Source organism: Metopolophium dirhodum, chromosome 1 (genome assembly GCF_019925205.1).
Source record: "Metopolophium dirhodum isolate CAU chromosome 1, ASM1992520v1, whole genome shotgun sequence".
Classification (NCBI taxonomy): Eukaryota; Metazoa; Arthropoda; class Insecta; order Hemiptera; family Aphididae; genus Metopolophium; species Metopolophium dirhodum.
In genome coordinates, this window is record NC_083560.1 from 15,277,555 (window position 1) to 15,337,635 (window position 60,081).

The window sequence follows — 60,081 nt, forward strand, 5'->3', positions numbered from 1 at the left end:
GCCCTGTGAAACGGCAATAATTACCAATTTGGTTAATAAAGGACAATCGTGATTATTGTATTAGAAATGTATCTTAACTAAGGTAGGTACCTAGTTATTAGTACTGTGTATTTTCTTATCAACGTGGTTATTATGGGATTTAGTTTATACGAGGGTGGCTGTGTACGAGTTGATTCACGGGTACCTGTTTACCTGTAATGATACCGTTGAGTTGATTCCCGGGTCATTAAGAGGTACGTACGAAGCAGAGGAGGGTTGATAACGCATTTTGTGGTTCACTAACCTTACCTAACCAAAAAGTTTGGGGTAGGTGCAGGGCCGTATTTATGGGGGGCAACGGGCGACTTATTTTTGACACATTTAGGAGGGATGTGTATATAATATAAATAACATTTTTTTTTTTTTGGTTAGAATTTGTTTGAGTACCTTTACTTGTTTTTTTTTTTGGCATTGCATGACTGTGATACAGCTATTTGGCGTCATTTACTCATTTTTCAATCAATGATAACTATTCATTTTTGTAATTTTTTTTATAGATTACATTTGTATGTTGTTATTCATTTTGACAATAGTTAAAATAATATATCATTGTGATATGTGTTGTTCACAAAATTTTCATAAATAAAAAACTACAACTAAACAATTATAAAAATAGGTAAGTGGATGTTGCTCTGCTGTACATTAGGTGACAAATGGGTCGCTGTAATGGATGATGTTACATTTGAATTCAATGAATAATTCCAGTTTTTACTTAATTTTTATGCTGTTTTTCCGGGCGCTTTTGATAACTATTAAGAATTTTAAATTTTGACCTCCCCAATGCATTAACGATATTCACTTTCCCATCAAACAATATACTCAAGTTTAAAATCAAAGTATTATTTCGACTACTTATTGTGTACACAAACACAAAAATAAAAAATATAAAAAACACAATCATTGTAAATCAATAGATTCATTGTTCCACTCAGTATTTAAAAGGGATTGATTTTTATTTCTGATGGGGGGGGGGGGGCGTACAACTATTGTTGACCCAGGGCGAAAAAAGTTTAAATTTGGCCCTGGGTGTGTGTAATTTTAGTAGGTAGGTATACTTGGTCTTGGTTATCAGTGTCCGGTATAGCCGTATACTTATGGTTAATTTGATGGGCAATTCATTATTAGCAACAAATCGATACAATCACATACCTACCTACATTAACAATCAACATATGAAGTTTAAAACTGATTTATGACGAAAATATAATCACATATAGTCTGAGACAATGTGACATTATTTTGTTATTCAAAAATCGCAATCAATTGTATACTAAAATTGTATCATAATAATATCGTTATTACTGAACTACTCTCTAATATGAAATTTGCCGTCATGTAATCACTACTCACCTATACTGAATTTAGAAACTGATGAGTCATAGCTCGATCAATTTGCTTTTGTGTATAAGCTTATTGTAGACGAATTTGAGGTTTTTTTTAATTTGTGAAAATCGTGTTTTTTCAATAACAAATTTTTATTTATTATAGAATTAGGAAATTTTTTTCAAATTAAAGAAAACCTTATATTCGTTCACATTAAAAAAAAAAAATTATTTTATTTATTTATTATGAACTAGGCTTCTTGGTGATAGGAAAATAAAGATTATTGCCAAAAATTGCCTGTTTAAAATTAAAGAAATTGTTGATATTGATGATATAAAACAAGTATTATAGTTATGTACTGAAGATGTGTACCCAAATTTATATATATTGCTATGAGTAGCTTTTACTAACACCTGTTAGTTGCGCGACCGGCGAACGTTCATTATCTTAATTGCAGCGTTTTAAAGCTTGTCATAGAACAACAATGAGACAAGAACGATTTTAAAATTTAATAATGTTGAATATCGTAAATTATTGATACATTTTAGCAACTAATAGAAAATTAGTATTGACTTTACATTATTGTATAGGTATATACATTTTGTATTTGAGTAAAAGTTGAATTAATAATGTGTCAATGTATATAATTATTTTTAATTATAATTAAACATTTTTAATTCACTACCTAATCTTACATGAATTTATTTGTGTATTGTTAGTAGCCATCTGGTATATAAGTTAGGCCCTTACTATTAGGGGGCTGTGTTGCTGATAAAATTCTAGCAAAAAATTGACCCTAGTTACGCCGATATACAGCGCGCTAGAAAAAACTAAGTTTGTTTTATATCTATCTTTGTAATGTCAACTCGTTCACTTGGTTATTTTATAATTGGATACTTAATTTATTATATCATCACAATTATTAAGCATATTTTAAAATAAATAATAATTGTCAAAAAGTTATAATGATTAGGTAAGTTCTTGAACCTAATATGACTCTTTGGTAGGTGGATGGGTGGTATTAAATATTGTTGAACCACCAACTGAAAAATTTCAAACCGCCTCTGGTACGAACTGATTCCTGGATCATCAATAGTTATGTACGCGTTTATTCCCTGGTTATTATATATTATTTTCAATATTTAGTCAAATATTTAGCCTATTATTCTAACCCATGAAACACCACGAGGAGGTAGGCTGACAAGTTTCTCATTTATGTTCTTCTTTTTTTTTTCATACTTTAAAAATCATTCAATTTTTTGTTAAAAAATTATTAATTTGGTAAAAAAATATTTGTTTGGTAAAAATGTATAGCACATTGTTTTAAAATTTAGTATCTGGAAATGAGATTACCAGTATACCATGACATATAATGACCCGGGAATCAACTCGTACATAAATTTCTTAAAATATGTTGTCAATGACATTTAAGGGGTGGAGAGGGGGTACAGACCCCATGAACCCCTGACTACGTCCCTGATTTCCAACTTCATTTACTTAATTAATTTATGTTATTCTTACTATTAAATATCAAATGTATTTTAAAAAAATATTCTTCTTTTTTAAATTATTGTAGTCATTAAAAACTGCCGGTTAATAAATATAACTATGAAAAATCATATAGATAATCGAGTGATGGCCAAGGTGAAGATCGGGTAACACCAGTTAGTTATAAATAAAAAAATACATCTAATATAATATATAATGTCATTAAAAAACAACTAATAAAGATTAATAAACTAATCAAAGGTATTTTTTTCCGGTGCATTTTTGGCCGTATTTTTATTTTGGGGCTTTTACTACATAGTAGCATTTCTAAGACTATGATTGTAGAGGCTCAATTGTGGCAGGGTAGTAATATAGTGTAATGTAATTATGAATATGAAAATAATAATTACATAGTATATATAGCTAGGCGGTGGGTGTTAGGGTCGTAGCCCCCCACGCTTACCTATCAAGCACATTTAAACGTATACTCAATAAAAACATTATCACTGAATATAACTATTATATTAAACTAACTATATATATAATGAATTTTAACTATTATAACTACTATATATATATAATATTATATAAACTAAGCTAGTATACATACCATTACTATACTAGCCGACCCATCACATCTTCGCCCGTGATTGCTTGTTTATTTCATTGTCGGACGATGATAATATGTATAATCTTTTATTTAAACTTTATCGTTTAATCTGATCGGAAAGTAAATAAAAATAACGGTTAATGAAAACGTATTGAAATGTTTCTAGCTGTATTAATGGTAAATTAATTTTTATAGCATTTCATTACCCGTATACACACAAATCTCAAAAAAATTAGTATTGTTCAACTACTTTTGGGTGTAACATGCTGCAGCCTGCATAAAGTGCACCTCAGCCACCCTGGTAGGCAATCCGACTATGTTGGATCGCGAACAAAGGACAACTCATTCACCAATCACCTTAGTAGGCAATTTTCAATAATTTGATTTGATGCAAGCTTGTACTTGATCTGCCCAAAAAACCAATGGCAACCGATAATAAATAAACACAAATAATTTCTACTACTAACTGTAACCAATGGAAACTATTAATAAATAAAAATAAAATGTCCAATGTAAACCAATGTCCCTGTTTGAGCACCTTTTTAAAATGCGAATTTTGGCAAATCCTTTCTTATTGCACGGTAAAAATATGAGAAGAACCACTATTCGAAATTTCAGCGTAGTTATCGATAAGTGAATAAGTGGTATTTTGATTTTATATGTAGGTATAGATAACCAATAGTGACCTTACAATAAACAAAAATATATTATTATTTAGTTTATTTTCTTTTTGTGACAGATGGCGCCAAAGATGTATTTTTCGACATCCAAATTTTATAATTTTCCGTATATTTTCCTAAAATTGTATTGCATAAGAACCTTCTTCTGAACATTAAGAACACAACAAAAAAGTAATTAGTGAATTCGGTCCAACCGTTCACGCATGATGCGATGACCAAGGGTAATAAGGATCCATTATACAATGCGGATGCTAAAATACAATTTTTTCGTACTAAATATTTTATATTAAACTTGGAGTTACCGTGCCCCCCACCCTACATCAAAAAAAAATTCTTATAGGCTAATAATTGGTACCAATGTGCTAAAGAATAGTGACACAACGGGCCAGTCCGCAACTGAATTAAAAAAAAACTGTACGAATCGATGGTAATGATGTGTACTATATAGGTACTGACTCTTTAGAAAACATCTGCAGTAGCGGTCTTTCGGACTAGGTTAACATTTGGTAGTTTGTAATTACACCACTCAATGGTTTTAGAAACATTGGTACACAATTGAACAAAAACTTAGTACGTTAACGACTCTGTAGCATTATATTATATTATATTGTCTAGGTATTGAATATGTTATTTACCTGAGTTTACCTGAGTTTCGAATTTGGGCACTCTTGAATAGTCGAGCATTACTGTTTATGCTATTTAAATGATTTATAACAAATCTGTCTACTGTCATTGGTTTACGTTCAAAACGAAGAATATTGCATTTCAGTTCTTTAAAGTCCCCTTCGACAGATGCAGAAGTAGCAATATCATATGGGGAATCAAACAATGATTGCATGACAGATGTCCAAAGAGGAAAGTGCTTACATAGACGTATAATATCAGTGGTTAGTTCTGGAAGTAAATGAGCAGACAAACGGTTACCTTTTTGTTCAGAATTATCTTTACTTGTTTTTAATACATCTTCTAGAAATGCTGTAATCTGGGTTGGACGTTCATCGAAACCAGAAGCCAAATTTTTTTCAGAGTCTTCGTTAAATTCTTTATCGTCTAACATATCAAAATTTACTCCGTCTTTAATTGGTATAAAACCCTTTATACGATTTACTAAATAGACTCTACTTTTTTCTGAAGCATTAGGTTTTGTACAACATTTATCTAACCATCCATCAGTTTCACTTAATACAACAGTTTGTAAATTTGTTAAAATTTCACGAAAATCATCAATGTGTTTTGATACTAAAAGGAGTCTGAGACAACTGACATAGAACACTTTAAGATGTTCATTTTTCCTATTCAAACATTTAAGTCTACAAAATATTTTTACCATGTGGGCAACGTCTATTCTTATGTAGCATGATGGTAAATTACTATGTGATTTATTTAATCATAAAAAACATGTGTCAACATATTCACTTAAGAATGCATTACAAAAAGCACGAGACTTAGCACCCAGTATTGGTAATGAATAATCACACACTGCTTCTTGAGGATATCGAATTTTCCCTTTTTTCCAACGCCATAACCAATTGAATATATTGTCTGTATCGTGACTTTCAGACACCATTTGTACTACTGGAATTTGCCCAAAACCCGTATTTATTACTCCTTCATAAAGAAAGATATTATTTGATGATATGTTCATACTTGTTCTTTTAATTTTTTGTACTAAACCACCTGTAGCATATATGGCTAATCTGCAATAACTTTTTACTTCATCTTTGTAAATAATAATTTGATGATTGGACCAATAGTAAACAAAAAAATGGATCCATACCAATATTATATATTGATCCAGCATAAGTTGAATTATGTTTGAACTCAACGAGAGATTTAATAGGACACTTTTCAACAGTTCCTAATGATATATCTTTAAATTGCTGCTTAGTTTTGCTCAAAGTATTAAGAGTATAAAGATTTGGCGGAGAAGTACATCCAAATTCCAAATCTTTGGCATTTTTTCTCCTCCAATTAGATCCAAAATCTGACGACAATTGTTCCCCAACAATTTTTTGTTTGAAACCTTTTGATGGACGCTTAGTGTCATGTTTTGTTTCGGTTCCCCTAGTGTCGTTAGTACGGAGACTAAGGATAAGTGTTTCACCACCTTTAGGTTCTGTGTCTGACATCCCTTCCATTTCAGAACCACAATCTTTACATTTAGCACAGAACCAAATATACTGTTGACTATTCCGAGGATCACGACTAACTTTTCCTCTTTTATATACGAAATTGCATGGAAGTTTATGCTCTTTTAAAAATATATCGTTGATTGTATCTGTCCAAATTCCTGGTGGGAGTATGTCATACGATATGTACGCAGATTTTTTATCCTTATAAGACACAATTTTAGGTTTAATTTGAGTAAACACATTAAAAGGAATAGTTATTTGAAATAACTTTTTGAGGAATTCACCTTCATTAGATTGCAATAAACATTGTGTATCTGATGATGAACTTTGGTCTACTTCTATAGGATTTTTTATACGATCTTCCAATCCAAGCAATTTAATTAATCTAGATTTCCATCCATGTCTATCCTCATAAAACATAATATATAATGAATTTGAAGGAAGTTTGTAATTTAAATCTTCAGATAAAACTTTCCACACATTACTTGAATCTGGGCTAATTAAACCTTGTTCATTTATAATTTCATGCTTTCTTTTTTTTAATGTCTCAAAAACTAGGTTCTCGTCAACACGAGGTTTTCGTCCCCTTTTAACTGTAGCCTAAAATATACAATTTTTTTTATAGTTTTCACCGAATTAAAACTTGATAATATTTATAATGGATTAATGAATTAATAGTATTATCAGTGTCTAGTATTGATTTACACTTTGTACAGTTTTTACGTATTATACTATTTGTTACGTTAATTAATAGTTATATTTTACGTAATGAATGGCATCATTTTACGATCATTGGTGGTTTACTGGTTTGATCCTTTTAAAGAACAATTTGCTAGGGATTGGCTTTTATAAAATATGAATTTTTTATCAGACAGATTTTTTATTAAGATTTTTATTAAATTTATTTTTATAAAATATGAATTTTTATTAAACAGATTTTTTTATTAACATATTTTATCAATTATAGATCTAATTAGTTCTTAAAACAATTTAAATTTTATAAAAATCTGTTTGATAAAATTTCATATTTTATTTTTTAAAAAAGATGACGAGAACGTAATTTCCATTACATTTTCGTTACTTGGAAATAATCCTAATGAAATTACGTAACACGTTACAATCAAAGTAACGCCGTTACAGTAACGCGTTACTTTCGTTACGTTACTACCCAACACTATTTAATCATCACTTTTAACTGTGAGTATGATTTAGGTAGGTAGTTAATATTGAACCAAATGCTGCTTTAGGTAAATTTCTTAAAAAAGAAAAAGAACTAGTAAACTTTAATATTCTATACTTCATAATAGTAATAAGTAAGGAGAGAAATTTAAAATATTAAAACATTGATCACATGATGACTTTATTTTTGTTTTATTTATTCAAAATATTATATTTACAATCTATACAGATAAGGTATAAGTGTGGTGACATAAAATAAATTAACATTAATTATAAAATAGGAAGACACCTAGCAGTGCCAACTGACCAGAAGTTAGGTTTTGTTTTTAGTTTTTCATTAATTAATCAATTTTTTGTTATCAAGAATCAAGCAGGTCTCGAATCTTTGCCGTTGCCTTTCTAAGATTCTAGGAATGAGTGATAGACTTTTTAATTATTGGATTTGAATGAGCGCTAAGCTTTGAGTGGAATTTTATGTAAAAGGATTTGGCTAAGGACAGCAGGGATCCTAGCAAAATACAAAAACACCATAGCAATGTCTGGCAAATTCGGATGAACAAATAGGTATGATTTTTTTTTTTATTCGGACAATGTGCCGGTGCACCCACAAAGATGGCACCGGCACGTTTGTTTTTTGATTTACAAAGTTCAGGGGCCCTAGCAAAATCTGGCTAATCCCTAGCAAATTGTTGGTATTAGTTGCATAGGCATAGTATAATGTGCCGGTGTCTACTTGACTGACATAGATTGTAGGTATACTTATTTTACATTTTTTCAGTTAGGTTTTGTATTCAAAATGTTAACGTTCTCTTCAACAGTATTTTATAATTACTTACTTATGTGTATCAATGATTAAGTTCATCATCTTTTTTAAAAAATAAAATATGAAATTTTATCAAACAGATTTTTATTAAGATTTTTATAAAATTTAAATTTTTTTAAGAATTAATTAGATCTATATTTGATAAAATATGTTTAAAAAAAATCTGTTTAATGAAAGATTTGTATTTTATAAAAATAAATTTAATAAAAATCTTAATAAAAAATCTGTTTGATAAAAAATACAAATTTTATAAAAATAAATTTAATAAAAATCTTAATAAAAATTCTTTTTGATAAAAAATTCAATGATAATTCTATATGTAATGAAGAAATGGATTCATAATAAAAATGTAAAAAAAAAATAATTAATAATCTGAATTTGCTAAAAAACCTTTATTTGTTAAAAAAATCAATATTTGATAAAAAATCTAAATTTGAAAAAAATTTTATAAAACAAAATCCCTGATAAAAAATTCATATTTTTTAAAAAAACTTAAATGAAATCAAAAATAATAATGTGAGGTATTTTTCATTTGATAAAAATCTATAATTTAAAAACATATATTTGATAAGATATAGTTAAAAAAATCTATTTGAAAATAATTAATATTTTATAAATAATTTAAATTGATACAAAATCTTTATTTGATACACAATCAATATTTGGTAAAAAAAACATAAAAATATAGTTTTTTTAAGCAAATTTGGATTATTTATTAACATTTTTTTTATTCAATCGATTTTTTACAAATTATCGATTTTTGAATTTAAAATATAGATATTTTGAATAATGAATTTTTTATCAAACATATTTTTTATCAATTTGCTTTAACAGATTTTTTATTGATTCTTTATCAATTTACATTTTTTTAATATAAACTAAAGTAAAACACAAAAAACAGATACAATATTATATATTATTATATTATATTATGTCGCGTGAGTTAGAAACCCGTCGACGTTACATATGCCTCATAAATGATAGTATCTATAAGTAATTTTGAAATATATGTTATGCGGTGGGCCCACTTTGAAGTGTTAACCATAGATATTATATTATATATACATCCCTATACCTAATATTACATCCATTATAAAGTAACTTACTACATCGATGGATATTGTAAGAACCAAAAACTTATCTTAACTAATCATTCAGATAAAAATATAATCAAATCAAATGTCTTGATAGAAATTAAGTATTATAACTTTATGGCATACAAAAATTGATCTCAATAAACTAAATTCAAGTATGCAAGGTTGTGATGAAAATATACTAACATCGTCGGACAAAATTATGGCTTTCATCGAAAAATTGAATTTATGGAAAACTAAAATTAATCAAGGTAATTTAATCATGTTTCCACGTACTTTTTTGCTAGTTGCGAATGACAACATTTTGTCATTAATAGTCAAGTCTATCACATTGTTAGAAGTAAAAATGAATAAATATTTTCCAAGTATTAATATTAAAAATTATGACTGGGTACGAGACCCTTTTAATGTGTCTATTAGTGACTTGGTTGATTTAAATCTTGTTGAAGAAGAAAATCTCTGTTCAATTAAAAATTATCGAACATTGCAGTTGAAATTCAAAAAGATCACTCTCAATAAATTCTGGATATATGTTTCTATAGAATATCCAGAGATATCTATAAAACCACTGACTATTCTTTTGCCGTTCTCGACCTCATATCTTTGTGAACAAGGGTTTTCAGCGCTTACGAATATAAAAAATAAAAAACGAGAAAAACGAGAAAAACTAAATTCAGTGGAAGAAGAAATGAGAGTATGTATATCAACTATTTGTCCAAGAATTAAAAATATTAGTAACGCCCATCAGGCACACATTTCTCATTAAATATACCTATTTATAAACTACACTTTTTTTTGTAAATAAATTTAATAACTAATTATACTGTAATTGTAATATTAATAAATAAATAAATAATTAATAAATATTTGTTATCCCATCAATCACACATTTCTAATTAAATGTATATAAAAGTATAATTAATTCAAAACAATTTTGTTTGTCTAAAAAAAGGTCAGTGTGCCGTGAAAATGTTTTGAAGTGTACGGTGTGCCGTGTATAAAAAAAGTTTGAAAACCACTGGTGTAGACTATGAAAAGTACCTATGGCTGTATCATTTAATAAATTTATTTTAATAATAGGTACTATTGTAATTAAAAATATTTTTAAACTTACCATTATAAACAAGATGTATTAAGTTTCAAGTAAAATATAACAATACACAAATTATTATAAAATATATAAACCCGGGTAAAATGCAAGAGCATGCGACTGGACATCTGGACTGCACATGAGAACACAATCACTATAATTTTAATTTAATAATATTGTTATCAATTTGTAAACTCTAGCCTATATTATTATTGTTGTCTACAGAAATCGTCAATGGCATATCTAGACGATGCCTTTACAAAAAAATAGGAAATCCCGAAAAAATACAACACACAAGTAACGACACGTCCACCATGCAATAATAATAACAATAGGTACAGTCGAAACAATATAATTTGATTTAATGCTGGGGCCACACGATGCGTTATTACTGAAAGCATTGGGTTTTTATACAAACGGTTTAGTTTTAAAAATAACATGCTACATAACGCAATCTCATAATGATCTCCCAAAAAAATTAAAGTTTTGTTTCAACAGGAGATATAATGGTAAATTAGCATATATTAAGTATTAAATAAAACAGAAATTGAATTCAAATTTAACACCATTTATTACAGTGACCCACTTGTAACCTACAGTACAGCAGAGTGACATCCACTTACCCACCTTTTGTTTTTTGATTTCTAAGTTTTCTGCTGATTTACAAATTTGCAAATGTAATTTACAATTATTTACAATTAATTTACAATTGTTTGCAATTTGTCCGGAGGCGATCGGCTAAAGTCGGGGGGCTACGTGAACTTGGCCCCCCGACTTTTGTTTTTTGATTTATAAGTTATCTGCTGATTTACAAATTCGCAAATGTAATTTACAATTATTTACAATTAATTTACAATTGTTTACAATAGTTTTGAAAATGTTTGGACAAAGTCAGGGGGCCATCTTCATGTACGTGGTCTCACCAGACGCGTCCCTTTGCCCGTTGAATCAGGTCATCAATAATTGTTGATTATCCACATAATTGCATAATAAATAACCAAAACTCACTATATTTACACTTAAATTACATTATCTTCAAAGCTTTATCCAACCTCAATTTATTTACTACAAATAGAGCCAATATTTTAATAAATTTCTTATTAAATAAATTAGTAAGAGGCGCTATAATACCCAATTCTGCATCAGACCTATTACTAGAAATCATTGAAATATTTGAATCTTTACTTCGAGTATAAATCACAATAAACACATTAACAGAACAAATTTTTCAAAATGAATGCTATTAAAAATAGTCTTAACGTTCTAAATCGCAATCAAAAATTACAACTAATTTCACTACTCAGACATTGCATCAGGGTAATAATTATAACAACTGATACTAAAACTCAAATTTGGATTTCAACTCAGTATAAATCCGTTGCTAAACAATTTATAAAAATCGCTGCTTCATAAACCAATATAAACATATTATCAGAGCCAAAATCCAGACTATTTAAATATATAAAAGTAGAGTGGAACCAAGCTGATTTTATAGAAAACCATTTACATACAAAGCAAAACAATATGACGTACCCATAGAATACCATTTAACAAACCAACCAAATTTTCGGGCACTATTCACGAAAATGTAGATTCATTTATTCAAAAATATAATAAAGCCAGTAGCATCAATAGTTGGACTCCAGAATAAAAAAATCATTTCTAGCCATATATCAAGACACAGCATCAACTTTCTTAGATAATTACGAAAATTACAGTTCTAAAATAATACATTAATAAAACATAAATCCTGTAAAATAATCCTAAATATTATTAAAAATTAAAATATAAAAAATAATAATGAATTAATGAAACAATATCACAGCGTAGAAATATTTCTAAATAAAAAAAAATTCATATAAAAAAAAGAACAACATGTCAGAAAGATTACCTTTTTTTAAACCTACCAAATTTCCGGGAGCTATCAATGAAAGTGTAAGACATATCAATGACTGGTCCTCCGATCAAAAAGTATAATTTCTCGGTATTTATCTACATGGCACAGCATGTGCTTCTTTGTTTTAGTCATATTTAAATTGTGTCTCTATTTTACATTTAAATTAATAATAATATACTTGGGCAGTTGCACGAATAACATTTTATCAAACGATCTGTCACTTTATTATAGTATTATGGGATATTATGTAGATCGTTCTGAAGCAGATGGAAATTCTTCCATCATTTTTTGTGGAAAATCACAATTATCAGATCATACAAAATCTCATATCTGTACTTATGAGTTATATGGACCCGTTCGAACAATACATGTATGATGATAAGTATTTTCATTTTTGTTTACTTTATTTTGACACGAAAACACGTATTTTCCATCGCTCATTGACTTTTGATCAATTTTGGTTTATTTAGATTATATTTACTTCCGGTCCCAAAAAATGATCACACAAATTGAATAGTCACGTATAATCAATCGCGGAAATAATAGTTGTTCGATTGACTTAATATTATCAGAATACCTGTTTTATTTGGTACACATATAGGCCCCTATTATGAATGTATAATATTTTAATATTATATCGATTTTAACACAACGCATATTAATATTAATAGAATATATTAATAGCGTACTAAAAAATTAGATATTAATAATAATACAAAATATAATACAATACAATATATATAATATATATATTGTTACATTTTGAACGTTTGTTTACTAGGGTATCGTGACTCACATTTTTTCGATGACTATTTTCAAATTCGTAAACAATTCCAAGTACTATTTATAATAGTAGAAAGGTACCGACTATGAAATGTAATATTGTATGCTTACAAACCAGAAACGAAATTGTGATTTCTTTCAGCTCACTTTCACGTCACGAAAACAAATAGTCTCAGTAGTGTGTACTGAGTATAGTGTATTATATTATGATAACTGATAAGGTCGAACCACTCGAATCTACATAATATTATAAATTATAATATATAATATAATACAACTTAGTAAGTTTATAACATTCATCATAATAATTACGTTCGATTAGTGACGATTACAGACCATAGTCGTTTTCACATATTTATCATGTAGTTATAATTCACATAATTATAATACACAGGAAAACCTTAAAAAATGAGCTTTGTACCCCAAACAATTTTAATATATAATTTAAAATTCCAGTGCACTAAATTATGCATTAAACATTTTTAAAAGAAAATAAGAATGAAGTTAGGTCATAGTTCATTTGATTAGACGAAATGTGCTAATAAACAAAAACAAAAACAGTTATACAGCCTGTGTAAAATGATAAATAATTTATAAAATATGTGTAAAAAGAATGTTTAATTGTTAATCGACGGATGTTATTGGGAATACAGAAGCAAAATTCGAAAACAGAAAAAAATTATAAAAAACATAAAAAACCAAAAATATAAAAATATGCATTTTGTTTTGGGACGAATATTTTAATTTTGTACCTCTTTTGCGTACACTTTTATTTTTCCGATTGCCGAAACGTGCATACCTATTCAAATAAACACCACGTGGAACAATTATATTTTAATGTTTTGTATTTTTGTATATTATAATATTATATTCTTGTGTTAAGCGGGAGCCGTTCTACGCTTTCTTTTTTATAATGACATCGAAGAGGTATACAATATTATTATAAACAATTATTAGAAATTACACTTAAATACTGTTCTGTTATTTTTCTTTCGTAAATCGAAAATTACAATGATTGTCGCCACCGCAGTGACAATCATAATATTACCATAACACCGACCACCACACACACGCACACGGTCATGATATCTAATAATTATTTTTAAGTCATTATATAATATTATGTAGATTAGGTTGTGACGTGGCATCGGCCAGCATTGGCCGCCAGGTAGTGTCAGTCCGTTCCGTAGCGCCTACGCGGAATGAGTGTTTCCTTACGTGCGTGAATCGCCGTAAAATTGTATTATAATAATATTGTTAGGCGGGTATCGCCGCCATTATTTTATGTTATTATTTATTACATTTAAATATTGTTCCGACGCATTGTGTGTGACGTGTGTTATTATTATTCGTAAAAATATAGGATAGGTAGCAGCTTGCCAGCCGAGCACCTTCATATTTGTGAGTTTTTTATATATATATTATTATTATTATTAGCATTACTATATAGCTGTTGAGCTAGAATGGCTGCATATTATTATTATTTATATTACAGCTCATATAGCTGTAGCTCCTAAAGTCCTAAGTTGTATTATATTCGTTCGGCTAAAAGGCCCGTGTATTATTATTTATAATTGTATTAATATTATAATATACTACAATTATTTGTTTGTGTAAATTATACACCGATATTTTGAACTCTAAAGCTACTTTTATAATTGTATTTCTATAGTTTTTAAGCACACGCCCACACAAGTACACGCCTACACACCCCATATGCAAACTAGTACTCACATGTCTTTCTCGACGAACATGTCCAATTCCTGTTGAGTACTAAGACACAGGACGGTTGGTAAGTAGTGGTGTCACGGCGCAAGAAATATTTTGGTGACCGGGCGACACGGCCTATTATTGTTCGTACCCGGGCCGTACAATAATATAATGTTGGCTATCATCATATTTCGTTTGGTTCGCGAATACATAATACAAGTAATGTAACATGGTAGATACAGCTCTCAAATGGTTTATCATATGAAATATTTGAATAAAAATGATAATTATTAAATTTATTGTTCTTCGTTTTCATTTAACCCGGCGTACAATAGCTGTAACTCGTCTTGCCATAAGCGCATTGTAGCTACCTATAATCGTGCACCGGCTATACCGAGTTCAAACGAATTTATCGGATTATTCCACTCGACCGGCCACTGAGGATATAATAATAATATATTAGGTATATAGGTATTAATTATCTACTTATAAAAATATGGCCGTATAGATTTTCGGGTGAGATACTGCTCTGTACTAGATATTATGTACGAAATCGGAGATAATATTGTCAAACTGTCCCTATATATTCTGTAGTAAGTTAGTATACTTGTATAGAGTAAAACAAAATTTCAAATTGTTGGTATTCAGCGTTAGACTGTAAACGGAGTAAATAAGTGTTATCTATATAGATAACATTTGCCATTGGTTTTAAAAGTCCGATTTGAGATGTTGATTTGGAACAAAGTTCCTTATCGATTTATTTTGTGGTCTTATCAACGTGTATACTGTATATAACAAACTCATTTAGAATTGAATTTAGAATACACTCGATATATTATTTCGTCAAACCAACTCAGACGGCTCCATACACCTAACTGCAGGTACCTAACTATATAGTGATACTGTGGGAGATTTACGTCATGTTGTCTCTAAATTTTAAGTTTTCCTGCAATAATTAGGTATGTTCTAATAATATAATAATACTTGTATAGTCGATACATTAGTTTAATAAATTGAAAAAATAACTTAGCAATGTTACACGTTTATAATATTCCTATGCGTAAGACATTATTTTATTCAAATAATTTATTTCAAAAAGCCACAATTAATTCATCTGGAGTAGTTGACGTGTTCTATTTGAAGTAAAATACACAATTAACAAATAACAAGGCCAAATAACAACAAATATTTCGTTTGACATACAACTAGATACAACCGATAATTTATAAAAATTTGATACGGTATATACTATATACATTATACTTAATACATACGAGTTTAGTTTAGATTTGTGTCATATCTCAAACAGTTAGTTGATATACAATCAATATTATAATATTTGCGGAATGTACCTAAGTACGTCTTGTTGTGTTGAAAGTAAAGTGTTTATTTTTGATACAATATCATGGCACATTGCAACATAAACATGTATAGGTACATTGATAAAACAGAATGATTTTGACCGTCGTAAAAACCATACAAATCAATCAAACGTGCCACGTAGTTGCCCGAAGCAGTAAAAGTGTTATTAATTAGAGGGGACGTGTAGCCTACTGGTTGTTATAAAGATAATATTATTGACTGGCCGTTGACCACAACTGGATAGATGAAATTTCGAACTGTTCTCTTACTTACTCAGTGATGAGATAAGATATTGTCTGTATAATAAAAAGATTTTGTATATGTGTAGTATAAATAATGAAACGATTTGTTTTGTTTTAAATTATCATAAAATATGAATTTCGAACCTATAAGATCAAACGTGGTGTATTAATTTAAGGCAATATTTGAATTCGACTTTGAATAAATTATAACGAACGATAGAATGAATTGTTGTGTGTGTCATTGATATTGAATGGCGTAGGTCTTGTGTACTGTTTCTTGCAGAGAAGCATCATGCCCGTAGAGGTACACACTGCTCTCCTTGTGGACATAGACTGGACTCGAGATAGACTGAGGGCCGTTCTTACAATGTCTGGTAAAGTGTCGGTTAACGCTAACCGACTGATGATACATTTTTTTAACGGCAGAATTCAGCCGGTTAAGTGTCAGTTGACTTTAACCGGACATTGTAAGAACGGCCCTAAGTGATTTTCCGATGTTACTTTGCCGTTATATAACTGGTTTTGTCCCCTCTTAGATCATCGCAGGGCAGCATCACGCGTGCTGGCTGATTGGCCTTGAAGTTTAGATACTAACGTGCGTCTTACACGCTTATATTGAAATTTGCACTTTGACGAATATCTATTGTTGTTTATTATTATTGAGGTAACCACATATTACTTGTGCTTGTATTTTCATAAGAAATGTATGTATTTGTGATTTTATTTTCTTGTAACTTGGAGTACTCATGCGTGGTTGGTCTGTGACTCGTTGGTTGACAATGATTCGTTTGAATGGTACTTGTAGTAAGTCATGTGTTTTACATGGCGAGGAATGTGATAAAGTAGTTATAAGTTATTAAGTTTGTAAGTTAATATTTTTGACTTTTGATATTTGATCTGAATTCTTATTTGTTTTATTATTATTTGTGTGTCAATATTAGATTAAATTTTGTGGGTATGTAGAATTGGATGCTGGCTAGATGATAAAGTCTGGAATGTGTAGTTGTTTTAATTGCCTTGTTATTGTAGACGATTGCGTCATGTGGTACATATCCGTATCGTTTTTTCAATATCTGCTGTGAGACGGTGGTTTCCATATATCTACATCATTAATGCGTTGATGGCTGTGAATTATAATATTTTGATACTAATGAAGAATTCTATTTTTTAATTGCGTTCTGATAATCTGCATCCGTTTGTGATTATTGTTTTGTGTATTTTCCTTTGACGTGGCTGTAAGATGCCGCGGTATGATGCAATTGCATTCCTTCTGGGTGGTCCGAATTTATATTGATTTAATTTACGTAAATAATTTATTTTATAATTTTAAATTGTGTTTTTAAATTTTCTACTCCGGTATATGATCATTATTGGTTCCATATAATTTTATGTGTTTATTAACGTAGAAGGTAGACATATAATTTATTACATAACCAAATGTTTTAATCGAATAACGCGTCTAACGTTAAAATATATTCGTATATAATATAGGTAGGTATTAAAATATCTCCTCTGCCCGGTGAACTATGATCTGCAGTCGATTAGTCGAGTCTTAAGTTTTTATGGTATGTGGGAAATAATTACTTATTTATTTGGAATAGTAGGTATATACCTATCTATCTACTGTGAAAATAAATAAAAAAACTAGATAAAAAAATAAATCACCGTGCTTTACATAATATTATTAATGTTACTAATTAGTCATACACTATTATTAAGTATTATTATTATTATTATTTTTAATTTTGTACACTTTGAATATAATTATATAAATTAAATGAATGCTAACGTACCTACTATTGAAGGATACTTATCGGATATTATATCCTCAGGTATTTTTCTCTTTCTGGTAAATTTTTCTACGATTTTTTTACTTTGGATATTTTTCTTGTTTATCGTATGTAAAGCAAGAAGTAAGTGTATTACATACCTGTAAGCGTATGATACCCTGCTTGTGGATGTATGTTTAAAATAATTTAAGTAATGTAATTTTGGTTTTTGAAACTAAAAACTAACTTTGGTTGTAACTAAAAAAATAAAAACTTATTTTATATTTTTAGAGGCATATACTTACTGAATTATAAAGCAGTAGGTTTTAAAATATAGCTAGTTACTGCTTTATTTTTAAATATAAAATGTGTAATTGGTATATTTCACGAATAAAATAATATATTTTATTATTTTAGAATATATCGAGCGATTAACGTATTGATTTTACAATGATGTGTTTTTTTTTGTGTGTGTGTCTGTCACCACCGTTTGGGGCAGTAAAAATTAAAAATTCATAATAGTTATCAAATGCGCCGGGAAAAAAACATAAAAATTAAGGAAAAACAGGATAGTTTACGCAAAATTGATTTTGGTTTTTAGCGTAACTCTAAAACAAACTACCATAGATACTTAAAATTTTCACTGAACATTTATATTAGTATCCGCTATACATCATTATATGCACTTTAAAAGTAAAAATGTCATAGAAGTTTTCAAAATCGCAGTGAAAAACAAAAGAAAAATGAAGGAAAAACGGGAATTTCTATGTTAAATCTGTTTTTGAGAAAATCGATATTGGTTTTTGGTGCAACTTTTAAACAAAGTTCAATCGCATAGTTTCAACGGCGGAGCAATAGTGTGAAAATATTGTGACACGGGATGTGACAGCCGCGTCGCACCAAATTTAAAATATCGAATTTGTACCCAAGAGGTATAACAACATTTGAAAAATATTAAAAATCCATAATCACAATTTATTTTTATAAGCAATTAAAGTTCAAATATTGACAAAATACCTAAAAATGACGAAAATTTGCAAATTATTTTGAGTTAGAAATTCATAAAACTTTTTATTTTGAAATCTAAGATTTTAAAATGCTATACAAGGTTCCTCAAAAGTTTTTCTACCCTTATCAAAAAAAAAAATTCTAGAAGAAAGTCAAAATTAATTTTTATGAGCGTTTGAAATTTATATTTTTATAACATTTGATATTCACTCGATTTCTCGTGTAACGATTTTTTTATTTTGTTGTAATTAAAAAACGAAAGACTGTGGATACTTGAAAATTTCACTGAATATTTATATTAGCATTTTCTATACACTATAACAATTTCCAAATAATATGACTGTTTTTGAGCTGTTTACAGACATTATCCGTTTTCAATTTTTTTAGTTTTTTTTTTCTATAAATATCAATAATATTTTATTTGTTGGGTACAAAGCCAGAAAAATTAATTCAAGGCTCCTGATATATTGTTACAATAGCAGTAAAAAAATATAAAAATACGCAAGCAAAATTTTTTTTTAAACATTTTAAGTTCAAATGTTGACAACATTTATCAAATTTAAAATTTAATATTTTTATATTATAGCATATTTCTGATGGTTATTTTAAGTAATAATTTCAAATTATTTTGTATTCATGAAAAACAATGTATTTAAATATTTAAGATTGATAGAATTGGATGGAATGAAAAAAAATTATAAACTCATCACTGGTGACTTATCTCAAACCACAAGACATAACAAAAACTTAACAAGGTGAATTTTATTTTACTACCTACCTATAAAGAAATGTAATAAAAATAATAAATTTGACCTAAATATTTATTTTAACTAATTTAATTTTTGTCAACTAAAAAAAATAAGTTATTAGTTTCTATTTTACCTTATTTTTATACAAAGTATCTTTTTTGGGATATGTTATTTAAACTTTTAAGCTATACAATATAATATATTGGTGTTGTGTAGTATCATCTCAATCAATTTATATTGTTATGTTTAATAAGATAAAACCACTTTTATTATGAAATTCAAATTATTTATACCATTTTCAGACAGCTATATATACTAAATACACTACAATAATGTGTTAAAACTATTTTAATACAGCTTGGGCAGTTGGTTAAGGTGGTCTATTGAAATTTTTTACTAATCACGTTTTAAATTTGGGTTTTATCGATTCTGCCAGACTTTTGTTTATGTTCATTCCGCCTACTGTTTGTTGAACAGTAACCGATGTACCATACTATATAGATTTTTTAATTAACTGTTTAGGTACCTACATGCAGCTTACCATATAACTCATAATAGTAACTGTATCTTTTTTATTTAAATAACTGTCAAACATTGTTGTCCACAACGGAAAAACTTACAAAATGTATAGATTTAACCTAAAAAATTATGCATATTGTTATGGCAGATAAAAACAATAAAATACAATGTAGAATTCGTTAAAATAAAATATTCTAGGTACAGACATTACAACCTTGTTTATCGACAGTTCGACGTATCATATTTAAAGAAACAACTATAATTATTATAATAACATGAACCTACCTACACGGTAGCCTGTTCTGTTCGAGAAAATCGGTCAATATTATTTCAATATAATATAGTGTAATACGCTTCAAGTAGCTACTATAATAATAATAATAATAATAATAATAATAATAATAATAATAAGTAATTATAAATATTCGACCACTGGTGGCATTTTGACGCGTGAGACAGAGATGCTGGTTATCGATTGACAATCTTATTAGTAGTAAATTAATAATAAAATAATATTACTACGTTACGATGTGTGCGAGTCGAAAATACAGTGGCGCCGATCGTTTTCGGATGATCACACACGCCACTGATCCGCAACCTCTGTTGTCAGGTACCTAACGAAACGAGTAACGATATAATAATATAATACTCGTCACAGTCATCGTTCGATCGATCGAGGTTTCGCGTTTATTGTCAGACATAATTGCACACAATCATACACACACACAGTGCCGTAATTACAATTTTGAGGCCCCGGTTCAAAAATATTTTAGAGGCCCTTTTAGTTTTTACTGTAACATCGGTGGAAATAAGGGGGGAGCTTAGCCACCAAATATACCAAAAGCCCCCCCTCCAAAAAAAAAATTAATATAAAGTATTTTTGGCTGTGTGTGACGTGTGGTAACCGAGCCCTTTGCTCACATTGATGTATAAAATGTTAGCCCCCCCTAAAATTTTAATGGATTTCTTCTTATATGTACTTAAGACATAAACAGTGGCAGCCAGGATACAGGCATTTTGAGATCATGTATCCAACAAAAGTGTCCTACCCACTTGTCATTTTTCTTTAGTAATTGCAACTTATGTAATAAAAAAATGTCTAACTCCACTTGACAATAATACTCAAATAAGTGGGGGACGGAGTGGCCGACCCGAGTTCGATACCTTGGCCGCGGGCGGCTTTTTTTTTCGGGCAAGTCACGGTGTCCGGAGAATAGGTGCCGCCATCCCCCCACCCGGGGCACGGCAGAAACCTACGGGTGCCCCATTAGAAATTCTGCCAAAAAACAACACACACGTGTACCAACCTACCCAATTTAAAAACCTACAGTGCCCTCCCCCACACCCAATGGCCTATGTTGCCGCGGGTTACCCAATAAAAAAAAAAAAAAAATACTCAAATAATATATCATTATAATATTATATCTTAAACATCTGATTAAAAGTAAATTTATTTATATAGTAAATACTAATAACAAAATAAATTTATTTATTTTAGGTACATATATTACATTTATAAATGGCATGCATAGTTTTATCTTAGGAATTAAATATTTAAATTAATCAGTAAATTCCATGACAGATAAAGTTGATAAGATTGAAAATAGATACAAATTAATGAATCTTTAAAGTACATTCAAATAGAAAAAACCACTGTGCAATTAGAAAAAGCTGGACAAGTGGGTGTTACTTTGCTGTACATTAGGTTACAAGCGGGTGACTATATGGATGTTGTTAAATTTGAATTTAATATTATAATATCATTGTATAAGAAAAACAATTCTAAATGAAGACGCGCTCAGTCAGCATATAATATTACTAAGTATATTTGATGAAATTATTGTGTATTAAATAATTTATATATTTAACTATTTACGTAAAACCTTGTTTTAAATTTTCCATCCTTAAGATATAAAAATTGAACATTTTATACATTTTTAAGTACAAAATAATTATTAAATTTTAAATTTGATAAATTTTGTCAAAATTCGAACTTTAAATACTTATAAAAAAAATTGTGCCAATATATTTTTAATATTTTTCAACTGCTATTGTAACAATTTATCAGGAGCCTTGTATTATATTTTCACGCATTTTTACCAAACAAATAAAATTTTATTGACAATTATAGAAAACCAAACTAAAAAAATTTAAAAAAAGTATAAAAAATCAAAATATAAACATTCAGTGAAATTGTTATGTATATACAGAAATTCGTTTTATTACAACAAAATTACAAAATCACTACATGAGAAATCGAGTGAATATCCAATCTTGTAAAAATATGAACTTCAAACACAAATTTAATTGATTTGCATGCAGACATTTTTTTTTTTTATAGAGTTAAAAAAACTTATGAGGAATATTGTATTACATTTTCAAATTTTAGATTTAAATAGAAAAAATTGATTTTTAATATTTATCATCGGTCTTTGAAACAATATTTGTGGAGCCTTCTATAACATTTTCAAGCTTTTTTACCCAACAAATTTTATTAATATTAGCCATTAGGTATAGAATAAAAAACTAAAAAAAATTGGAAACTGAAAATGTCCGTAAGCCGCTCAAAATATTTTGAAAATGTTACAGTGTATAGAAAATGATAATATACACATTCAGTAAAAATTGTATGTATCTACGGTCATTTTTTTTAGAGTTACATCAAAAACCAAAATCGATTTGTTTAAAATCGATTTTGCGTAAAAATTCCCATTTTTCCTTTTTTTTTTGAGCCAATGAAATAGGACCTATATGTATACTTAATATTTATATACACGAGAATACAAAATTCAGAAAGATTGAATTCTTACATTTGATTTTACAATTGTTTTATAATATTATGCATGGTAGATAATGATAAAATCTGAGCCCCCCCCCCTTCATTGTGAGGCTAGCACCGCCCGCACTAGCGGTAGTTGCGACACTGCACACACGCAGTACACACACACATGTGTTACTTATGTTACGGACTAAAATATATCTTAGTCCATGCCTATTGTCGTATATTGTAGACGGTCGTCAAAATAATATTATTTAATATAATATATGTAATATAGTTGGGAATATTTTAAATTGTAAATTGTTGACATTGGTCAGGCCAGCGAAGCAAGATGTGCTGAGGCGACAATAATATTTTCTATATAACACCGCCGTACGCGCAGGCACAAGGGTCCCGTTGTCGCTGAGTGATTCGGCAAGGACGTAGGTACGACGTGCGTGTGAAACGCTGATCGTAGTACACTAGTACGAGCTAGGCAATCTGAATTTGCTAAGTGTTTTATTTATGTTTGTTTTAATGCAATAAAAGTGTTTCCGACCTGAAAACCCGAGTTAAACACTATTTTAGTCATTCTTACGTTCTTACCTTTTATAGGAGCAGCGCCGGGATATACTATGTGTCAATGAAGTTTTATTAAACTGAATAGTGCCAAGTTATATGTAATCTTTGAATCATTTCAACTAGATATGAACGAACTAAGAATTGACAAGCGCATACCATCGTACCTCAACGAGTTAACAGTGCCATTCTAATTTTAGAGAGTGTCATTAACTAGAGAATACGAGGGTAAGGCGTATAGTTGGTTTACCGCGTATTGTCCAATACGGGTGATACCACTGTAACGTGGTCGGGGGGACGACCAGTTAAATATAAGATATCCAAGGAGAATTGTAGGATCTTATAGATATAACGTATACCTAATAATTAACAAACATGGTAATTTAAATTTTTTTAAATTTAACAAAATAATTTTAGGTTGTGTTGAGAAATATTTTATTATTCATTTTTTAACGGTAATTACTCGATATTTGAAGACGTATTAATATAATATTATTTAATTAAAATATTCTGCATGGTAGACATCCAGCCTTTGGACAGCTTATGTATAATTTATAAGTGCTATAACAATTTAAGACCTATCAGAAATTTCAACAAATTAAAGTAAAAATTTGAATGTACTGATGCCAGTTATTATATAAGTTGTATTATTATTATTTAGTTGATTCAATTGAAAGACATTGGTCTCGTATTATTAAAAAATATTAACAAGTATACGTTGTTGGATGTTTTTTTGAATTTTGGTTTGTATAAATCCTGTGTAATGTTAACCAAGATATTAACAGATTGTATTTATTCATTTTAGATTCTGAGCGAAGCGATGAATGTATTCATTTTATAATGATGTGTGTTTTTTTTTTTATTTTTATTTATTTTTTTTAAATTTTTGTGTCTGTCATCACCTTTTAGGACAGTAAAAATGCTTTGATTTTCTTAAACAGTTACTTTTCTGATAGGAATGTGAATCTTATTGGTATTTTGGGGGGGTCAGAAGTAAACATTTCCCAGTAGTTTTTAAAGCGAAGTGAAAAACAAAAGAAAAATTAAAGAAAAACGGGAATTTTTACGCAAAATCTGTTTTTGAGAAAATCGATTTGGTTTTTTGGTGCATCTCTAAAACAAATGACCATAGATACATGCAATTTTGACTGAATGTTTATATTAGCATTTTATATACATCATAACATTTTCCAAATATTTTGACTCATTTTGAGCTGTTTACGGACATTTTCAGTTTCCATTTTTTTAAGTTATTTTTTCTATAAATATCAATAACATTTTATTCATTGGATAAAAAAACTTGAACATTTAATAGAAGATTTCTGGGTTATTGTTTCAAAATCAGATGAAAAAAATTAAAAATCCATGGACACTATTTTTTTTTTTTAATCATTCAAAGTTCAAATATTGAAAAAGTACGTAAAAATGATGAAAATTTTGCAAATTAATTTAAGTTAGAAATTCATAAAAAATTTTCTTTTTAAATTTCAGATTTCTAAAATTCCTCATAAGTTTGTCTACCTTTATCTGAAAAAAAATGTCCACAAGAAAGTCAAATTAAATTTTTTATGAGCGTTTGAAATTCGTATAATTACAACATTTGATATTCATTTGATATCTCATGTAACGATTTTCTTATTTTTTTGTAATTAAAAACGAATGACTGTAGATACATGAATTTAAAACAAGGTTCGTAAATAGGAAAATATATAAATTACTTTATTTACAATAATATTATCAAATAAACATAGTAATATACTAATATCACAGGATGACTGATTGTTTTCGCTCGGAATCGTTTTACTTATATAATGATATTATTATATCATTGAATTCAAATTTAACACCATCCATTAGAGTGACCCACTTGTCACCTAATGAACAGCAGAGCGACATCCACTAACCCACCTTTTTATGTTTTATTTTAATGGCAAATAGCATTTATAAAACCACATATTAAATTTAATTGTATAAATTTGTTCCACTATTCATCAATTTTAATTTAGTACCTTTCTAATATCCGTATGCATTATCAATTTGTGTGTCACATAAGACATAGTAAGACACAAAATATGGACTATGCATATGGACATAAGTCTTTTTTATAATATAGTTCAGTAGAACTTCGATTAACCGTCACTCGATTAACCGTCACCCTCTGTTATCCGTCATCAGTCACCGCCGAAAAAAAAAAATAATTAAAAATAAAACAAACTAAAATGACAGATTTTTTTTTATAATATGTGTGGTATGTTTATAATTTGTTACAATGTAAGTATTTTTTTTTTTTAAAGTACACACGTAAAATATGTTAAATATATAATATAAATATAAAATATAATAAATGTGTATATGTATTTACACGTTTTTTTTTCAAAATTTCCGTTAACCGTCTATTCGATTAACCGTCATAGCCCCGGTCCCAACAGTGACGGTTAATCGAAGTTCTACTGTACTTCATATTTTTGAAAATGTTATAGTAGAATACTGCACATGCAGTATAGATTAAAATCTGATCTAGGTATTTATTAATATTTTGTATTATTATTTTTAGTGTTGTTGGTTTAAATTTTGACTTCATTGCATTGAACTTGATTGGATTTATGTTATATTCGATGTTCAATGTTGGTCTATGGATACCTGAAATTGAAGTAATGTAATTAGTCATCAATGTCTTTTATCACCTTTTAATTACCTGTCTGTTTTATATGATTGAATAGAAAGACTACTTTGCCCGATATCCTCGTGGACTAAATCCAGTTCAATTAAACGACATATTCTTTTCTATTCATGCTGTATTTGCTACTTTAATAACTGTGACCCAATGTTATTTTTATGAGGTAAACTTTAGTTACATTTGTTTATTAAAATTGCTTATGTAATAATAGTATCATTATTATTATATTATTGCATCAAAATATAAAACATTTAAATATGTATATTATGTAAGTAATTCGGTAAACTAGTGTCCTGTTTTAATTAAATATGTATATATTTTGCAGAAAGGTGATCAACAACTTTCTCGGACAGTAAAATCAATCATGTCCTTTTACGGATTACTAATAGCCATACTATTAGTTCTAGTATATTTACAAAAGATAGTATGGCTGGACTTTCTTTATTATTGTTCATATATCAAGTTGACTATAACACTCATCAAATACATTCCACAAGTATGTGTTACACTCATCATCTAAAAATGTTCAAACCCGTTATTTTCAATAAATTATAACTTTTACTAAAACAAACATCTCCAACTTATTATTAGTGGATCATTGTAATTAGAAGTCTAAAATTAATATATACTTAAATTTGTTCTTGGTTTTATTCATGTACTATTATATTGAATAGGTACTATGGTTATTTTATATTTTTTGTGTATGACAATAAAAATAATTTATTTCTAGGCGGTAATGAATTACAAGCGTAAGAGTACAATTGGTTGGAGTATCGGCAACATATTCTTAGATTTCATAGGAGGATTACTTAGTATATTACAGATGATTATCAACGCATATAACTACAGTAACTATAATTTTCTACTGTTAATATTTTGTTTGTGAGTTCATCATCCTTTTTTTATATTGTAGATGATTGGGCCTCAGTGTTTGGTGATCCGACCAAATTTGGTTTGGGTTTGCTGTCAGTGATTTTTGATATATTGTTTTTCCTACAACATTATGTATTCTACAGGTATGTTCCACGTTCGATATTTTGCATTGTGCATGTTGTAGCTTACTGCATGTTTAATGTACTGTCTAGTATCAAATAAGATTTGGAAAATGTAACTCCAGTCTTGTGCAAATGATTCTGGTGATATTACGATTATCAAGATAAATGTTCACTTTATGAATCTTCTTATTCTTTAATATTCTGAGTCCAGAGAGTTCGAAAATATATGATCTCACAGGTTACACCTCATTTAGTATTAAAATTATAATTTATTTTGGTTATTATTTTAATTATTGTTAGTACTTAGTAGGTATGTTTTTGTAGTATAATATGTAAAGGTTATTTTATGAATTTAACTTAATTAACTGAGTTCATGTGAATAATTATTATTTTATTAAATTTATTCATAAACAACTATTGTTATTGTATCGTGTTCAAACATTATATTTTTGTTTAATATCTTTGACTTTTTATTGAAAACAATTATAAAACTACATGCGCTCATTTGTAAGCTTTTTAGTTTATTTATCACTATTTGTTTTGTTCCTTAGATTAATTCTGCGTGGTTTTAATATAGACATGTACAACATTGAGATTAATAATATTTCTAAAGCTCAAACACAGCATTAGTATCTCATAAACTTAAAAAAAAAAAAAAGTTCAAGTCACTTAAAAAAGCATACAATTATTTTTTTTTTTTCTAGTGGAGTATTTTGATTAGTTAGTTGTTCAATAGCACTATCAATTTCAATTGGTGTTCTAAAATTCTAACTTCAGACGTTCATAACAAATTATTGTGAATTTATGATCAGTTAATTTTTTTTAATTACACTATTAACCACACGAGAGAGCTTGAATTAAAATTAAATTTTTTTTGATTGAGTGAACAATTTTTATTGACAATAACTATATAAATACCACAGAAATACAAAAATACAGAAATTACTAATATCAAATATATTTGGTAAAAATTTCAAGTATCTATAATTATTCGTTTTTGAGTAATTCCAGAGAAATAAAATTGATTATGTCAAAAACTTGATTATTAAAACAAAAATTAAAAGAAGGTGGGAAAGTGTGTCGCTCTGCTGTACAGTAGGTCACTGTAATGGATTATGTATAAATGAATTCAATGATATAATATCATTGTATAAGAAAATCGATTCTGAGGGAAGATGGTCAGTCAGCCTATGATATTACCAATTGTATATTTGAAGATATTATTGTGTATAAACTATAAAGTAATTTTTATATAAGTCTAAAGCATCGTTTACCAACCGCGTGAGGCGTCCATAGATGTGCCGTGAAATGTCATGATTAAACGCTTAGGTAAAACTTCGATAGTTAGTTAAAATATATTGAAAGGGAACCAGTCTCAAACTTCTCACTAGGACTAGATTTTTATAATATAATCGTAACATAACCGTAATGTAATGTCTCGGTTTTTCCATATCAATAAATTTAATAGTTGTAATAAATTAAAATATGGTTCTACAAGAATTTTCTTAGCCTAAATAAACACACAATTTTAAATTATTTGCTTGTAATTTACTCTATTTTGTTATTAATATGATGAAGGCAAAATGTCCTAATATTAAAAAGCGGGTAAGTGGATGTCGCTCTGCTGTACAGAAGGTTACAAGTGAGCCAATCTATAATGGATTGTATTAAACTTGAATTCAATAATAAAATATCATTGTATAAGAAAATCGATTCTGATCGGAAATGGTTTATCTGTCTGGATTTTTTAAATTTTTATTATTTATTATATCATTTAAGTTAAATTAATATTATCATGTTATAATTTTTTATTCTACGGTGATAAACAAAGCGTTAGAAATTAAAATCCCATTTTAAGCGGTTTTTCGTAATTTGTCAGAAGTTTTTTGTCCATATTTTGAAGGTTTTTAGAAAATCATGTACTTCCGTGAATATTTATCAGGAATCAAGAAAAAAAATTATTATATTTAACTGTTTCTATATCATTTCTGATAAAGAGGATGGAGACTCTCATCTAATCTTAATTGTGAATTGGTGGATTCGATTACAATTATTAAATGATACCAAATTATTTATTACGTTTATTTTTGTATTTTTGTATAACAAATTGTGCGTAGCAAAATTATTATTTACTTCTAGAACTTTTCATGCGTGTGTATTTATTATATTGTTTATATAAGTGTAATTATTATATTTATATAAATCACGAACTCACATGATATTATCAATATTGTTTAAAATTCTCAATGTCATATTAATATAAATGTAAATATGAAATAAGAGATATTCTAGTGTAAGATTTATTTATATGTTTTCCAATAATCTGAATAAAATATTTACTATTTACAGATTCAAAAAAACGTAAGGAAACCTACAGTAACATGGTTCAATAAAAAAATTCAAGTGTTTTTTTAACAAATATTTAACTTCACAAAAAATAATGTGAATAAAATATTCATGATTCTAGAACTAAATTAAGTCGTTCAACTATCAACCTAAATTAAGTTGCTTGATTAATTAACAACCAACTTAACTAGGTTCGAAAAAAAAAAAATAATATATTATATAAATAGATGATAGATTGTGAATCTATAGTAAAAAAGAGTTAGTGAATGTGAATTATGAATACGTGATGGTATTGATTACTTTTATAAAACAATTTAATTATGTAAAACGTATTAGTTATTATATTTATATAAATCAAAAATTCATATTATATTGTTATAAAGTTTTAATAGTTATTATAAGATATTATTAAGTAAAAAAATATTCTAATATAACGTTAATATTTTTAAGTCTTTCAGATTGTATATTATGTTTTATAATCTATAAAAAATTTTATAATTCTGTACCTATCTTTATAGAATTTATACGATTATATTATGGCATAACTTATAATTATAATAATATCGATGGTGGAAAGGCCAAGTAATGTAACCCACAATTTTATCAAAATTGAGGTTTTAACTGAAAATGATAAAACACATGTAAATACACGTTTTTTTCCAAGTAATGTAAGCCTAAAATCATTTTTTCCAATGCAAAATTCAGGTTTTACTCATTTAAGATTAGTGTAACCCACAATAGTAACAAATGGTTAAGTGATGTAAGCAACAACGTATCCCACAATATTTGTAAGCAACTCCAGTCAATTGATGTAAGCAACAACGTATCCCACAATAATTGCAAGCAAACCCAGTCAAATAATGTAACCCTCGCCGCGCCATCATTGTTTTAGTTACCTATTTTACAATACGTTGCAACCAATAATACCCATTTGATGATAATAGTGATAAATGATAATACTATTATTATTACGTACTACGAAATATTAAATTTCTTATTAAATCGAGAAATCATAGTTACAAAAACAATACATTTTTCGACTGACAGGATGTTAAGAGGATGTTAAAAAAGGAATTTTTATATTTTAAATGTTATACTTGTATTTACAATTTGTTTATTTCATTAAGTTTTTTTAAATAAATAAAAAGAACTTTTATATTATTTTAAATGTTATACTTATATTGTATTTGCTGTTTGTTTCATAATTGTATTAATCTGTTGCAAAATAATTATAATATTACTATGTGTATTTAATTGCCTATGATCTCCCATAAATATAAGGCGTTACTGCCTTAGATTTTATTAATAAAATAATATTATATTAAAAATATTATTAACATTAATATATTTTATATTTCTATTAAACAATAATTATTATATTGAGGGTTACATTCATTGAACATTTTTAGTTAAATTTAATCGGTGTGATGTATAAGAAATGTATCCCCTAAAGAACGTAACTTAACCCACCGTTTAAAATATCAATCCATGTAAAATACTGTAACCCTCAACTTCCTTCAATTTGAAGCACAGTAAGTAGTTTTAAAATAATTTAAAACTTTTAATTGTATAATTATTTATTAAAATACGTAATCAACAATAAAAAAATTAAATTTTAACTTCATTGGATAATTTTTAACAAAACTATTAAGATTTTAGTCTCTCCTGTAAAATTTCATTTTTGTGGCTTACATTACTTGGCCTTACCACCATCGATATACATGGTTCTAGAAAAATATACAAATGTTAACTGTTGTCGTTGAAAGTTGTCTTGAAGAATTAAAGCGTGTGATAAATCATGACTAAATTTGTTATTACAATTTAGAGTATGGATTTAGTACAAATTTTTAAAAAATTAAAAAATAATTATATTTAATTATATCATATAGAAGTACTCATTGCTAATGTTTTGACTGTTGACGCAATTGACACATAAAATACAACTGATAAATGCATTTTTTTTTTGTTTGGGAGGGGGGTTTAGTAACTGAGGTCATTAGCTTGTGGTACTGTAGTTTTTTAACACGTGTGTGTTTGTGTGGCAAAGATTTGTCACTAAAAATCTCGGTCACCTATCTGGGAGCTAGTGACACCGGCCAGTGCGTACACTCAAAACGGTTTCGTAACTGAACGCACACACCGCGCCACACTGAGCCAAAAAATTATTTTTATAAAATAAAATAATGTTTATCGATTGGAATTTTAAAATTTCAATCATCGTGGCTAACGTTAAAATAATATTATCTTTATCGATTTCGATATTGGTTTCGATTAGCTCGAGAAACGATAAAATATTATTTTATATTTTATAGTTTTACCTATATACCCAACGCTATATATACATATATTACGCTATTTTCCTAGAAGAGATCATAATCTCGTCAAACACGTGCAATATCTGGTCTCTCCACTTACGGGAGACCTTTCCAACTGTGATCATCTCTTCATCAATGGCTCGACATGTCGTGATGTGTTCATCTATGTCAGGAAAGTTTTTATTGAGGTTTTTGCTAACCAGGTCGGGACTGTCCTCTGAATGAGTTTTACTCTTTTTACAGTTTATGTTTTGAGACATGGCCTCGAATTCCACGCTGTCTGCACCACCTTTTAACCTTAGTATAGGCCTTCAAGGTTGTAGCTGGCTGAGTCCATGACTACACCTTCCCTTTGGATATTATTAGTTAAGTTTATGCCCAAGGGCAAGTCAAGTTTTTTGTCTATAATTTTGCCAATCTGTGTTTCGCCGTAGGCATGTCAGCCAGGCTGCTCGGCTCTGGTCGGTGATGCTTTGCGAGCGGGACCCCCCAAAATCCGTGGGCCCATGCCTTCTTAGAGGGTGAATTTACCGATTTAGGCAGCGTATCACTTGGGGCACATGTATTCTTATGCCAATAAATAATATAAAGAAGTCAAAATATTTTTTAAATGTTATCTTATACAGAAATTACTAAAATAAATATTTGGTGATAATTTCAAACTATTCGTACTAATCTGTCTCCCTAACGTCATCTGGCCTGCAAAAAAGACTACCGCTCCGATATCTCAAGAATTCGTCGATTGTTCCTCCACTACCAGCAGATGAAGAAGATTTCCCGCCCCAAGCTTTCACGCCAAACGCAACTACCTCACCCACCGGCCGACGAAGAAGATAACTCGTGCACAAATATTAATCTGCCACCGCATCGTGCGTCCGGAGACAGTCCACTTCACTCGGTAGAACTGCTCAAGTGGACGGCAAAGTGGTTTACACTTGAGTGGTGAATGTCGACACAAAACAACAGTGATTCGGAACAAAAAGGCCCGAACGTGGTTGGTCGTACGATAGAGACTACCCCAAAGGAGTTACATGGACGGACGACGAAGATCCATCCGGTATTGTCCGGCTGCCTGAGTACACCAAACTAGAACAACTTGGTGTAGTTTCCTAAATATCCATTATACATGATTACATGAATAATACGTGATGCTTGTACAGCGCTCGTGGTACATGTTATACCGTACTGAAAATTGTATTTATTTTGATTTCGCTTTGACTACTGAATAAACGATAACATATTTTAGGCAATAAAAATATAATGGTAATGTTAGATAATACGGAATTTTAATATTTTTTTCTCTAATGTTTGAAATGGAGACACCGTGGCCGGATTAAACCTGACCATCTTTTTAGGCACATCATTTTAAATAGCCTTTTGTATAAAAATAAGGTTTTCCTGAAAAAAAATTGAGTTTTTATCCAATATTTAATATATTTATTTGCATAAACAAATAATACATAAATATAAATTTGTATGGATACCTAGTGATTACGTATACGTAAAAACAATCTTAAGTGGACACTATACCCTCATGCGTTGTCTCCGTCTTCCAAATGTACAACATAGCAAAAATCTGTTTAGCGCGGGAAAGAACTGAGTAGGCTACAGTCATAAGTTATGACTCATAACTAAGAAACGAGATTTTTACCACACAAAAAGGGGAGTTTTGGCTGTCCAACATTGTTTTTATTTTTTTAATATCATTTATATGAAAAAAGTTTTTCAAGTTTGAAAGCACAACAAAAATGGTTTTTGAAACCATAAGACCTTTTTTATATAAGTAATATAAAAAAAAGGTTAGACAGCCAAAGTTCTCCTTTTTATGTGGTGCGAATTGTATTTCTTACATTGTTTTCTTACGTCGTAAATTTTTTAGACGGAGACAACACATGCGGGTGTAGCATCGTCTTAAGTAGTTAACAATTATAATATTACTATCTATACTATGAAAGCAAGTCCAGATTTTTTCTGACGGGTTGGTTTCGAAACGGCTTGACCGATTTGGCTGATTCTTTTTTTTATGTTCGTAATTGTGTCAGGACAAGGTTCTTATGAAAGAACTTCCTATATATTTTTAATATTTTTTATCTGCTGTTGTCACAATATAGTGAGCTTTGTATTAAATGTTCACGCTTCTTTAGCCAAAAAATAAAATTCAAATGATATTTATAGAAAAGAAAAACTAAAAAATTGAATATATTTAATTATGTTATATTATAGTACTTATATCTAATTGTGTGTGTAGAATTATATTTGTGTTCGAAGGGCTTAGCCAGTTAAGTCATAATAAATAATAAATAACTATGTTAAATACATTTTATTAGGCACTTAAAATACCCATAACTTGCTTTAAAAATAAAATATAAATAAATATTCCTGAAAGGTTTTCTAGAAAATACTTTTACTAAATGTTTATAATTGGATCTGTACTACACAAATTTGTTATGTTGCTCATAGGTCAGAGAGAAAACAAATAGCGCACTGACAGATTTTTAACAAACTTTTAATTTGTAGGTTATATATTGCGGAACATGTACCCAATTATAATAGCATGGAGCATCTGAACATATTTAAATTTCACAGAACACATAACAAGTTTGGAAATTCAGTGTTCTGACAGTTGGATGTGTTCGTTTTGGGAATCCACGACACAAAATACTAAATAAAATTTTATTGATGTGTGCAACTATGTTGTTGTATGTTCCATAATAATAAGAATGCGCCAAATACACTAATATCAGTTTATTGTGACAAACATTTTACGACTGCATGCGCTCGGCACGTATGTCAAATGTCATATCTTATCAGTGTGCTGGACAATCCCCACCACACCATACTATAGTTATAAACTTATAACTTATATCTGATAACAAATATGATTACAGTAACCACCATGGGCAGTTGCGTGCTCGTGAGTGGGGGGTTATATCCCCCCCCCCATATTCTTTTTTTACCAACCTACAGAAAACAACTTATTAGTTATAACAGCTGTTTTCAAGTCATTAATTTTTCTAAATTATTAATTTCATTCGTTGAGTCCTAATTATTCTAACAATGGCAGTTGAAAAATGTTAAAAGAAGTGTTATTAAATTACTATTGAATAAATTGAAAAATTACCTCTTTAAAGTACCATCTTGATCCAATTTGCTAAAATATAAATTACTATATGTTAAAATCAAAGCACTCATTTTGGTAGAAATTTTGTATCCAGGATAAAAAAAATAAATAAATGAATACCATTGTAAAACCACTAGCTTTTAAAATGATTTTGTAGTTAAAAAAGTATATATATTAATAATAACAATATAAGTATAATATAAAATATCCTAGGCTGCCAAACCGTCTCTGCTCAGAACCGTTTTTTGCACAAATAATTGAATTCAGATATACAGTCACCCACTTGTAGCCTACTGTACAGCAGAGTGACTTCCACTTACCCTCTTTTTTTTTGTTCGCTTAAAAAAAAAAATTTTATTCCTGTGGGTCTTAGTATAATATAACATATTATGTGAAAATTGTAAACATAATATTTAATATTAGTATAAAAGTGTACACTTTAATACTAATTTTTTTATTTACAATATAACCATAGTCGTCCTAAGTGGGAGTGGGAACAAAGGGGACAAGTGCTCAAGGGCGTCCATCAATTTAGGGAGCATCATAAAAACAAATGATAAAAAGAAAATTTTTAAATACTTATTTTCAATTGTATACTGTAATACCGAAGAAAAGTACCTATCAAATTGTTTATATTATTATACTATTAACTATAAAGTATAAAATTATGTAAATAATGAATTAAATATATACATACTTACATGCCTATTATAATGTATAAATATCAATATAACCAAAGGATAGACTACTTTTGATACGTCATTATTAACGATGATATAATATGACTTTGTAGGTACTTTACCTATAGATTGTAAGTACCATAACAACCTACCATATATTTGTTTTTATATTACGACAAAATGTTCTTATGTTAATAAATATTAAATAGTTTAAAAAAATTCCAAAATATTTTGAACATTTTAATGTATCTAAGTTTATTTTTTAGAGTTACACCAAAACTCAAAATCGATTTTTTCAAAAACTGGTTTTGCCTAAAAATCTCAGTTTTTCCTTAATTGTTAGTTTATTTTTATTGATGATTTCCTAAGTTCTGGGAATTTTTGATTTTTGACCCTCCAAAGTATTAAATAGATTCTCTTTAATACCAGAAACCGAATAATTTAAAATTTGAATCTGTAGAGGTAAATCAAAATAATAAATTGAACGCTAGTTCAAAAATTGATAATATAGTTAAATTAAATACGAAAAATAAAATGGCAAGACCTCAACAATTTGTACCTAATATTTTCAACGGTTCGGGCGATGAATGCGTTTTAGAATTTTTCGAGTACTTTAACGTGGTAGCTACTGCTAATGAGTGGTCTCCGCAAATAAAACTAACTTACTTGCCATTATATTAAAAAAATTCCGCTTATAAATTATACAAGACATTAACAATTAATAACTTATATCCGACTTTTGATGAAATAGAACAAATATTTAAGGAAAAATTTGCATCGCCGGCTAGGAATCGTATGTTAAGAAACAAATTACGAAATAAAAAATTAAAATCGACAGAAACAATATCGGAGTTCTTAGCAGATATTTTATACTTAATCAGTCAAACAAATTGCACCATTCCTGAGACCGAGAAAATTGATATAATATTAGAGGCACTTACACCAGAATATTATAACACCGTAACTATTATGAATAATGACACTTTAGACAACTTGGAAATTAATTTAAAGAAAATAGAAAATTCAAAGTTGATGCACACAGATTTTCAAAATATAAGTTCTGTAGATATTGACACTCTTAGGAAAGAAAATTAATTTTTAAAATCTAAATTAAATAATATTAACAATGATAATAGAAATTTTAACCAGAAAAAGAAATTTAATGCATATAGGACTATTCACATGCTATGATGTAAGATATAAGATGGCTTAATATTTTTTTTAAATAATGCTGGTCTGGATATTTCAAATTGTGTAAGCCAGGCTTATGATCGTACATCTGTAATGTCTGGAGCTTTTTCTAGTGTTCAGACAAAAATAAGGGAATTAGCACAGAATCCGTGTCCATATTATATTCACTGTCATGCTCACAGGTTAAACCTAGTTCTAGTTGACGTAACGAAAAATATTCCAGAAGTAGATGAAATACTTTGTTTATTTGAAGCTATTCATGCATTCCAATCAGTATCCACAAATCTCTATAACCGTATTATAACTTATAAGATGACGTTCACAATACCGATATACAGTGGCGAAGCGTCATAGGAGACAAAGAGACAACGTCTCCCCACTTAGAAATTATAACACGGGTCAAATAAATAATTATTATTTTGTTTTATAAAATATTTAAAAATGTAAATTTTATTTTATATTTTAAATTATATGATGTATGTTTCAGTATTTGTGTTTTGTTGTACCTAGTATTGTACAGTTATAGAATTCTCAAAATAGATTCGAAGGTCGCGATACAGCGTACGAGCTGGCGATACGGGTCATTCCAAATATGGTATTATATCATATACGCAACGTCTCGCATATTATATGGTCGCAGGGAGATCGTTAATATGAGTTGTGTTTACTATACTTACCCTACCTAACCTAATATAAGATATATGATATTATATGATATCTTATATTATCTATGTATGAGACACGTTTCACCGTTCAAAATAACCTCAATCCTCATTATTTATTATCGACGCCGCCGTCTACTGCCCTGTTACTGCCGATATAGACATAATAATATATAATATATAGTAGTGTAGTGGAGCGTACCTAACCCGGGTATACGGAGTATAATGTATACCCACTTTTCTTTTGTACTGTGAGTGCGTATACTGCGTAAGGTTAACGCATGATATGCTGATATACGCGTATAGGAATACATATTATATTCTATAAATCAATTTGATAAATAATTTTTAACTAATAAATACAAATGCTAAACAAACCTTATCTTTTTGACAGTTTCCTTAAACAAAACGGTTGCTTTTGCGACAGGTATTAATAGTATTTTGTAGCACAGCACAACACTGTAATTAAATATTTGATGTCGATGGGTATAGTGACCATATAAATCTAGTAAAATAATCCCAAAAAAAGCCAAGGAAATAGAAATAAAAGTCTCTTACCAACAAACACTAAACATTCAATGATTATGCTCTAAATATTAAACATTTCTAATTATTGAATAAACTATCGAATTGTTATTGATATTATTTTTCAATATTTATAAAATGTGTTCCGGGGGGGGGGGGAAGTTCTTGGCCGACGTCATATCTAACCAGAAATGTCCAAATTGTTTTTAATAAAAAAGTAAACATTTAAAAATTAACCCGTAGTAAATACTATATTATTTGTAGTTGTACTTTTAAAAATACTAATTTTTGATAAAAAGTGTTTTCTTTTTTCAATTTATTAAAAATAGTTTGCACATCTCTGGTTTATTGACGTTTATTGGTTGATAGGACAATTAAATTAATTTTAAATAAAAAATAAATAAATTACGTCAAAATGTTAAAAAGTTTTTAAGATATATAAACAAATGCGGGATAGGTTTGGTTTTGATAGAAAAAAAGTTAATTGTCCACAACTTAAAAAATAAAGGGTATTTTTTCATAATTTTTTGTATACTTTCATATGATGTCAGCTGGTCCTTTTCCCACGGAGCACATTGTATATGTAACACAGTTTTCAACATGACACATTGTCGTGCTTTAAATAAGTTTAATATTATTATATATTATAATAAAATCATATTATAAAATATTTGTATAATAATATAATAGGTAACTATATAATATTATTCAATATTTTGTTAACCATCATATAAAATGAAAAAAAGAATATATGATAGGAGACTAAACAATAGTAGACATAAGTATACAAATAATATAATACCCACCTAAGATAGGTTGGTCGGTATAATCGAACATTTACAATTAATCTATAATTATACTAATAAATGAATGTATTTAGGAATTTATTATTAATTAATTAATCTATATAGATAATGAATGTCACTTTATTCTGCACTCGTAATCTTGAAAACTACCCTTCCAATTCACTTGAAATTCAACATACATATGGACGGATCTGGGGAAGGTCAGTATCTGTACGAGAATGACAAAATATACCTCCCAGCCTCTCGGTAATTAACGAAACAAGTTTGTAACCAGTGGCACGCTCCAACGGATGAATTTTCAACACACGTCATAATATATATCTATGTATATCTATCTATCTATATTAATAAAATGAACGTCGCTTTTTTCCGTACTCGTAACCTTTAAAACTACCCGTCCGATTCACTTGGAATTTCAGTTTCATGAATGGTAATCATAGAAATATGATACAGCGGAAAAAATAGAAAAAACAAATACCATCCACTTCAAAAAATATAAATTAAAGAACAAATCAAAAAATATTGTTAATAATACTATATATTTATTATATTAATTAAAGTCAACGTAATTTCCAACAGGGACGTAGGTAGCTAGGATTTTATCACGAGGAGGGTCAAGTAAAAAAAAAATAATAATAATTATAATTTATTTTAACTATTTTTGTTAATTAATCAAAAATTAAATTTGTTATGACTTACAGAATATGCTATAAAATGTATAAATTGTAAAAAAAAAATATTATTTAAAAATATTTTTTGTTATTATTAGTAGGCCAACAATGTAAAAATAAAGTAATAAATTATTGAATTAAAATAAATATAAATATCGTATAAATAAAAAGAAAAGCGGGTAAGTGGATGTCACTCTGCTGTAGGTTAGGTTAGGCTAGGTTCCAAATGGGAAATGTATAATGGATAGTATTAAACTTGAATTCAATGATATAATAAAATATCATTGTATAAGAAAAACAATTCTAAGTGGAGACGGTTTATCAGTCTGGATATTTAAATTTTTATTATTTATTATAGCATTTAAGTAGAATTAATATTATAATATTATAATTTTTTATTCGTTGCTACAGTGATAAGCAAATCGTTAGAAATTAAAATCCCATTTTAAGTGGTTTTTCGTGATTTGTAAGTAGTTCTTTCCGTGGCATTATAATATAACTATTGAGAAAATCGAAAAATGACCTGTGTAAAGTACCATCTTGATCCAACTTGCTAAAAGATAAGGTGCCATATGTTAAAATCAAAGCAATCCATCTGGTAAAAATACAAGATATAAAAAAGGAAAAGAAAAATAAACACCATTGTAAAACCACTAGCTTATCGATCCGCTCAGAATCTAAAATTTAGGTATAAAATATATAATATGGATATTATAATAATTATTTTCTTTTTGATTTTGCCGTTGTATTCAACACGTTTTTTGGTGAAACTGATTTTTCCCACTGACTGGATAAAAGAGTCAGCCCTGTGAAACGGCAATTACCAATTTGGTTAATAAAGGACAATCGTGATTATTATATTAGGCATTTATCTTAACTAAGTAAGGTACCTACTAATTAGTATTGTGTATTTTCTTATCAACGTGGTCACTATGGGGTTTATTTTATACGTGGATGACTGCGTATGAGTTGATTCCCGGTACCTGTTTAACTGCACAGATACCGTTGAGTTGATTCCCTGGTCGTTAAGTTCACTGAACCACCAAAAAGTTGTGGTCGGGTGCAGGGCCATTTTTAAGGGGGGCAACGGGACATTTGCAACTAACGGCCAATTTTTGATACATTTAGGGGGCGGTCAGTATCCGGTATAGCCGTATATGTATGGTTAATTTGATGGGAAATTAATTATTAGCAACAAATAGATACAATCACATATTTACTTACATTAACCAACAAAATATGAGGGTTTAAACAGCTTTATGACGAAAATATAGTCATATATAGAATGTGACATTATTTTGTTTTTTGAAAATCGCAATCAATTGTATACTAGAATTGTATCATAATAATATCGTTATCACTGAACTACTCTCTAATTTGAAATTTACTGACATGTAGTCACTACTCACTTATACTGAATTTAGAAACTGATGAGTCAAAGCTCGATCAATTTGCTTTTGTGTATAAGTCTATTGTAGACGAATTTGAGTTTTTTTTAATTTGAAAAAATCGTTTTTTTTTCTATTACGAATTTTTATTTGTTATAGAATTAGGATTTTTTTTTGAAATTAAAGAAAACCTTATATTTGTTCACATTAAAAAAAAAAATTATTTTATTTATTTATTATGAACTAGGCTTCTTGGTGATAAGAAAAAAAGCTTATTGCCAAAAATTACCTGTTTAAAATTAAAGAATATGTTGATATTGATAATATTAAACAAGTAATATAGTTAGGTACTGAAGATGTGTACCCAAATTTACATAAATTGCTATATTAGCTTTAACTAACACCTGTTAGTTGCTAAACCTCCAAGCGTTCATTATCTTAAATGCAGCGTTTAAAGCTTGTCAGAGAATAACAATGAGACAAAAACCATTTTCAAATTTATTAATATAAAATATTGAAAGAGATATGTAACTATTAGTCTTGACACAAAAACAATTATTGATACATTTCAGCAACTAATAGAAAATTAGAATCGATTTTAAATTATTTTATATGTACATTTTGTATTTGAGTAAAAGTTGAACTAAAAATGTGTCATGGTATATAATTATTTTTAATTTTAATTGAAATTTTTTAATTCACTACCTAATCTTATATGAATTTATTTGTGTATTGTTAGTAGGCATCCGGTATATAAGTTAGGTCCTATTCGTCCTAACTGTTAGTGGACTGTGTTGCTGATAAAATTCTAGCAAAAAATTGACCCTAGTTACTACGATATACAGTTCGCTAGATAAAACTATAAGTTTGTTTTATATCTAGGTTCTTAATGCCGACTCGTTCACTTGGTAATATTTTATAATTGGATACTTAATTTATCGTAGGTATCATCACAATTATTAATCATGTTTTAAAATAAAAAATAATTGTCAAAAAGTTATAACAATTAGGTAAGTTCTTGAACCTAATATGAGTTTTTGGTAGGTGGATGGGTGGTATTAACTATTATTGAACCACCAACTGAAAAATTTCAAACCACCTCTGGTACGAGTTAATTCCCTGATCATTATATATTATTTTCAATATTTAATCAAATTTAAGAAAAGCCGTATTTTAGGAGGGCAACAAGGACATTTGCAGCGGGCGGCCAATTTTTGACATATTTAGGGAGGCGGCCAGGCGCCGGTGTATATTATACCAGTAACATTTTTTTTTTTTGGTTAGAATTTGTTTGAGTTAAATTTGTTTAGCCTAACCTTACATATACTTAAACTTTTTGCATTGCATGACTATGATTCGGCCATTTGGCGTCATTTACTCATTTTGTCAATCAATGATAACTATTAATTTTTGTGATTTTTTTATAGTTTACATTTGTCTGTTCTCATATATTTTGACAATAATTAAAATAATGTATCATCGTGATATATCGTGTTGTTCACAAAATGTTTATAAATAAAGAACTACAACAAAACGATTAAAAAAGTAAGATAGTGAATGTCATTCTGCTGTTCATTAGGTGACAAAACCCCCTTGTAAAATTTAAACCAACAACACTAAAAATAATAATACAAAATATTAATAAATTGATCAGATTTTAATCTATACTGCATGTGTAGTATTCTACTATAACATTTTCAAAAATATGATGTAATATATTATAAAAAAGACTTATGTCCATATGCATAGTCCATATTTTGTGTCTTACTATGTTTTATGTGACACACAAATTGATAATGCATACGGCTATTAAAAAGGGTACTAAATTAAAATTGATGAATAGTGGAACAAATTTATACAATTAAATTTAATATGTGATTTTATAAATGCTGTTTGCCATTAAAATAAAACATAAAAAGGTGGGTTAGTGGATGTCGCTCTGCTGTACATTAGGTGACAAGTGGGTCACTCTAATGGATGGTGTTAAATTTGAATTCAATGATATAATAAAATCATTATATAAGTATAACGGTTCTGAGCGAAAACCGTCAGTCATCTTATGATATTAGTATATTACTATGTATATTGGATAATATTATTGTGAATAAAATAATTTATATATTTTCCTATTTACGTGGAACCTTGTTTTAAATTTTCAAATTTTTAGATTTGCTTGAAGACATTTTTTTTTTTTGATAAGGTTGAAAAACTTATGAGAAGTCTTGTAAAACATTTTAAAATCTTAGATATTTTATGAATTCTGAACTCAAAATAATTTGCTAGTTTTCGTGATTTTTCTGTATTTTGTCAAGATTTGAATTTTTAATGCTTATAAATAAAAACTGTGACTAAGGATTTTTAATATTTTTCAAATGTCATTGTAACAATATAGTAGGAGCCTAGAAATTAATAGAAAAAAAGACAAATGAAATAGGAAAAAGAAAATTGTTCCTTAACAGTTTTAAACAAATCAAAATACTTATGTTATCGTGTATAGAAAATGCGAATATAAAAGACCGGTGAAAATTTCAATTATATACGATTACGTTAATTTGTTGTAGAGTTACACCAAAAACCTAAATCGATTTAGTAGAAAACAGATTTTGAGCAAAAATTCCAGTTTTTCCTTAATTTTTATGTTGATTTTCCCAGCGCTTTTGAAAATAATTAGGAATTTTAAATTTTGACCTACCCAAGCACCAACAATCCTCACTTTACCATCGACAAAGATACTCAAGTTGAAAATCAAATCATTGTTTCGACTACTTATCGTGTACACAAACACAAAAATTAAAATATTAAAAAATAAAAAACACATCATTGTAAAATCAATACATTCATCATTCCATTCAGAATCTAAAAGGGATTAATTTTTTATTTCAGGTTGGGGGGGCGTACAAATATGGTTGACCCAGTGCGTAAAAAGTGTAAATACGGCCCTGGGTGGGTGTCGTTTCAGTTGGTAGGTATACTTGGTCTTGGTAAACAGTGTCCGGTATAGCTGTATATTATGTAATATTATAATGGTAAATATGATGGGCAATTCATTATTAGCAACAAATAGACACAATCACATACCTACCTACATTAATAATCAACATATGAAGTTTTAAACAGCTTTATGACGAAAATATAGTCACATATGGTATGAGACAATGTGACATTATTTTGTTATTCGAAAATCGCAATCAATTGTATACTAGAGTTATTCTATAATGTGAAATCTACTGACATGTAGTCACTATTCACTTATACTAAATTCAGAAACAATTAAAAAAGTAGAAAAGTGGATGTCGCTCTCCTGTACATTAGGTTACAAGTGGGTCACCGTGATGGATGGTGTTAAATTTGAATTCAATGATATAGGTAATATCATTGTATAAGAAAAACGATTCTGGGTGAAAACGGTAAGTAAGCCTATGTTATTACCAAGTATATTTGATTATATTATTGTGAATAAAGTAATTTATATATAACCTATTTACGTAGATCCTTGTTTTAAATTTTCCATCCTTAAGATATAAAAATTGAACATTTTTTAATTTTTTATCTACAAAATAATTGATAAATTTTAAGTTTGATAAATGTTGTCAAAATTGAACTTTAAATGCATATAAAAAAAAAATTGTGCCAACGTAGTTTTTAATAATTTTCAACTGCTATTGTAACAATATATCAGGAGCCTTGCATTAAATTTCCACGCTTTTTTACATAACAAATAAAATTTTATTGATATTTAAAGAAAAAAAACTAAAAAAATTGAAAACTCACAATGTCCGTAAACAGCACAAAAATAGTCAAATTTTTTTCAAAATTTTATAGTCTATAGAAAAAGCAAATATAAACAACCTGTAAACATTTCATGTATATACGTTCATTTGTTTTAGAGTTATACCAAAAACCATTATCGATTTTCTCGAAAACTGCAGATTTTGCGTAAAAATTCCTGTTTTTCCTTAACTTTTCTTTAGTTTTTCACGGCACTTTTAAAAACTACTGGGAAATTTTTACTTTTTACCTAATCAAATGTATTTTTTCCGGGGCATTTTTGGCGTATTTTTATTTTGGGGCTTTTTTTACATAGCATTTTTGGGAGATTATAGATACTAAATGTTGGCAGGGTATAAATATAGTGTATGTTATTATATATATGAAAATAATAATTACATAGTATTTATAGAAGGGGGGTGGGTGTTAGGGTCGTAGCCCCCCACATTTACCTATCAAGCATATTTAAGGATATACTCACTAAAAACATTATCACTGAATATAACTACTTATATATTATATAATTATATAAACTAAGATAGTATACATACTATTACTACATTATATATGTATAATGTTTTTATATATATAATATATAGAATATAATGCAGATGCTAAAATTTAATTTTTTTCGTACTACAACCTTTATACCTATTAACCTTAGAGTTACTGTGCCCCCATCCAACAAAAAAAATTCTTATAGGATAATAATTGGTACGAATGTGCTAATGAATAGTGACACAACGGGCCAGTCCACTACTGAATTTAAAAAACTGTACGACCCGATGGTAATGATGTGTACAGTGTACTATACTACTATATAAGTACTGACTCCTTAGCGCCCACCCAGCCTACCGGTGGAGCTATATGCACCGGAGGTTACCCGTGACCAAAAACGGGAAGCAATGAGGATAGCTTGCGACCCGACCTGGGTGGCAAAGGGCACGTGCATACCCCAGCCAACGGTACGGACGCACTCTCTCCCAACTTCGTGGGAACGTAGGTGTGCCCAATGATTTTAACACAACGTTATGTTGAGCTTGCCCACATAATATTGCGATTTGAACAGCCTTTTTCACGCTGTTTTCCAGCAAAATTTTACTGAACGGCGCCGAAAAGAAATAATTTGAATATATTTGAAAACCACTATACGATATTGTGTGTTCCAAAAGGATCGGGCCGGAAAAAATCGGCGCCGTGGAACCGCAGTTTGAAGTTTAATTATAATAATGTATTACAAAAACGAAAAATAATAACACCGCGGTGGTGCGCGAGAGTATAAAAATAAATTGATACAACAAGTCTTACCGGGCGGAGCAAAGTCGGAGCTGTAGCGCACGGAAGTGGTATATTATGTATTATATTATAGTTGAGGTGGTCGTAGATAATTGACGGATAGAGTTGTAATAATAGCGCACTGTCCGGTCGAAGTGTCGAACCGTTCGTCACCGGAGACTGGCGAGTAGGTACAAGTGCCGCGGCCGCGGCGAGTAGGTACCATCGATACGCAGCCGATAATGATGATCGGCAGACGCATTTGGCAGTGCTATCGGTGATGGAAGCGATGGGGTGTGGCGTTTCCGGCGGCTAACTGTGGAAGTGATTGTCACCAGTTTTCATAAGGTTGTCTCGATAATAATCTTACCTTTAGATTTCATAAGGGGTCAATTCAATCAAATTTTTAAATTAACGGAACTAAACGTGTTTTGCTGATCGTAAAATTTGCTATGTTATGCACTAGTAAGACGGGGATAACACATGCGGCGGGTATCACGTCCTCTTAATTAAAACAATAAGGAATCACCTACATAACAATAAGTTTTTATAGGTATGAATGTATGATTATAAAAATAACTATAATTTTTAACAACTATGTAATTAAAATCTGTTTTTATTTATTGTTTGAAAAAATAATAGGTATCTGATACTAAAAAATATATAAGTTGGTTTCATTTTGTGGTAATGTATAAGATCGATACAATTAATGACACTAATGGAAATATTAAACATATTTTGTTAAAATTTGTAATTTGTGTTCAATTGATATTAATATGATTTAGGTTCTGATTAATTCAATGGTTATTGCTTTAGAATTTTATAGAAACCAAAAATGTATAATCCTTTAAGAAAGTGAAGAAACTCAAGACTTTGTTAAAAGATTTAATGACACATTTGATGCATTAAAAAAAAAACACAAAAATGAAGGAATTAAGTTAAATAGATTTTGAGTTAAACATATTTTATAAAAAATAATATGAAATTTTAGTTTTAATTTTAAAACTTTTTAGTTCACAATTAATTATAAACTTTATTAAAAAAGGTTTTGGAAAGCACAATCAATTGGCTAAATATTTGGGAGCAAAATAATAAATATGGTAAAATATCTGATGATGAATTTCTTACTCGGCCAACTGCTGAAGGCCTAACAGTTACGTTGCAATCAACTATAGATTTGTCTAAATATTTACTGAATGAATTTGGGTACTGTTATGTCCTCAGTAATACATTTAGCCAGGAACGGATTGAGGTGAAATTAATATTATATTATTACTTTTAACAGTTGTTGAAGAGTAATAAATGTATTATTCATTGTATCATTAAAAATAGAAGAACTATAAACTGTATAATTTAGTCCTGGATACTAATAACATTTTTTCAGGTGTTTTTTTGGCACAATACGTCAAGAAACTGGGCCAAATGATTACCCTTCAACTCCCACATTTCTCTAAGTATATAAGATGTTGTCTCTGTACTTTGTTTTAAAACCTCTTAAAACTAGCAACTGTAAAATCTTGTAATTATCTTCTCCTAAAATATCTATTACAGATGTTTAACAAATATTTAGTGATACTAGTAAATAATATCTCATTAAGTTACAAATAAATAAAATAAGCTATTCATACATCTCATTTAATAGCTTAAAAGTAAATTAAAATTAATTTTTTCGTATTTTTATTTTAAATATTTCATTCTCTATTTTTTGTTAAAATTTTCAAAGTGTAACAATAATGATATAGCTATTACTACAAAAAGGTAGTAAAACTAGTATAGTTTCGAATTTCAAACTAAAACAGGATTCATTAATACAAGAAGGTAACTGGGAACCAGAATCTGTATTTGAAGACCACAATTATTTCCAGGCATCTACGATAAGTTGTGTTATTTATTATGTGTGTGGATATATGTGTAGAAAAATATTCAAATCTACAAGTTGCAATATTTGTTTAGAAACTTTAAAATGTTCTACTGAATCATCCAATATACCAGAAGCAACCCTAACATTATTAAAGTCAAATGGAAAACTAATTTTTCCTATTTTTTATGTTTTCAATTTGATTTTAGTTTTAGAAAAAGGATTTACTATGCATCAAACAGATATTGATGTATTTAAATTAGCTCTAAATTAATATGATATTGATGTAAATTGTTTTCAATTTTATTAACACACTTATATTTTTGTCACAAGAAAATAATATATTATTTTGACTGTCATTATCTATGAGAAAATTTTCATTTTCAGCTGTAAGTATGGAGTGTTTTTGTAATACGTTGTGTACATATTCTGATAAACCTACTAGTATTACAAATGTATTTTTCTAGCATAACGACAGATGGTGCCAATAGCCAATAAAGATAACTATACTAAAGACTGAATAGGTATATATTATCATGTATTATACTTAATATCTTAATGGCACATAATATCCTAGTCCGACGACAATACTAAGTATTAAACTATTGAAATTTAAATCTTTTATCTGAAACAGCAAAATTAATAGCTGTATGTATACACTAGGGAGCCTATATTATTATAGAGGTAAATACATATGTCATAGGTAAACCAATGTGGAGCACCGTGGTTTGTGGTCTCTCACCTTTCAACATGATTGAAATAACATGATATTATTATGTGTAGCTTAAGCGCATCATATTTGAATCATTTAAGATTACTGCTATAGTAAATCACTTAATAGTTCTTGTGGACAAATTTTCAGAAATTATTAAAAGTATACTAATAATTAAATTTAATTACTTTTCTACTCCATATGTAGAACAAGCCATTCCACTTTTGTTTGCAGGAACAAATTAAGAATATGTAGTAAAAATATAACATCAACATAACTCAGGAAAAAATAAAATAAAACATAATAACCAGTGTAAAGAAGAGATAGAACTGGACAAATGGAATAATAATGTAGCTAACATTTGATAAAGGTTTAGTTTTACACGTTCAATAATTAGAAATTTAATTTAATGCCGATTTTAAAAATGATACCGGCCCTTAGATTTAAATGCATTAAATAACACAGAATAGTTATAAAATAATGTAATAAATGTTATTTATTTTGTTTTATACAAAAAAAAAATATATATAGGTGTATACAGTTATTTAATAGTACAAAATAAAATACATACCTAATTAGGATTGAAAATTATTACCTTATATCAGATCTTAGTATCTTACCAATTAATAAAACTAATTAGACGTAAGACTATAGTAAATTTGGTGGAAAAAAAATAATTGATTACAACTATTTTATCAAATAGCTGACCTGGTACTTTTGATGGCCTTATAAATGTAAAAAAAAAAGTTGCTAGAACTAAAAACATGTACAATTTCTCTGATTGAAAATTAAGATATGTTAGTCTGTACTATACACATTCTATACTTACTGAAGTTACTTAATATTGTAATAATGAAAATAGTTTGAAAAAGAAAATAAGAATCGTTAAATTTAATAACCACAAATCATAAAAAAATATTTGTTGTAGTTGAACATTCAAATAACAATATCATCACTTTCATTTGTTTAAAATGTTTCAGCTGAATAAACTAATATAATTCCAAAAATTAAAACAAATTGATATACTTAAATATGTAGAAACAATTGTTGTGAAATATATCTTTTGCTGTATACTCAGCTTAATATCGTACCTTACTTAATTTTTTTAAAACTTACTAAGGGCGTTATTATTAGAGTTAACAATCATAAACCATAAATTAGTAACTTTAAATAAGATAATTTACAAAATTACATTATACCACTCTAATTATCGAAGTTGTGTACAAATGAATGACAGTAAATCACTGTTTTACTTTTCTTTTTTTTTTTAATTATTTACAATTTTACTATATAATTTAGTCATAAATTCAGGACTTGACAGCATCCTTTTAACTAGAATTATCAGAACTAACAGATTTGTCTTCTTTATCATCTAAAACAAATATTAAAGATATGAATTAACAAAATATATTCAATAACCTATAATTTTATGATTAAAATGTATGCACTTAGGGAAGCTCGCCCTAAATAGTAAATACAACACTGCCTATACTTGAAAGTTGTATAAACCAATGCAACATAATTTCATAAAACTACATAAGAGAACATAACTATATTAGAAACTCACAGAACCTACCCATCCAACCAATTAAAATTTAAAAAATCTTGTAGTGATTGATTTTGATGAACATAATTGTTTAGGCCACTGTGAGTAACATTATTCTATTAAATTAATAATTATATGCATAAAAAATAAAACAAAATGTCATTACATAAGTATAATAGAAAATAGCTCACAATGTTTATGTGCATTATATTAAATTCTAAACAAATAATGGACATTAATTATGCAAATTACAGTGAACTATTCAGGCATTATTTGAAGGGAAAAATGTAGCTGTCATTTATGAAGAACACTTGGCAACCTTCATACAAGATCTTGTTTTGGAACATTAAATAGTAAATAATATGCGAGGAAATGTATTTTTGGCTAAAAACTTAAGTGTACATTCTTCAACACAGAATTTTTTTTTATGAAATTTAAATTAAAAACGTCTTATTAGTTCTACATATAAACTTAATATGACTGACGTATACAATGGAAATTTAAAATTTGGCATTTAGCCACTGCAGTTTCATACCATATTTTTGTTTGTGTTGTGAGTATTATAAAAAATAATTACCTTTTAGAATATTAAATTCAGGTTCATTTACTTCCATCGTATTAGAGTCTAAACGTGCTTGTTTTTTAGCAGGTGCAACCGTTTTATAAGATCTAAAACAAAAACATAATTATATACCTACATGGAATATTTTAATAGTAAAAATAAAACAGTGACTATACCTGTTATCTTTTCGGCTACCACCCCTTACTCTGGGAGCCATTCCTTCATCCTCACTATCGCTATACTCATTGTCAGGTACAATTCGTTTGTCTGTAATGGACTGAGGATTCCTTTCATCTGGGTTAAAATTATCTTCATCTTCAGACTCATTATGTACACCGTCTTCAGGAATAGCTAATAATAAAAATAAGAATTAAATAGTAAATAGTTCATTTAAAACTCAAATGTTTGTATTAAAAAATATGCTATTTAATTAAAATTGTGAGTATGATAAAATTTACCTTGGACTTGAACTCCTGGGGCATGAGGTAGCATTCGTAAGTTTTCAAAGAGTCGGTTTTTAATTTTTTCTAAATATTTTGTAGTATTTGTATTGGTCATGTTTGAAGGACTAATATGAAGTTTGAAATCGGGTCCAAAGTATTCTAAATAGTCATTATTCGGCAATTTATTAGCAATTTCAACTCCTAAGGCTACAGCTGTCTCATATGTCCAACATCGAGATACATTTCGGATAGTATAACCACCTCCACCAACCATAAGAAGAGGTAAACCATAACGTTTTACAAATTCAACACATTTACCATGACCTAAAAATATTAATTTAGTTTTTAAATTTTAAATTTATAAATTTATTTATTTTTTTTTTTTTATTGGATAACCTGCGGCAACATAGGACATTGGGTGTGGGGGAGGGCACTATAGGTGTTTTTTAAATTGGGTAGGTTGGTACACGTGTGTGTTGTGTTTGGCAGAATTTCTAATGGGGCACCCGTAGGTTTCTGCCGTGCCCCGGGTGGGGGGATGGTGGCACTTGTTCTCCGGACACCGTGACTTGCCCGAAGTAAAATGCCGCCCACGGCCAAGGTATCGAACTCGGGTCGGCTGCATCGTAGCCGACGCATTAGTCCGCTCGGCCACTCCGTCCCCCCATAAATTTATTATATATAAAACTTTCATACCTTTAACAGTTAAATTAAAACATCCAAGCCTGTCTCCTGTAAGTGAATCTGCTCCACATTGTAATACAACTGCACTAGGTTGGAAAGTCTCCATTACTTTAGTAATTATTGGTACGAATATTGATTCATAACTATCATCATCCATTCCATCTCCTAAAGGAATGTTAACTGCATAGTATTTTCCTTTTCCAGCACCAATGTCCTAAAATAATGAAAACATTTCAATATTGTTATCAAATAATTTATTTACCGGAAACCACATAAAAACTAATTCATTAAATGTTAAAACAAATGCTAACATTGCAACCACTAACAAGTTAGTTATTTTACTATTCATTGACTTACTCTGAGTTCACCAGTACCAGGGAAATATTCACCATATTTGTGGAATGAAACTGTCATAACTCTATCAGTAGTGTAAAATGCTTCTTCAACGCCATCACCGTGATGAACATCAATATCGATGTACAATACTCGTTGATGGTATTTAAGCAATTCTAATATACCAAGTACGATGTCATTAACATAACAAAAGCCACTGGCTTCAGATTTTTTTGCGTGATGGAGACCACCTCCCCAATTTATACAAATATCTGTAGATTGCTTATTTAACTTTACAGCTGCTGCTATTGAACCGCCCGCAGATAGTTGGCTAAATTTATACAGACCATCAAAAACTGGACAATCTTCACCTACATTGACTATAAAAAAAAAAGAAATAACGGATTTAGTTTATTTTTTTAATCAATATTTACAGATACATTTGAGTAAAAGTGACAGTATACTTACATCTATACATTTCTTTAATATACTTATTCATATTATTTGGACGAATATTTCGTAAGAAGCGTATATACTCATCACTATGGAATTTGGTCATTTCTTCTGCAGATGCTTTATGAGGTCTCTAAATTATAAAAATTGATTTTATTAATAAATTACTAAATTGAAAAATATCATTAATACTAAAAGATATCAAACTTGACTTACATATATTTCCATTTTTCGGTATAAACCGTAATTTAAAAGCAAATTATGAGTCAGTCGAATCCTATGTGGTTTCATAGGATGACCTTGTCCATAATAACAGTTTTCTATGTCACCTGTAAAAATGTATAATAGTAAATTGCATTAAAAAGCTATGGTTTAGTAAAACTGGTACTGTAAATGTGGCTATACGACAACTAATAACTATCAAGTTAAAGATAATAATGCAATACTATTTGTTTATAAGTCTAAAAATATTTTTTCCCAACAGCTATATTTTACAATTAATAATACAAAATTATTATCAGTAATGAAACCACATTTAACGAGTGGTCAAAAATAGTATTATTTACAATTACTATTCAACGATATTACCTAACTAACAAAATTAATTATTATTTAATTATAATTAATTATCGAATTATCTGACATTCCCAGGGGCTACGTGTACCATATTTGGTACACAATGGAAAATCATCAATTCCGATACAAAATCACATTTTATAATCACAAAATAAACTAAAATAAAAATATCAAACGTTTTCATAATGTTTAAGGTCTGTAGCAAATAAGGCATGTTCACTACTTTTTGGGTTAGCTCGAATCGGTAACCAATCATGTACCAAGAATGGTACACATGGCGCTTAACCTGTTAACTAACACGTCATATGGGAACTATTGAATGTAAAAAAATGTATAGGTACATAAATATAAAAGGTATTTGTTGAATCATACCATAATGGTGATTTAAGTTTGAATAGTATAAAAAGTTTGGAAAAACATTATGAAGAGTGCGTTATTTGCAAGGTTAATCAGATCCTTTTGAAGTTAAAGCTGGCCTAGAACAGGGAAACGCTTTGTCACCTACATTATTCAACTTAGCTCTTGAAAAAATATCAAGAGATACAAACGACGACAGAAGGATGGAGATAAGCAATGAGCAAGTTATGTTAGCTTATGCAGATGACATTGTGGTAATGGGTGAAACCAGGGAGGGAGTCATCAACTCAATATATAAGCTCATAAATGCAAGTAAAGGAATAAGATTACATGTAAACGAGGGGAAAACTAAGTACATGGTCGTATCGAGAGTCCGCCAAATATAGATTTCATAGAAGTTGATAATTATAAATTTTCAGTACTTAGGCGAACATCAACAACAAAAATGATATGCATATAAAAATAAACGAATGGATCACTAGTGGAAATAGATGTTATTTCAGTATTATCAAATTTCTGAGATCTTAGTTGTTATCTAGAGAATCAAAGATACTACTATGGCATAGCTACCTTCAACCTGTGATAACATACACCTGTGAAACCTGGTCGTTGACTAAAGGTGATAGCAGAAGACTTATCACATTCGAAAGGAAAGTGTTACAAACCATATATGGACCAATCTTTAACCCAGAAACACAGACATACGAAAGAAGAAGTAACGAAAATGTAAAGCTTCTTTATAGTAAGCCACCAAACATACTGTTCTTTTGTCGGAAAAAAACGGTTAGAATGGTTTGGACATGAATGGAGAGCAGATGGACAGTTAATTAAAAATGTATTAATCAATAAAATAAATAAAACAAGACCCCTAGAACGACCCAAAACCGGATGGACTGATGTAGTTGCAAAAGATATAGTTATGTTAGACCCAAACGCAACATTAGAAACAGCTTATCAAAGATACAAATGGAGAGAGATTTTGATGGCAGCAATGGTCCTGAATAGACCGCTAAGCTGATGAAGAAGAAGAAGTATAAAAAGTTTTGAGATGTATATTTTACCAAATTTGGTAAGTCTAATGCAATATTAATTTGTTATAATTTATAAGTATTATAATTTATTATATACAAAGAAAGTTTAGTTCTTTACAAAATGTGTAGGTAGGACATATGTATATTAGCTAAGATAAATTTCAGAATTTTTATTTTATTTTACATACCTGATTTTTGTGTATATTTTTTCATGTAAGTCAGGCTATATTTAATTGTATAATCAACTAAATTATATGTAATTACTTGTAATCTTTATATATGTAGAGTAATTAAGGTCATCAACAATTATTAACTACAGTTTATTCAAGTCTTTTATACTTTAAATAATTTTATACTTCAGATTATAGGCACCTAAGATTTTTAGAGATAGGTACCTACAGAATGGAATAAATTGAAGATTTTGATTAAGACAAAATAACACACATAAGACAAATTCAAAAATGGCTTGTGCATCTTGGTACCGTAGTTTGGGGTGACTTTGATAATGCGAGGTGAGATTGATTTTTATCGGAATTATTGATTTATTCGTATAGGATGACTACACTGCTTATATAATAATAATAAAAACTATCAGTTATTATGAGTGGTTAGATTGTGATAATATTTATCGTTGGTACAATCATGTTTTTTAAATTCTTCGATCTGTATTATCACATTTACTAACGTGCGTGTTAGTCGTCAAATTCCTGTTGCTCTCAAAATATCGCCGCAAAGTAAGTAAAACATTATATTATAAGTTTTTTATTAATATGGTCCAAATGATACACCTGCATGGAACAAATCTGAACTATCGTTACAATTTAAAAAAATATATCTATTGAGTATGCTAGTAATATGTATCTTGGGGCGAGATTGTTAATCGTGATGGGGTGACTTTGACTATAATTCAAATATATTTTAATATACACTTTTTGTGGTTAATAGTGGCTCGTAAGTAAAAAAAAAAATTGGGTGCCTAACCTAACCTAACCTAAAAAAAAATAAGAGGAAGAAGATAAATGTAGCACCAGGAGTAAGTGTTACTACAGCACTTTTAGGTTTGGAAACTAGCGATGAAGATGAAGTTGTCCCATTTGAAGACACAGATGAAGAGGAAGAAATACAAAAAGAAGCTTTGCCAAATTATGAAGTGCCCTCTACTAATAATATAAATATTGGGACATTCTTGTTGGTAACTATAACATCAGGAAAAAGAAAAAAAACAAAATATCAATATGTAGCAGTGGTAAAAGACATTTCCAATGACATTTCCTCATGAAGTTGATGTGTTTGAGACTTAGTTATTGTTGATTTATCAAAATTGTAATTTACATTACAACTTACTTAATACCTAACCTACTTAGTACCTATAATATTGTTATATAATACCTACCTAAGAATGTCAAAGAGAGACTGAATTGTTTAATTAATTAATTATTTTATACTATGTTTTGTTTTAAAAAGTTCTTTATTAATTAATTGTTAACCTATTAACTATTTAATAAATCCTAACTAAGACTGTCAAAGAGAGACTGAGTAATGGTATAATTAATTGTTTTATACCTATTGTTTATTTTTAAAAATTATAATATAATAAAGTTTGTTTTGTTTTAGTGAAAAACATAATTGTATATTAATTATTACAAAAAAACCTGATCGTTTAAAAATCCTATCAAAGTCACCCCACTGTACATTTTATGCAATAACTTCTAAACTACTCAACCAAATTTTATGTGGGTCGAGATTGACTGGTCTATATGCTGTACCATCAATTTAACATAGAAAAAATGAGGGTATCAAAGTGACCCCACATGTGGTTTAAGATTGATAGGAACATTCAAAAAATTATATTAAAAAAACTACTTACGTTTTTCAAAATATTACTTAACCTATTTAAAGGCAAAATAGAACTTGAAGTAACGATACCATTTTGAGATTTTTATTCATAAGTATACAAAAGTTATGAGTAATAATGTGCAAAGAAAGTTGTAAAAATTATCAAAGTCACCACAAACTACGGTATGTGCATTTATTCTGTGTGTGAATAGAAATATTTAAGGTAACCATGAAAATTAAAACAGATAGGTTCCTAACTTACTATAAAAATGTAGTAAGTTGCTTTGGTTAGTACTGTTGGAGTCAAGGTGTAGGACCACACTCTTATATTTATTATTGCAGTATTGCGCATGGTGTACGTTGTACAATATATTAAATACTATTTAATAAGTGTCACAAGGAAAAGTTAGTTTCTAAAGTACTAAAAGAGCCATAGCGAATACTTAAGTAAGACCTTGTAAAAGACCATGTAATCTGACTGTTGTCTAGTATACAAAAGGCGTACCGAGAGGGAGACAAGACACACTTTTTCTGCGTGACGACTAGTATTCATGCTAGAGATATTTGTCTTAAATTGTAACATTACTCTGAGTGTTTAAATTGTGTTAAATACTAACTTAACGTCAATAAATTCATAATAATAGTTAATTTGACTACGTAATAATTCATTTGATTCGACCTTTGTCAACCGTGCTCCACAACTGGATCACAACAGTACTTTATCATGGCTTGCTTGATTACAATATCAGAGACAGTCCTTATTAGACAAATATGTCATCCAGAAGTACTGAATAGAATTAAAAAAAAAAAGAAAACCCCATCAGAGTGGGCATAACTATTAAGGTTTTCTTATAGTGCGCCGGTTGTGCGGAAACAATCGACAGAGACGGTAAACACTCTTTAACTGCAGCTGACCAGACACCGAAACAAGTTATGTCTTAGCCGTCGCTAGAGGGTCAGAAGCATTGAACGGAGACGGTCGAGAGCATACAACAGATTTAATAACGGTTTAAACGATACTCACTGTCGTAATAGTAACAGACTCTTCTCTTTAACGGCGTGACTGACATTGTAGCGTCCAAGGTCTGGCCGGTGGTTTAGGTAGTTCTTGGAGTTATCGGTGCGTGCGAGTGTGGCGTACGGCTAACTGACCGGGAAATTATTATTGTTATTTACTATTGACTATTTAGAACATCGCCGTAAACGCAGTTGGAAACGTAAAAAATGCACCGTACATTTTGAGCAGCTAATGTGTTCAAACCACGATTAAAGATAATAATATACAGGTTGCGCAACAAGCTATGATAAGACATTAAAATGTGGTTCCCGAATTTCCCTCGATAAACTGCTGATAAGAATATACAACCGGTGCTCTCTTTATATTATCACCACGTTTAAGATATCAGGTTACATAATGTTATCATAATTTTACTGCATAAAATAACATTTTGTATTTCTGTAGAGTTATTAGTAGGAAAATAGTAAGAAAATATTCGTGTTTTGTTATTTTATTTCACTTGCGCGTGAAATACACCTTGTTCTATTCAATTATTTAAAATATTAATAAAATGAAGTGTTGTGTGTCGATTTTTGTGAATCAGCACAAATCGTATTTTGTTATTCCAAAAATGGGAAAAAAAGTTTTGGAATGAATTTAGAAAGTCCTTTTAAAGTTTGTGCTTCACATTTTAAAAACGAAGACATTTTTAATGAATGAGTATCGTGACGAGGACAGTCTAAGTCAGCGGTTCCCAACGTGTGCACCGGTTATTTGATAGGCACCACGGCTCATCTGAAAATGAAAAAAAATTATTAAATTATATATTAAAAATTTACAATTTGTTGTTGTTGAAAAGACAAATATTTCCCTACAGATCGAGAAGTGTTGTTGAAAGACCATGAATGGATACTGAATCCATTTTTGGTTTGTGAAAAACCCTCATGTTTGTCTTCAATTGAATATGAGAGTTTGATCGTTATTACTTCAGATTCGACATTGAAATCCACTTTCAGTAGCAATTCTTACGTTCAATTTTAGCTTAATTTGAGTAAAAAAGCAATAACAATACTCCAAGCCTTCGTTACGACTTATTTATGCGAGGCAGGATTTTCGGCCTATACGGCTATTAAAACCAAATACTGCAACCACCTTAATGGAGAACCTGACCTCCATACCCAGTTGTCTCAAATTGAACCAGATATTGCCAAACTTTCTAAAAATAAGCAGCCTCAAATATCTCATAAATTTTTAGTTTTTCACTATTAGAGCAGTATGTTTTCTTTTTACTTTCAACTATAAAATTATAATTTGTTAATAATATGTTCATTAAAATTATTTAAATCAGTTATGAATGAAAACTAGTGTTTATTTTTATCACGATCCTCGTGATATTCACAGAAGGGCACCTAACAAAATGTGTACAAACAAAAGGGCACCGCCGGCTAAAAAGGTTGGGAACCGCTGTCTTAGAATATTACATTTCATTTGCATTAATTAATCGGATTGGTATTCTTGTCATTGTTTTCAACATTCTAGTGTAGTAGTGTGAAAGCATTTTTGTAATTAAATTGTTTTTATTTATTTTCTTTCACTCACTATTAAGTATTAATAAGTAGGTATCTATGTGAATAAGTAGATATTAAAATGAATACAAGCACAGTAAATTTAACTCCAGATCAATTACCTTTGTCGTTTAACAATGTAATTATAAGTTGTAGTGAAGGTAATTACATTGTACGTTTAAATATAACTAATTTTGATCTTTGTGACAAATGGGTTGGTGAATTTTCTGAATTATTAAATACTTCTTGGTAAATAAGGAACACTAGTCAAAACAGTGAACGCTTTATTAGCAGGTAAGATTACAAGTTATTGTAATTAATATTGTAATGTATCTTTGATTAAATTATCTTATTAATTGTATATTCTTAATAAGTAACTAATTTTATAATTTATTCTATTATATATAACCCATAATATATTTAGTTTTATATTTAAGTATAAATTATGATAATTATTATAATACCTATATTTTGTATTAGTTACTTACCTATATTGTATTATATTCTGATAAAACTATGTATATTTTTCAGAAACGATTATACTTGTCATCATAGTAATTTTAGAAAAGTTGAAGCAGCACAGAATAAAAGAGGTAAATCTAAAAATATAAACTGCCCTGCAAAAATAAAAATTATTGTGAAGAAAACTACTGTTGATACTCTCAAGAAGGATAAATTTATTAAAGTAAGATTATTGTAATTTAATTTTTGTAACCAGTTATAGTCAATTTTGCAGAGGTTGACAATTTTTTATTTTACATTTTTACATTAGGGTACAAATGATGAATTATATTTTTGATTTTTTACCTATTTAAACTAATTTATTGTCAATAAATGCCATCATGCATATTTTATATCTTATTCTTTTCATTTT

At 28.8% G+C, this 60,081-nt stretch overlaps 2 protein-coding genes across 2 annotated transcripts; one reads left to right on the top strand and one right to left on the bottom strand.

The window, feature by feature from the left end:
* The first annotated feature begins 9,525 nt into the window (after positions 1-9,525).
* On the top strand, positions 9,526-33,280 carry LOC132933270 (cystinosin homolog). The gene is made up of 8 exons (XM_060999585.1): positions 9,526-9,619; positions 9,911-10,062; positions 26,393-26,485; positions 26,555-26,674; positions 26,837-27,007; positions 27,242-27,359; positions 27,425-27,527; positions 33,151-33,280. Exons 1-8 carry the CDS (start codon positions 9,526-9,528, stop codon positions 33,278-33,280), a joined length of 981 nt encoding a protein of 326 aa, XP_060855568.1.
* A 16,080-nt stretch (positions 33,281-49,360) lies between these two features.
* LOC132936431 (histone deacetylase HDAC1-like) lies at positions 49,361-57,885 on the bottom strand. The gene is made up of 9 exons (XM_061003158.1): positions 57,670-57,885; positions 53,062-53,174; positions 52,861-52,978; positions 52,417-52,772; positions 52,072-52,273; positions 51,391-51,699; positions 51,109-51,283; positions 50,948-51,039; positions 49,361-50,196 (listed from the first exon to the last, which is right to left on the bottom strand). The coding sequence occupies exons 1-9, from the start codon at positions 57,713-57,715 to the stop codon at positions 50,153-50,155; spliced, it is 1,455 nt and encodes a 484-aa protein (XP_060859141.1). The 5' UTR covers positions 57,716-57,885; the 3' UTR covers positions 49,361-50,152.
* Between the last annotated feature and the right edge of the window lie 2,196 nt (positions 57,886-60,081).

Excerpts from the sequence above, each read along its gene's own strand:
- LOC132933270 (XM_060999585.1), top strand. The coding sequence starts at position 9,526 with ATGCAAGGTTGTGATGAAAATATACTAACATCGTCGGACAAAATTATG. Across the intron at positions 26,675-26,836 it reads CCCAATGTTATTTTTATGAG|AAAGGTGATCAACAACTTTC; the intron begins GTAAACTTTAGT and ends TATATTTTGCAG. Across the intron at positions 27,360-27,424 it reads TATCAACGCATATAACTACA|ATGATTGGGCCTCAGTGTTT; the intron begins GTAACTATAATT and ends TTTATATTGTAG.
- LOC132936431 (XM_061003158.1), bottom strand. The coding sequence starts at position 57,715 with ATGTCAGTCACGCCGTTAAAGAGAAGAGTCTGTTACTATTACGACA. Across the intron at positions 52,979-53,061 it reads ACCGAAAAATGGAAATATAT|AGACCTCATAAAGCATCTGC; the intron begins GTAAGTCAAGTT and ends TTTATAATTTAG. Across the intron at positions 52,773-52,860 it reads TATTAAAGAAATGTATAGAT|TCAATGTAGGTGAAGATTGT; the intron begins GTAAGTATACTG and ends TTTTTTTTATAG.